Source organism: Mobula birostris, chromosome 2 (assembly GCF_030028105.1).
Source record: "Mobula birostris isolate sMobBir1 chromosome 2, sMobBir1.hap1, whole genome shotgun sequence".
NCBI classification, from domain to species: Eukaryota; Metazoa; Chordata; class Chondrichthyes; order Myliobatiformes; family Myliobatidae; genus Mobula; species Mobula birostris.
The window spans coordinates 128591188-128663276 of record NC_092371.1 but is presented as its reverse complement, the minus strand read 5'-3'; the positions used below and the strand labels follow the sequence as shown (position 1 = coordinate 128663276).

Here is a 72089-nt window from a genome sequence, read left to right as displayed (position 1 = left end):
CCTCAGCAGATGCTGCCTGACCTTCCAGCATTTGCTATTTTCACTGCAGTAGCATAATTGTTTTTTTTTTACTGGGAAAGTATCCAGTAATCTGAATAATTGATCCAAAAACATGAATTTGAAACCCACAAGAGCCGTAGGGAGAATTTGGGTTCAAGTAATTAAATCAATCTGATCTTATTACTGGTCGACATTAAGATTTCTGTAAAGGTATGGTTATTTCAAAAATGCTGAAAAATCTAGTTCACTAGCGTTCTTCAGGGAAAAAATATCTACTGTCTTGCTGTAGAGGTGCCTTTCAGCTTACCTTGTGTATGCTGACCATCAATTATCCATCTATACTAATTCCATTTACCGGAAAGCAATGGTCTGTTCGGATTGCAATGATTTTCCAGATGTTTCTTAATTGTTGTGAGAGTCTCTGTCTACGCCACCCCCTCAAGCAGTGTGTTCCGGATTCCAACCACCCTCTGGGTGAAAGAAAATTCCCCTCATAGCCCCTCTAAATGTCTTGCTCTTTAACTTAAACCCATTTCCTCTGTTCTTTCATGGGGAACATTTCTGACTATCTTTTGATTTTGTGTTCCCCTCAGTCTCCTCCACTCCAAAGATAGAAAACCCAGCCTATCCTTACTGTCCTCATAACTGAAGCAGTCCGTCCCAGCAACATTTACGGTACATCTCCTCTGCATCCTCTCCAGTGCAATATGGAACCACACATAATGTTTCCTATAGCTCCTAGCTTTTGTTCTGTGTGGCTTACTTGACTTTGAGATCATTTTTTAAATTCTGGAAACAATGCACAGAGTATGGCAGTGGCCACATGAGAGAAAGGGATCTGAAATTTGGGATCAATTGTGCAGGATCCCCAGTGATCTATACAAGAATCCAACAATTTCTCAGGCAAGGACTTTCCATTTCTGCTACCTGAGCTATTCCCAGTGTCAGGCAGCTGTGACATCATTAAGCCCATCAAAAGGTTTTTTTTTTATAACTTAAAAGTGAAATAAAACTGTGCGCACAGGAAAACAGAGAATTTTAGAAGTGCTCAGCCAGCATCCGTGGATGCTTCAGGCCGGAACTGGGAGAAGAAAGTTGAGAGTGTGGTAGGAAAGCTGCACAGGACAAAGGGATTGTCCAATCAAATGGGTTAGAGGTGGCGGTTAGAGGGTGCTAGCTCAGAAAAGAATTGTGGTGGGTTGCTAATACAGGTAGCAGATCTGTGGGATATTTTCAGAAGGTCAGGCTACAACTACCAGAGAGAGTAAAACTGAGCTAATATCACAGATAGAATACTGGTAGAAATGGCCAGTTCTGAGGCAGAGATAAAAAGACAATTGTAAGGTGTAGAATTGGAAATTGAGTCTTGAAGACATCACGGTTTGGTATGACAATTACCCTGACTGGGACGGCAAGAAATTGCAGAAAGCTGTGAATGCAGCCCAGTATATCATGAAAACCAGTCTTCCTTCCATTAATCCTGTCAATATTTTCTGCTGCCACAAAGAAGCAGTCAACACAGTCAATGGCACTCCACCCACTTCAGTTATCCTCTCTTCTCATCTTCTCCCACCTCCCTTCAGGTAGAAGGTACAGAAGTTTAAAAATACGGGCACCGGTCTCAAATATAGCATCTGTTCTACTGTTATCCGATCTTTGAATGGACCTCTTGTATGATAAGATACGATCTCTCTTACTTGCACCTTATTTGTCTGTCTGCTCTTCACTTTCTCTGTAACTGTAACACTTTAACCTGCATTCTGTATTGTGAGTGAGAGATTAGAAAAAAAGTGAGTAGAATCAGTCCAGACATTCAGCAGCCTTGAGTAATTGGCCACTTGTCCAGGGCCAATAAAAAGAAGTGAGGTGTAACCAGAGCAGCCATTGTGATAGGAGCCATCGTGTGAGTGGGCCAGTGTTAGAATGAAGATTTTGACTGAAGAAGCTTCAGTGAAGAGAGGTAGAGGGTAAGGTGAGATTCTGGTAAGTTTCCTTCTTTTTATCCTTATTGTGTAACTGAAGCAGTGGGAATGCCAGGCAGGACAATGGAATGCTCCTCTTGTAGGATGAAGGAAAACAGGAACGCCTCGAGTGCTTGTGACAGCTACACCTGTTGGAAGTACATCCACCTGCAATTTTTTACTGACAACATTAGGGAACTGGAGCTGGAGCTGATCGAATTCTGGATTATCTTGGAGGCTTAGGGGCTGGTTGTCAGGAGATGCAGGGAGGTAGTTACATGTAAGGTAACTGGGTGACCGTCAGGAGAGGTAAAGGGAGTAGACACCCAGTGCAGGGTACCACAATGGCCATCCCTGAAGAGCAAGTATAGCCCTCAGGATAGATACTGTTGGGGGGACAACCCAGCAGAGGAAAGCCAGATCAGTCTGGTCTCTGGCACTGAGTCCGGCTCTGTGACACAGAAGGGAAGGAGGGAGAAGAGGTGAGCAGTAGGAATAGGGGATCCATTGTTTAGGGGTGCAGACAGGAGGTTCTGTGTGTGAGAATGAGGTTCTTGGATGGTATGTTGCCTCTCAGGTGCCAGGGTCAGGGACATCGCTGATCGAATACAAAGCATTCTAAAGGGAGGGGTGTGCAGCTAGAAGTTGTGGACAACGTCAATATTAATGACATAGACAAGAAGGTTGATGAGACCCTGCAAAGTGAATTCAGGGAGTTAGGTGCTAAATTAAAGGACAGGACCTTCGGGATTGTTAGCTGTGTCACATGATAGTGAGGCCAGAAAGAGGAAGATAACACATGTGGCTAAGGAGATTGTGCAGGACAGAGGGCTTCAGATTTTCAGATCATTGGTCTCTCTTCCAGGTATGGGTTCCCAGCCTGGGGTGCATGGACCCCTTGCTTAGTGGTATTGGTCCATGGCATAAAAAGTAGTTTGGAACCCCTGCTTCCAGAGAAGGTGGGACCTGTACAGATGAGAGTGTTTGCATTTGAACTGGAGGGGGACTAATATCTTTGTGGGAAAGTTTGTTAGTGCTACTCTGGAAGGAGGTAGGGTTTGTTTAAACTGGAGTTGCAGGTGTATGAGGACCAGAGGGCTAGGGCAGATAGTGGAGTGGTTGTGGGGAAAGATGTTGCTAAGGTTATGTACAAAGGCATGGATTGATGCACTGGGAATAATGTTCTGAGTTGTGTCTATTTCAATGCAGGGAGTATTGTTGGTGAGGTGGATGAGCTTTGAGCATGGATCAGCATGTGGCATTATGACATATGTAGCCATTTATGAGACCTGGTTGCAGCAGGAGGAGCAAGACTGGCAATTCATTGTCCTTGGGTCCTGTTTTAGACATGATAGAGCAGGATGGATTAAAGGGGGAGTGGTGGCATTACTAGTCTTGGAAAATCTCAAAATAGTGTTCCAGGCTGGAGGGCTCGCTTACTGAGGCTATATAGGTGGAACTGAGAAATAAGAAAAGGATGACCATGTTAATGGGATTATACTATAGACCACCCAATATTGCAGGGCCCTAAAAGAGTTATTTAAAATGTCCCTAGCCACAGATTAGGTGGTGGAGGACTGAGGATAGCTAATAATTGTTCCGTTGTTCAAGAAAGGCTCTAAGAACAAGATGGAAAGTTATAGGCCAGTGACTGTGACATCAGTAGTGGGTAAATTATTGGAAAGTATTCTAAGAGACCAGATGTTTAAATACTTGGATAGACATGGCCTGATTAGGGATTGTCAACATGGCTTTGTGTGTCTAACCAATCTTAAGAATTTTTCAAAGAGGTTACCAATAAACTGGATGAAGAAAAGGCAGTGGATATTGTCTACGTGGACCTTAGCAAGGTCTTTGACAAGGTCTCACATTGGACATTGGTCAGGAAGGTTCAGTTGCTTGGCATTTGGAATGAGCTAGTAAATTAGATTCAACATTGCCTTCGCAGGAGTGGATGGTTGTTTCACTGACAGGAGACCTGTGACTAGTGGTGAGCTGCAGGGGTTTGAGCTTGGTCTGTTGTTGTTGGTCATCTATATCTATGGTCTGGATGATAATGTCCATTATGCCCACATAATGTTGTACACTGGATTAGCAAACTTGCAGCTGACACTAATACTGTGGGCATAATAGACAACAAGGAAGGCTATCGAAACTTGTAGCAGGATCTGGACCGGCTGAAAATGTAATTCAATGCAGACAAGTGTGACGTGTTGAGTTTTGGGAGGACCAGGGTAGGTCTTACACAGGGAACAGTAGAATAGAGGGAACTGGAAATACAGACCTATAGTTCTTTGAAAGTGGTGTCACAGGTAGATAGGGCCATAGAGAAAGCTTTTGGTACATTGGCCTTCATAAGTGAAAGTAGTGAGTTGGGAAATTATGTTGAAGTTGTATAAGAAATTGGTGAGGCCTAACTCAGTGTATTGTGTGCAGTTCTGGTCACCTATCGAGAGGAAAGATGTTAATAAGAGTGAAGATGTACAGAAAATTTTACGAGGATGTTTCTAGGACATGAGGACCTGAGATATAGGGAAAGGTTGAATAGGTTAGGACTTCATTCCTTTGAACGTAGGGGAATATAGGAAGATATGATAGAGGTATACAAAATTATGAGAGGTAAATGCAAGCAGGGTTTTTTCCCCACTGAGGTTGGGTGAAGCCAGAACTATAGTTCATGGCTTGAGGGTGATAGGTGAAATGTTTGAGGGGAGCATGAGGGGGTGAGAGGGTGGTGAGAATGTGGAACGAGCTGCCAGCGGAAATAGTGGATGCAAGTTTTATTTCAACGTTTAAGAGAAACTTGGATAGGTACATAGATGGGAAGGGTATGGAGGGCTATGGTCCAGGTGCAGGTCAATGAGACTAGCCAGATTAATAATCTGGCATGAACTAGATGGACTGAGAGGCCTGTTTTTCTGTTGTAGTACTCTGTGATTCCATGATTCTAATTAACAATTACGCAACCTGCAGGGGGTAAAGACCAAAGTGTATTATTCTGTGTTGTTGGTGTAGGATCTAGGGATGAATATTGTCTGAGAACATTACTCCTTAGAGTGATACAAAGAGGTGTTTCATGACCTCATGAGAGAACCTATCCGAAAGACTGGGGCAATTATTGGGATTGCAGTCTTTCGAGTTAAGTGCACAGTATTCATTGACAGTGTACGTCTGGATCTTGCAAAACTACTGGTTTATCCAGTCAACTGACAAGCAACACTGAGCCGCAATGTTTTCAGTATTCACTGCTGTAATCAAGATGAAACTACAGGAACTGGTGGAGACTTACCAGTCATCCTCACTGTGAAACATCCTCATAACCTTATAACTAGTTACAAGAATGTCAGTGATAAGTTAATAACACAGGAAGCCACAGTTATTGCTCTGCACATTCCCTACTTTCAAAGCAAGTTAATTCTATATTTTGAGTATTGTGAATTTGATGCAACATTGCCAAGGGAAATGGTTAAGAGTTTAAAATTCCTTGTTATGTATATCATTAACAATTTGTCTTAGTCCAACCATGTGACCAAGAAAGCATACCACCCTTCATGTTCTTCAAAAGGCTCAGGAAATTCAGTACGTCCCAAATGCCTATTACCAATTTTATTGATGCACCATAGAAAACATCCTATCCAGTCTGGCAAATGCATTAGCCAAGACCGCAAGAAATTGTAAGGAGCTTTGAACATAGGCCATTCTCCCTTCCATCGACACTGTCTATACTTCCTGCTGCCTTGGGAAAATAGGCAACATAACCAAGGACCCATCACACCCCCGTCATTCTCGCTTCTCCCCTCTTCCACTGGGCAGAAGGTGTAAAAGTTTGAAAACACAAGGTTCAAGCAACACGCACAAAATGCTGGAGGAACTCAGCAGGCCAGGCAGCATCAATGGAACAGAGTAAACGGTCAACACTTTGGGCCGAGACCCTTCATCAGGCCTGAAGAAAAGATGAGAAGTTAGAGCAAGAAGGTAGGGGGAGGACAGGAAGAAGTACAAGATGGTAGGTGATAGATGAAACTGGGAGGGGGAGAGGTGAAGTAAAGAGCTAGGAAAGAGAAAAAGGGCTAGAGAAGGGGAAATCTGAAAAGAGAGGGTAGAAGACCATGGAAGAGCACCAGAAGAAGCTGATGAGCAGGTAAGGAGATGAAGTGAGAAAAGGAAACGGGAATGGGAATAGTGAAGGGGGGGGGTGGCATGTACCAGAAGTTTGATAAATCGATGTTGATACCATCATGTTGGAGGCTACAGAGTATACTGCGTTGCATTTCCAACCTGAGTGTGGCCTCATCAGGGCAGTGGTGGCCACCAGGAGATCCTGGTTTTTCTGGCAGAAGGAGCATAAGTGCTCAGTGAAGTGATCTCCCAATCTATGTTGGGTCTCACCGATATACAGGTCACACCGGGAGAACCAGATGCAGTAGATGACCCCAACAGACTCACAGGTGAGCTGTTGCCTCAGCTGGAAGGAACCTTTGGGGCCCTGAATGGTAGTGAGGGAGGAGGAGTAGGGGCAGATGTGGCACTTGTTCTGCTTGCAAGGATAAGTGCCAGGAGGGAGATCAGAGGGGAGGGATGTATGGATGAGGGAGTCGCATAGGGAGCGATCGCTACAGAAAAGACAAGGACAGCTTTGATTCCGCTGTGTGAGAGAACCTCTCTTAAGTTAAAGGGGAACTTTCAACCTTTCAATCTTCCTTGCCATGTCTCTTGCTTGTTATTGTATACATGTACTGTATTTTCTCTGTAACTATAACACTATTCTGGTTACCCTTTTGTATTACCTTGATGTATTTTCTCAATGATATGTCTGAACGGCACACAAATTCTTTTCACTGTATCTCTATACAAATGACAAACATAAATCAATTACCAATGTTAAATACATATGTGTGTTCCAAGCTTTCTTTCCACTCTGGACAACATTACACAGTTAATTTTAAATATCCTCGGACAAAATGCTGAAAGTACTCAGCAGGTCAGGCAGTACCTGTGGAGAGAGGGAGACAGTTAACATTTCAGTTTGAAGATCCTTCATCAGAACCAGGTAAGAGATCAAATAAATTGCGATGTTAATTATGAAGAAGGTAGCGGAAGAGTTATGTTCAGAGGGAATAGAAATGGCTGAGCTTCCTGCCCTCACCACTGAAAATTCCCTTCAGTTCCCACTCTGACCTTCTATACTATTACAACATGGCCCAATGCAAGCCTGAGAGATGTCACCTCTTGTTCTATCTGGGATTTGAATGGCAGAGTGGTGCAGCTAGTAAAACTGGGCTGAGAGGTGGCAGATGGAGTTCAATCCAGGTAAGTGTGAAGTGGTACAATTTGAAAGGTTGAACTTGAAGACAAAGTACATTGTTAAAGGAAGGATTCTTAGCAATGTGGGGGATCAGCAGGATCTGGGGGTCCATGTCCATCAAAGTCATCAAAGGGCTTAGAGCCTTGAGGCTCCAGGGGGCTAGGGCAGATAGTGGAGTGGTTGTGGAGAAAGATGTTCAGGTTACGTACAAAGGCATGAATTGATGCGCTGGGAATAATGCAGCCTTATAACATTCTGATTAGACCTCACCTGGAGTATTGTATTCAGTTCTGGTTGCCTCATTATAGGAAGTACTTTGAAGATTTAGGGAGGATGCAGAGGATTTTTACCAGGATGATGTCAACTGAGTCCATGCACACCATGAGCTACCTATTTACACTGATCCCACACAGAACACCCAGGTAACAAATCATAAGAAATACTGTTTTGTGTGTGTGTGTGTGTGTGTGTGTGTGTTTGGTGTATGTTCTTGTTGTGTACGTGCATGTTGTGTGTGTAAATGTGTATGTATGTGTGCGCTTGTCTGTGTCAGTATGTGTACATGTGTATGTGGTTTGTGTGTGCATAAAATTTAACCTGTGTATATGCATATGCGTGTTTTTATGTGTTTATGCATGCACGGGAGAGAGAGAAGTAACGTACAATAAGGCACAGGGGTGTCAACAGAGTAGGCTAGAGCGAAAATTACCAGTCAGAGGCGGGAGGAAGGAAGGAATAGGTTTCCAGGAAAGCTAAATCACTTACCACAATTTGCTTCTTAGTCTGTTCATGGTCTTCACATCATTTGCCTGGACCTTTACACAATCCTCTTATCTGACTGCACATACCGTTGTGGAGCAGGAAGTTGGGTTCACATCCCCACATGTCGAAATGTTCAAACTCAGCTTTCCCCGAAAGTGGAAGGAAACTAAGAAAAGTTTAAGTGCCTATTGTTTAGTAGCTTATCTTTTGTAATTTGGAAATGCAGTGTAACATTTCTCATTTTCCAATCTTTGGTAGAATTTCCTGCTTCAAGGATTGGGACCATTGTGGACAATGGTTATGCTGTTTGCTCCCACTTCCGCAGGCTTCTATCTCACCTGGGTCTGAAGAACTGTTGTATGACTAGTCCTAATGACCTTGTATATTCCTGAAGTACTTAGAGCCTTGTAGTCATGGGGTCATATTGCCATGGAGAAACAGGTCCTTCGGCCCCCACCGAGCCGGTGCCGATCATCAAACACCAATTTCCACCACAGCAACAAGCAATCTACTGGAGGAGCTCAGGGAGTGGAATCTGTGCGAGGAAAGAACTAGTTGACATTTCAGGCAAAAACCTTGATTTAGTCCCGATACAGCGATGTAGAACACATACGTCAGTCATGGGTACCTTTTGCCTGACATATCTTCCAAACCCATGAAGACAGTTGGTTGGAGATTCTCACACTGGACTGCCCAGTGCCTAGTACATCCCTGTTTTGTACCAGCCAGCAGGACTCGGTATCAAATTCCCTGACTTTAGGTAACTCTCTGCCTTTCCACTCGAACCAACCCTGCTCATTTTTGCTTGATACCCTCTCTTTCTTTTGCATTCATTTTGATATTCTGTCTTGCTGGCCTGCTCCTGTACGCCAGAATTTACAACATTAACAATATATTACACAAACAAAGAGCCTTAACTGACATTTGACCTGATAGAACTTCTAAAAATTATGACAGGCATAGAGTATTGTTAACCCAGGGCTGAAAAATCTAACTAGGGTGCATGCACTTCAGATGAGAGGGGGTAACTTCACAGGAGATGTATGGGGCAAGTTTTTTTGCATAGAGAGTGGCAGGTGCCTGGAACGTGCTTCTTGGCAGATACGATAGTAGTGTTAAAGAGGCTCTTAGGTAGGCACATGGATTCGCAGGGAATTGGGGGGGAAATGGGTCATGCATGGGCGGGCAGGATTAATTTGATTTAACGTTTTGCTCAGGAGAGACGTTGTGAGCTAAAAGGCCTGTTCTTGTGCTGTAGTATATATTCTAAGTTTTGGCAACTACAATATTTTGGTTTGGTTTATTACTATTGTTACGTGTACCAAGCTACAACGAAAAGCTTTCTTGCATTCAGTTTGTACAGATCAAAGCATTACACAGTGCATAGTAGATAGGGCAAACGAATAACAATGCAGAATAAAGTCTAACATACAGAGAGGCTTTGAGGAAAGAGAAGCAGAATAAATGGTGTAAAGACAGTAAGGTAGAAGGGCTGAAATGTGTGTACCTCAATGCAAGAAGCATCAGGAACAAAGGTGAATAACTGAGAGCTTGGACACATACATGGAATTATGATGTAGTGGCCATTACAGAGACTCGGCTGGCACCAGGGCAGGAATGGATTCTCAATATTCCTGGATTTCAGTGCTTTAAAAGGGATAGAGAGGGCAGAAAAAGGGGAGGAGGGGTGGCATTACTGGTCAGGGATACTATTACAGCTACAGAAAGGGTGGGTAATGTAGCAGGATCCTCTTTTGAGTCAATATGGGTGGAAGTCAGGAACAGGAAGGGAGCAGTTACTCTACTGGGGGTATTCTATAGGCCCCCTGGTAGCAGCAGAGATACAGAGGAGCAGATTGGGAGGCAGATTTTGGAAAGGTGCAAAAATAACAGGGTTGTTATCATGGGTGACTTTAACTTCCCTAATATTGATTGGCACCTGATTAATTCCAAGGGTTTAGATGGGGCAGAATTTGTTAAGTGTGTCCAGGATGGATTCCTGTCACAGTATGTGGACAGGCCGACCAGGGGGAATGCCATACTAGATCTAGTATTAGGTAATGAACTGGGTCAGGTCACAGATCTCTCAGTGGGTGAGCATCTGGGGGACAGTGACCACCGCTCCCTGGCCTTTATAATTATCATGGAAAAGGATAGAATCAAAGAGGACAGGAAAATTTTTAATTGGGGAAAGGCAAATTATGAGGCTATAAGGCTAGAACTTGCGGGTGTGAATTGGGATGATGTTTTTGCAGGGAAATGTACTATGGACATGTGGTCGATGTTTAGAGATCTCTTGCAGGATGTTAGGGATAAATTTGTCCCAGTGAGGAAGATAAAGAATGGTAGGGTGAAGGAACCATGGGTGACAAGTGAGGTGGAAAATCTAGTCAGGAGGAAGAAGGCAGCATACATGAGGTTTAGGAAGCAAGGATCAGCTGGGTCTATTGAGGAATATAGGGAAGCAAGAAAGGAGCTTAAGAAGGGGCTGAGAAGAGCAAGAAGGGGGCATGAGAAGGCCTTGGCGAGTAGGGTAAAGGAAAACCCCAAGGCATTCTTCAATTATGTGAAGAAAAAAAGGATGACAGGAGTGAAGGTAGGACCGATTAGAGATAAAGGTGGGAAGATGTGCCTGGAGGCTGTGGAAGGAGTGAGATCCTCAATGAATACTTCTCTTCGGTATTCACCAATGAGAGGGAACTTGATGATGGTGAGGACAATATGAGTGAGGTTGATGTTCTGGAGCATGCTGATATTAAGGGAGAGGAGGTGTTGGAGTTGTTAAAATACATTAGGACAGATAAGTCCCCGGGGCCTGACGGAATATTCCCCAGGCTGCTCCACGAGGCGAGAGAAGAGATTGCTGAGCCTCTGGCTAGGATCTTTATGTCCTCGTTGTCCACAGGAATGGTACCGGAGGATTGGAGGGAGGCGAATGTTGTTCCCTTGTTCAAAAAAGGTAGTAGGGATAGTCTGGGTAATTATAGACCAGTGAGCCTTATGTCTGTGGTGGGAAAGCTGTTGGAAAAGATTCTTAGAGTTAGGATCAATAGGCATTTAGAGAATCATGGTCTGATCAGGGACAGTCAGCATGGCTTTGTGAAGGGCAGATCGTGTCTAACAAGCCTGATAGAGTTCTTTGAGGAAGTGACCAGGCATATAGATGAGGGTAGTGCAGTGGATGTGATCTATATGGATTTTAGTAAGGCATTTGACAAGGTTCCACACGGTAGGCTTATTCAGAAAGTTAGAAGGCATGGGATCCAGGGAAGTTTGGCCAGGTGGATTCAGAATTGGCTTGCCTGCAGAAGGCAGAGGGTCGTGGTGGAGGGAGTACATTCAGATTGGAGGATTGTGACTAGTGGTGTCCCACAAGGATCTGTTCTGGGACCTCTACTTTTTGTGATTTTTATTAACGACCTGGATGTGGGGGTAGAAGGGTGGGTTGGCAAGTTTGCAGATGACACAAAGGTTGGTGGTGTTGTAGATAGTGTAGAGGATTGTCAAAGATTGCAGAGAGACATTGATAGGATGCAGAAGTGGGCTGAGAAGTGGCAGATGGAATTCAACCTGAAGAAGTGTGAGGTGGTACACTTTGGAAGGGCAAACTCCAAGGCAGAGTACAAAGTAAATGACAGGATACTTGGTAGTGTGGAGGAGCAGAGGGATCTCGGGGTACATGTCCACAGATCCCTGAAAGTTGCCTCACAGGTGGATAGGGTAGTTAAGAAAGCTTATGGGGTGTTAGCTTTCATAAGTTGAGGGATAGAGGTTAAGAGTCACAATGTAATGATGCAGCTCTATAAAACTCTGGTTAGGCCACACTTGGAGTACTGTGTCCAGTTCTGGTCACCTCACTATAGGAAGGATGTGGAAGCATTGGAAAGGGTACAGAGGAGATTTACCAGGATGTTGCCTGGTTTAGAAAGTATGGATTATGATCAGAGATTAAGGGAGCTAGGGCTTTACTCTTTGGAGAGGAGGATGAGAGGAGACATGATAGAGGTGTACAAGATAATAAGAGTAATAGATAGAGTGGATAGCCAGCGCCTCTTTCCCAGGGCACCACTGCTTAATACAAGAGGACATGGCTTTAAGGTAAGGGGTGGGAAGTTCAAGGGGGATATTAGAGGAAGGTTTTTTACTCAGAGAGTGGTTGGTGCGTGGAATGCACTGCCTGAGTCAGTGGTGGAGGCAGATACACTAGTGAAGTTTAAGAGACTACTAGACAGGTATATGCAGGAATCTAAGGTGGGGGCTTATATGGGAGGCAGGGTTTGAGGGTCGGCACAACATTGTGGGCCGAAGGGCCTGTACTGTGCTGTACTATTCTATGTTCTATGTAAAAGCTACCAAAGAAGTGCGGTGCAGGTAAATGATAAACAGCACCCCTATACCTTTCGTTTCATCCATTGCACTTCCAAGATCTCTCTGCTAACTTGTTTTCTCACGTTTTCACTTCTGATGAAGGTTCTCAGACCTGAAACGGAGACCGTTTCTCTTTCCATAGATGCAGCCTGACCTATTAAGTGCAGCATTTTCTGTTTTTATTTCAAGGTATCCAATTGTCCATTCCTTCCCGCTCAGAGCAACCCTGGCACATAGGCCATCCCATCCAGAATTAATCTCACCAATGAGAAAGTCAGGTCATCTTTATGTAGTCTATGCATAATACCCTGGTTCATATTTTTTAACTGTTATGCTGTATGTGTTTCATCTTGTGCTGTTCTGTGTGAGCTGCTTGTTTTCAGCTTATGTTTATTATTGTTGAAGATAAGAGATGAGGAGAAATGTCTGCCATCCAATTAGGATGATTGAATTGAAGGGGAGGTTTCTCTGGTGGGGGACACTAAGGTTGGGCTAGGGGTATTTTTGTGTGGTTCGAGAGAGATGAGGAGAGAAGCGGTTGTAGGATTTGACCCAGGGCGGGACAGTGATTCAACGAAGCCCAGGGTGAGATCAATTGAGGACTGGTAACTTGGGGAAACCGTGAGCTCCAACTTGTGCACATTAAACTGTTTCATTAAAATGGGCCCTTTTCTTCTTTTAAGCAACACACATCAAAGAGGTCAGGGTCTCGGCCTGAAACGTCGACTGCACCTCTTCCTACAGATGCTGCCTGGCCTGCTGCATTCACCAGCAACTTTGATGTGTGTTGCTTGAATTTCCAGCATCTGCAGAATTCCCGTTGTTTGCCTTTTCTTCTTTTGTTCTTTTCTTTACTAACCCTTTAGTCAAATTAAGAATTACTAAGGTAAGTCTTTTAATTGTATGTGGTGTACTATCTGTTACTCCATGGCACTCTTTTATAGCAGGGTAACCAAACACAGCAGCCACACAAACAGAGGGTTTGGGGGGGTGGTGCTTGCACCTCAATCTCACATGTTTGGCAGGGCTGGAGATTGTCTTCCCTGGACTTATGCAGCTGAGGAAACCAGGGTGTTTCATACAGATCCTCTGCCTCCCCTGCAGTTTCTGGCTTGCTGCTATCTGTTTGCCATAGGAGCACGCCTTCAAGAACTCATGACCTTCCTTGATTGGTGTGAGGTGCATTGGTAAATGTGAGCTCATCCATTTTGGAAAGGAAAATAGAAGATCAGATTAATTTTTAAATGGTGAAAGACTGCGGTTGTGCAGAGGGACTTTGGAGTGTTTGCGCATGAAATGCAAAAGATTGGTCACCAGGTGCAACATTTTATCAAGAAGGCACTGGAATGTCGGCCTTCATTGCCAGAGGGATTGGAGTTAAGAACAGGGAGGTTATGCTGCAACTGCACAGGGTACTGGTGAGGCCGCACCTGGAGTACTGCGTGCAGTTCTGGTCTCCTTACTTGAGGGAAGATATACTACCTTTGGAAGCCATGCAAAGGAGGTTCACCAGTTTGATTTTGGAGACTGAGTCACGTGGAACTATACTTGCTGGAATTCAGAACTGTGAGAGGGGATCTTATAGAAACATACAAAATTATAAAAGAGGTGCTTGATGGAAGGTCTTAACCCGAAAAAGAGACTGCTTATTCATGTCTAACCTGCTGAGCTCCTCCAGAATTTTGTGTATGTTGCTATAGGTAAGTTAAAGGCAGGAATGTTGTTTCCACTGGTAAGTGAGAATAGATCCATAGGAGATAATCTCAAGATTGAGGGGAATAGATATAGGATGGAGATGAGGAGAAGCTGCTTTATGCCAGAGAGAATCAGAATCACATACATTATCCCTGACATACTGTATGTTGCAAAGCATGCTGTTCTGTGACAGCAGTACAGCGCAGTAAAAATACTGTAGTGTACTATATATGTCAAATAAATAGTACAATAAGAGAGAAAGATAATGAGGCAGTGTCCATGGGTTCATGGACTTCAGAGATCTGATGGTGGAGCGGAAGGAGCTGTTCCTAAAACGGTGAGTGTGCATCTTCAGGCTCCTGCACCTTGTCCTGCATGGCAGAAAGGAGGAGAGGGCATGTCCTGGATAGAGAAGATCTTTAATGATGGACGCTGCTTTCTTGAGACACCACATTTTGAAGTAGTGAATCTGTGGAATTCCCTGCCCTGGCAAGCAGTAGAGGCTACTTCATTAAGTATATTTAAAACTGTTAAATACATTTTTGCACAGCAATTGAATTAAAGGTTATGGGATTAAGAATTTTTAAAATCTCATTCTCTGACCTTCTCCCAATAACCCTTAACCTTCTCACCACTCAAGAACCAATCAACCTCTGCCTTAAAGACTCACATAGACTTGGCCTCCACAGCCCTCTATGGCAATAAATTCCAGAGATTCACCACACTCTGGCTCAAGAAATTCCTCCTAACACAGTTTTAAAGGGGTGTCCCTTTATTCTAAGGGTGTGCCCTCTGATCTTCAACTCTCCTAGTGATGGAAGTATCCTCTTCACATCCATTTTATTCAGACTTTTCAGTATCCAGAGTTTTCAATGAGACCCCCCATCTGCCACTCAATTTATCATTGTAAAAGGTGAGAAATTGAAGGGTTTTGAAATCAGAGGGTATCTCTTGCAGTCCAGCATCTCAACCTGGTTACTTTCTTGACTTCTGCTGAAGGAATGACCTGATTGAGAAGAGACGAGTCTTGGTTTGCACAACTGTCAGTCAGGGAATGGCATAAGGCTCACTTTGTTAAATGGCCTCTTGATCAAGGGATATGAAAGGCAAGCCAGGGTTGGAGATTGATGGAAGAGAAGCTGGAGATAAAGCTTTAGGCCTGGATCTGACATTTTGTCCAAAAGGTATTATTATTTGAACAGGAACAAGGATTTTGTGATCAAAGCTAGAACTCAAAACATGCATTCACTGCTTCGACACCCAGTGCTTCCTTTATCAATGTTCTTCAGTAGTATCAGAAACCATTATAAGGAAAGAAGGAAAGTTCAAGTAAACATTAATAACTTCCGCCTATCAATTCTCCTCACAAGACTGATTTGTCAAACACGGTTTCTTCTCTATGAATCAACACTGACTTTGCATATTTTATATGCATGCTGTCATCATTTCCTTAATAACATATTCCACGGTTTTCCCCTAGTATTTATGTCAATTGGTCCAAAGTCCTCTCTTCTCTTCCACCTTCCTGAAATCCTGGAGTTTTGTATACCATCTTCCAGTCTGTGGGAACTATTGTAGAGTCTGAAACCTGTTGGAAGACAGCAACAAAAGTGTCCACCATTTCTGCAGTCACCTCTTTCATAAACTTGGAAATCCTTTGGATTTATTGTCTTTTAATCCCATTAATTTCTCCACTATTATCTTGCTTAAGCTCTTTATTCACTCTAAAACTCTTGACATCCTTTTTGAACATAGACACTAAAAGATTTGTACAATTTCTCTTGTCTCAGTCAATAGTCATAGTCATAGTCATACTTTATTGATCCCGGGGGAAATTGGTTTTCGTTATAGTTGCACCATAAATAATTAAATAGTAATAAAACCATAAATAGTTAAATAGTAATATGTAAATTATGCCAGGAAATAAGTCCAGGACCAGCCTATTGGCTCAGGGTGTCTGACCCTCCAAGGGAGGAGTTGTAAAGTTTGATGGCCACAGGCAGGAATGACTTCCTATGACGCTCTGTGTTGCATCTCAGTGGAATGAGTCTCTGGCTGAATGTACTCCTGTGCCCAACCAGTACATTATGTAGTGGATGGGAGGCATTGTCCAAGATGGCATGCAACTTGGACAGCATTCTCTTTTCAGACACTACCGTCAGAGAGTCCAGTTCCATCCCCACAACATCACTGGCCTTACGAATGAGTTTGTTGATTCTGTTGGTGTCTGCTACCCTCAGCCTGCTGCCCCAGCACACAACAGCAAACATGATGGCACTGGCCACCACAGACTTGTAGAATATCCTCAGCATTGTCCGGCAGATGTTAAAGGACCTCAGTCTCCTCAGGAAATAGAGACGACTCTGACCCTTCTTGTAGACAGCCTCAGTGTTCTTTGACCAGTCCAGTTTATTGTCAATTTGTCAAGTAAGGGACCCACATTAACTTTTGTTGATCCTTTCCTTTTAAAATATGTTCCAAAACTTTTACAGTCATTTTAATATGTCTTGCTATCTTATTTTTTAAATCTTTTTTCTTTCTCTTTCTTTATTATCTGTAACTTCTTTTTTTAACCAGGATTCGACCTATTTTCATTTGAGATTTAGGACATGAGGGAAAGGACGTTTGTTATAAATTATGTCTTAATTCATCAACTGTCAGTCATTTCTCATTTGCTATGGCATATTTTAATGTACTTTCTTATGTTCCAGCACCAACCCTTGCATCACAGCATCCTATTGTATTTAAGTTCATGATCATTAGTTCAGTTTCAATTGAATCCTGTTCCAACAATATAAAATTCTATCAGGTTATCGTCACTTTTTCTCAATGCCTCCAGCTACCAGATCAGTAGCTAACTCTTTTTCAGGGAGTTTTTTTTTTAACAAGAGGATTTGGGTACAGGAGTAAAAGTGTCTTGCTGGTATGATATAGAGTCTTGGATGAGTCAACCCTGCATTCAGTTTTGGCTTCCTTTCCGAATAAAGACCAAAGGATGCTACAAAGGGTGTACAATGAAGATTCACCAGACCAGAGACACAAGAGACTACAGAGGTCTGAATCTGCAGCCCTTGTGGGGAGATAGCCAGTATAAAGAGATGAGGGGTAGGGATGGAGTAAGAGCCGGCAAGAGATAGGTGGATCCAAGTGAGGATGGGTGATAAGCAGATGGAAGATGAATGGATGGAGATGAAGACAGAGGATGGGAGGAGTTGAATGGAGATAGCAAAGGACTACCGGTGATGGAATCTGATAGGAAATGAAGGTGTAGAATGGAATGAATAAGGGAGGTGGGTGGGTAAATGGAACCCTAGTGGGAGAGCACCTACTGGCAGGAGTATATTAGTGAGGGGCGGATGGAGTTAGTGGAGAAGTGAAAAGAAATAAGATGTGGTGTGAGTGTATGAGGAACTGGTAGGTCAGAAGGGGAGAGGAAAGGGACGGTGAGCAGCAGAGCATCTGAAGTAGGAGAATCAGAATGAGGTTTATTATCACTGATGTATGTCGTGAAATTTGTTGTCCTGTAGTACAGTGCAAGACATAAAAATTGCTAAGTTACAATAAAAAAAATTAATAGTGCAGGAGAGGAACAGTAAGGTGGTGTTCATGGACCACTCAGATATCTGATAGTGGGTGGGAAGAGCAGTTACTACACCACAACCGTCAGGCCCTTGAACAAGAGTGGATAACTGCACTCACTTCCTCATACATTGGGATGTTCCCACAACCAGTGATCTCACTTTAATTACTCTTTATCTTGTTATCTCATGTTCTCGTTACTTATTGCTATTTGTTTGTATTTGTATTTGCACAGTTTGTTGTATTCTGCACTCTAGTTGATCTTTCATCGATCCCGTTATAGTTACTAATCTATAGATCTGCTGAGTATGCCTGCAGGAGAGCAAATCGCAGGGTTGTACATGGTGACATATATGTACTTTGATCATAAAATATACCTTGAACTTGTGTTCCTAAAATGCTGAGTGTGTGTCTTAAGTCTCCTTTACCCGAACTTGTGTTCCTAAAATGCTGAGTGTGTGTCTTAAGGCTCCTTTACCCGAACTTGTGTTCCTAAAATGCTGAGCGTGTGTCTTAAGGATCCTTTACCTCGACCCTGAAAGTAGTAATGTGATAGGGCATGTCCCAGGTGATGAGGGCCCTTGGTGATGGGTGACACCTTCTTGAGGCACTGTCTCGTGAGGATGTCCTCAATGGCGGGAAGGCTTCTTTCCATGAAGGATCTGACTGATCCTGTGCAGTAGATGCTCCGTGCCAAGCGGTGATGTAATGCAGTCCCTCCATAGAAATCTGCTGAAGTCTTTGGTGACATACTGAGTTCCCTCAAACTGCTCATGAAGTGCTTCCTTTGTGCCACCTTCATGATTGCATCCACAGATTGGGCCAAGGATATGTCCTCTGAGATGTTGACAGCCAGGAGCTTGAAGCTGCTCATCGTTCCTACTGCTGCATTATTAATTCTGTTGAACCACAGACCACCAGAATCAGATTTATTATCACCGGCATGTGACGTGAAATTTGTTAACTTAGCAGCAGCAGTTCAATGCAATACATAATATAGCAGAGAGAGAGAGAGAGAGAGAGAGAGAGAGAGAGAGAGAGAGAAATAAATAAATAAAATAAAACATAATAATAAATAAACATGTAAATCAATTACATATTTTGAATAGATTATTAAAAAATGCACAAAAACAGAAATACCCTGTATATTTAAAAAAGTGAGGTAGTGTCCAAAGCTTCAATGTCCATTTAGGAATCGGATGGCAGAGGGGAAGAAGCTGTTCCTGAATCACTGAGTGTGTGCCTTCAGGCTTCTGTACCTCCCACCTAATGGTAACAGTGAGAAAAGGACATCTCTGGGTGCTGGAGGTCTTTAATAATGGACGCTGCCTTTCTGAGACACCGCTCCCTAAAGATGTCCTGGGTACTTTGTAGGCTAGTGCCCAAGATAGAGCTGACTAGATTTACAACCTTCTGCAGCTTCTTTCGGTCCTGTGCAGTAGCCCCCTCATACCAGACAGTGATGCAGCCTGTCAGAATGCTCTCCACAGTACAACTATAGAAGTTTTGAGTGTATTTGTTGACATGCTAAATCTCTTCAAACTCCTAATGAAGTATAGCTGCTGTCTTGCCTTCTTTATAACTGCATCGATATGTTGAGACCAGGTTAAATCCTCAGAGAACTTGACACCCAGGAACTCGAAGCTGCTCACACTCTCCACTTCTGATCCCTCTATGGGATTGGTATGTGTTCCTTCGTCTTACCCTTCCTGAAGTCCACACTCAGCTCTTTTGTCTTACTGATGTTGAGTGCCAGGTTGTTGCTGCGACACCATTCCACTAGTTGGCATATCTCACTCCTGTACGCCTTCTCGTCACCACCTGAGATTCTACCAACAATGGTTGTATCGTTGGCAAATTTACAGATGGTATTTGAGCTATGCCTAGCCACACAGTCATGAATTCCTCAAGGGGGAATATGAGGTGCTGCTCCTCCCGTTTGCATTTAGTCTCAGCCTGGCAGTGGGAAAGGCTGAGGACAGACATGTTGCTGTGCAAGGGGGAAGTGGAATGAAAAAGGCTGGGATTTTCAGGAACTCCAGACAGCTATGGTGGACAGAGCATGGGGGAATAGTGGGTCTGCTGCATGAGGAGCGGTTGAGCAGACTGGGTCTGTATTCTCTAGAGTTTAAAATTCCACGTAATCACTCAAATTCCCCCAGGGCATGGCAGGCTGGAGGGAGAGAAAATGTTTCCCCTGTGGAGTCCAGATCCTGCTGTGTCAGAGGATAAGAAGCAGGCATTTAGGACTGAGATGCGGTGACATTTTAGAATTCTCCACCCTGAAGGTTGTGGAGGCTTAATCAGTGGGTGCATCCCGGACACACTTATATTGACTGATTTGTGAGAATGAGGAAGGTAGGAGATATGGGGATAGGGCACAGAAAGGGAGCTGAGGTAAAAGATCAACCATGATTCTTAGATCTTCAAGCTGCTTATAGGAAGGATGTGTTTGTGCTGGAGGGAGGGCAGAGGAGATTCTCCATGATGATATCTGGAATAGAGGAGGACTTCATTTGTGGGGAAGAGTGTATAGGCTGGACTTGTTTTCCCCAAGGGATGACCTGATAGAGGAATATGATCGAGTGAAAGGCATATATAGGGTAACTAGTCACGGAAGGGTATCAAGGACACAAACACTGGATTTAAGAGAAGAGGTCTGAGGAGTAAGTTCTATTTTTGCACAAAGAATGGTAGATATCTGGGACACAGGCAAATGAGACTAGCTTGGTTGGTCAGTGAGGACAAGCTGGTTTTTTATCAATGACAACTGTTTGTGTGTCCACATCTGTCACAACTTGGTCTGTAGCCTTCCCTATCTACCCTGGTGAATCAAGTGCTTACTGAAATAGAACAACACACAATCACCAATCTGCGGGAGGACCTCAGTGGATGGGGCAGCATCTGTGGAGGGAAAGAACTGCCGATGCTTCAGGTCGAAACCTCGCCTCGGGTGAGAGTCTCTCTCACCGCCATCCCCTCAGGCTGTGCGTTTCGGATTCCAACCGCTCTACCGGCTGGGAAATAGTGAATCCTTCCTCAGATGCCTCCAGCCTCCAGTTTTGGACATTGTATTCCAGCGTCCAATGGGAACTGAGTTTATTTCTGTATAATAAAGGGTCTCGCTTCCGTCAGCTCTGCCGTTCGGCACGTTGGCGAATTTCTGCCTGCGTGTGTGTTTCACGTGATGAGTCACAGCAGGCGGCTTTGCGCTGAGTAGTCCAAGTGCAGGAGGTAGAGTGTCAGAGACAATCGACTGAGAGACGGAGTCCGCTCCAAATATAGTCCTTGGATGGAAGTACTTGGCACATGGCTGGGCGGCATACGCGTCTCCCTCGCTATGAATAGACTTTTCTTGCCTGGAGCCTGTCTTTGGCCGCAGGGAATCAGAGAATGGGGAACACCTGAGGTACCGCACGTCTACCCTTGGAAACTGACCTGTCCATGTGCCAGAGAGAGACAGAAGGAGAATAAAACAGTTCTCCCGTGCTTCCACTGCAATGTCCCTAGTAAGATTCATGGCGAAGAATGAGAGGGACCTTGGTCGTGAAGCACGCAGCAGTTAGTTGGAAAAGAGGCTTCTATTTACAAACCATCTGACCCGCCTGCACGCAGAGGACACATCAGCGGGAACGTGCAACCGATCCACGGTCAGGTCACATGAGCTCTCGGGCACATGATCCTAGGTACCAGCGACGCAGTTTCCGAGAGAGAGAGGAAAAAGCTGGCACGTTGGTATCAGGTTTAAAAATAAATGCTTGCGTGCCCGGTCATATTGGAATACGTCAGTGGAGGAGCGAAGATGAGCTGATTCTGGCAGCAGAACCCTTCGGTGACGATGTCGTTCCAGAGAGTTTCCATATCAATCCTCTCCCCATTCCCATAACGCCCCGACCCGTCCCGGGAATAAATAACAGAAAATGCTAGAAGCGTGCAGCAGGCAGTGATAACATCTATAAAGATAATACCTAGCTCTCAGCCCTCGACATTCAATAGCACTGTTTAACTGAATCTCCGCAATATACCTGGGGCCACCTCTGACGAAAAACTGTACTGGAATTGGATATACTCTGTTCTGCATTTAACACCATATTCTGTACTCTGATTTTAGGACCTCTATGTAATCATGCATGGCATGATCTGCTTGGATGGTGTGCAAAACACAAGCGTTTCCCTCCAGCTTGATACAGTACTTGTGACAGTAATAAACCCATGTGGCCTCATGAGTAGGTCAGATGTGCCATGTGCACCATGGGGAATTGTGCCATGAGTGACTCACCTCCTGATTCCCTAAAGGCTGCCCTTCAGTTGCACTGCTCAAGTCAGGGGTGTGATGGAACACACTCCACTTGCCTGCGTGAGTGTCCTTTCAAACAAGGCTCCACAAGCTGTGGCCGCAGTTTGAACCATCTACAGGAAGCACTGCAGCAACTCCCCACGACTCCCGAGAGAGCACCTTCCAAACCTCTGCAGCAAAAGCATGGGGAGCAGAACCAGCTGGAATTGCCCCTCCAAGCTGCACATCAATCTGATGTGGAAATAGATTGCTGTTTCATCACAGCCACTGTGCCAAAGCTCCAAACTCCATCCCTAAAAGCACTGTGGATATACAAATCACCAGGATGGCAGTGGTTGAAGAAGGCGGCTCATTACCATCTTCTTAAGGGCAACTAGAGATGGGCAATTAAATGCTGGTTCAGCCTTTCTGAAGCTACTGTGGAAAGAGCTAATGTTTAATCACAGCCATGGGCATCTTTCATTGCAACAACTTGTTTTTCTCTTATTCCTAGTTTTAATCAATAGTCACCAACCTGAAGCATTGACCGGCTTTCTCTCCACAGATGCTGCCTGCCCTGCTGTGTGTTACTAAGGTTTTTAGTTCTTATTTCAAATTATCGCATCTGCAGGTTTATTTTACTTTCCAAAACCTATGTGTGTGCGATAAGGGAGTCGTACTGATATTTCATAGTTCTGGACTAAAAATCTGCAGTCTGAGAATTATAAATAGAACAAGAATGTATTTTATTTAAATATGAAATAAAAAGATATGTTAGTCTTTCAGAAATATCTGAATCTGGTAATCTGAAAACAAAAGCCAAAAATAGTTGAAATACTCAGCAGATTAGGCCTTGTCTGGAGAGAGAGAGAGAGACACTTCACATTATGGTAGGTCAAATATGATGGCAGAATATAGTATTAATGGTCGGACTCTTGGCAGTGTGGATGATCAGAGGGATCTTGGGGTCTGAGTCCATAGGACACTCAAAGCTGCTGTGCAGGTTGACTCTGTGGTTAAGAAGGCATATGGTGCATTGGCCTTCATCAATCGTGGGATTGAGTTCAAGAGCCGAGAGGTAATGTTACAGCTATATAGGACCCTGGTCAGACCCCACTTGAAGGACCACACTCAGTTTTGGTCACCTCACTACAGGAGGGATGTGGAAACTATAGAAAGGGTGCAGAGGAGATTTATTATTACTTTATTGTCGCCAAACAATTGATACTAAAGCGTACAATCATCACAGCGATATTTGATTCTGTGCTTCGCGCTCCCTGGAGTACAAATCGATAGTAAGTATAATAAAAATTTAAATTATAAATCATAAATAGAAAATAGAAAAGGGAAAGTAAGGTAGCACAAAAAAAAACTGAGAGGCAGGTCCGGATATTTGGAGGGTACGGCCCAGATCCGGGTGGGGTCTGTACAGCAGTCTTATCACAGTTGGAAAGAAGCTGTTCCCAAATCTGGCCGTACGAGTCTTCAAGCTCCTGAACCTTCTCCCGGAGGGAAGAGGGACGAAAGGTATGTTGGCCGGGTGGGTCATGTCCTTGATTATCCAGGCAGCAGTGCTCTGACAGCGCGCGGTGTAAAGTGAGTCCAAGGACGGAAGATTGGTTTGTGTGATATGCTGGGCTGTGTTCACAATCTTCTGCAGCTTCTTCCGGTCTTGGACAGGACAACTTCCATGCTAGGTTGTGATGAACCCTAGAAGAATGCTTTCTATGGTGCATCTATAAAAATTAGTGAGGGTTTTAGGGGACAGGCCAAATTTCTTTAGTTTTCTCAGGAAGTAAAGATGCTGGTGGGCCTTCTTGGCAATGGACTCTGTTTGGTTGGACCAAGTCAGGTCATTTGTGATATTGACCCTGCGGAACTTAAAGCTTTTGACCTGTTCCACCTGCGCACCACCAATGTAGATGGGGTCGTGCAGTCCGCTACTCCTTCTGTAGTCAACAACTAATTCCTTTGTCTTGCTGACGTTGAGGGATAGGTTATTGTCTTCGCACCATGCCACCAGGTTCTTAATTTCCTCTCTGTACTCAAAACAAGGATGTTCCCTGGATTGGCGAGCATGCCTTATGAAAATAAGACCATAAGATATAGGAGCAGAATTAGGCCATTTAGCCCATCGAGTCTGCTCCGCCATTCAATCTTGGGCTAATCCAGTTCTTCCAGTCATCCCCACTCCCCTGCTTTCACCCCATACCCTTTGATGCTCTGGCTAATCAAGAACTATCTATCTCTGCCTTAAATACACCCAATGACTTGGCCTCCACAGCTGCTCGTGGCAACAAATTTCATAGATTTACCACCCTCTGACTAAAGTAATTAATAGGTTGAGTGAACTTGGCCTTTTCTCCTTGGAGCGACGGAGGTGATCTGATAGAGGTGTATAAGATGATGAGAGGCATTGATAGTGTGGATAGTCAGAGGCTTTTTCCCAGGGCTGAAATGGCTAACACGAGAAGGCACATTTTAAGGTGCTTGGAAGTAGGTACAGACGACGTGTCAGGGGTATGTTTTTTACGCAGAGAGTTGTGAGTGTGTGGAATGGGCTGCTGGCAACGGTGGTGGAGGTGGATGTGATAGGGTCTTTTAAGAAACTCCTGGATAGGTATATGGAGCTTAGAAAAATAGAGGGCTATGGGTAACCCTAGGTAATTTCTAGAGAAAATACATGTTCAGGACAGCATTGTGGGCTGAAGGGCCTGTTGTCATGGTCCAGTCCGTGACGTCAGCATTCCGGTCCATGGTCGGGTCCATCAATCCGTATTCCAGGTTTTCCTTTTTTCCCCGTTTCTGTTGGGTGCTGTAATTGAGGCACATGATTCTTGTTTGAGCAGACACATAAATACCTCTGGAGACCAGGGCTTGGCTGCTGGATTGTTCCTGTCCAAACCCCCTGTTTGTACCCCTTCTCTGCTCCTTTCTCCTGAAGTCTTGGCCTGCAACCAATTTCTGAAGCCTTACTTCACCTGAAGCCTTACCGTGCCTGTAACCTTTGCCTGCACTGCTGTCAAGTTCAACTGCTGGAGCAAAATAAGGAACTGTCTATTATTGTTTGGAACTGTCTCTCTGTGTCCATGCCTTCACTAGGTAGGTCTGGCCATTTGCCGCTACCTAGTGTTGGGAACTGTCTCTGTGTCCACACCTTTGCTAGGTAGATCTGGCTGTTTGCCGCTACCTAGTGTTGGGAACTGTCTCGGTGTCCACGTCGTTGGTAGGTAGGTCTGGCTGTTTGCTGCTACCTAGTGTTGGAAACTGTCTCGTTGTGTTTAGCATTCTGTGTATGAGTCCTGGCCCTACATTCTTTTCCCAAGGAGGGGGTCCTAGCTCTGTGTTCCATGTCCCTGGGTTCCTGTCTCTCAGGTCCAGGGCTCTGTGTTCCTGTGCTCTAGACCAAGGCTCTGTGTTCCTGTCCTCTCTAAGACCTAGTCAAGGCTTCTGGCTCTGTGTTACTGTCCTGTCTCCCAAGACCATATCATGTCTTCGCCTAGTTCTGGAGTCCAAGCCTGAGTCAAGACCCAGGTTCTGGGTCCATGTCCAGTCTCTGGCTTGGAGTCCGAACCCAAGCCTCGTCATGTCCTCGCCTTGAAGAACCCAAGCCTCGTCATGTCCTCGCCTTGAAGAACCCAAGCCTCGTCATGTCCTCGCCTTGAAGAACCCAAGCCTCGTCATGTCCTCGCCTAGTTCTGGGGTCTGAGCTCGAGCCAAGGCCCCGGTTCTGGGTTCTTGTCCAGTCTCCGGCTTGGAGTCCAAGCCCAGGCTCCTAGTTCCCAGTTCCTCGTCCTGGTCCCGCTTGCCTAGCCAATGTCCTAGCCTAGTCTGCATCCTGTCACGTCCCTAGCTCTGGTCTCTAGTCAAGTTCTGTTCCTAGTACTTTAGTGTCTGTGTCTTGCGTTTGGGTCCGCCACCAACGCCCACCTCATGACACCTGTATTGTGCTGTAGGTTTTCTATGTTTCTATTAAACATCAATGAATTCCATCCGGAAAAGTTACAAAATGAGTATGTTTGAAAGTGGCTACTTAGGTTGATAGGTTGGTAATGAAGGCATATGGCCTGCTTGTCATTATTAGTTGACGAATTGAGTTCAAGATTCCAGAAGCTATATTGCAGCTTTATACAACTCTAGTTAAGCACATCTGAAGCACTGCATTCGCTTCTGGCCGACCTGTTATAGGAAGGATGTGGAGGGCTTGAAGAACGTGCAGAAGAGGTTTACCAGGATGCTGTCTGGATTAGAGGGCATGTGCTCGAAGGAGAGATTGGAAAATTTTGTGTTGTTTCCCTGTAATGATGGAGGTTAAGGGGAGACCTGATTGATGTTTATAAATTTATGAGGGTCATAGATAGACAGCCAGTAGCTTTTTCCCAGGGTTGAAATGTCTAATACCGGAAGGCATGGAAGTGTAAATTGAAAGGAGATGTGCACGGCAAGTCTTTTACACCAAGAGTTCCGCAAATGTGCTTCCAGGATGGTAATGCAGGCCTTGGATAAAAGTGTTTAAAAGGCTCTTAGATAGGCACATGAACGTTCAGAGAATGAGTGGATACAGACATTGTGTAGGCAGAAGAGATTAGTTTAGTTAGGCAGTTAACACGGGCTGTTAGACTGTTCAATATTCTTTGTTCAAAATTACCAAGAAGGGGAGGGTTGGACAGAATCAGTATGTAGAAGACCCAATGAGAGAGTGTGCAATACTTAATCTGCTATTAGAGAATGAGACAGGGCAGGTGACAGAAGTTTGTGTTGGGGAACACCTTGCATCTAGTGATCATATTGCCATTAGCTTTAAAGTAAATATGAAAAAAGATGGGTCTGGCTCACAGGTTGAGATTCGAAACTGGAAAAAGGCCAATTCTGATTTTATCAGAAAGGATCTGGCAAGTGTGGATTGGGACAGGCTGTTGTCTGCTTTTCTTCAAAAGTCACATTTATGAGAGTAGAAAGTTTGTATGTGCCTGTCAGAATAAAAAGTTAAGATAACAGATTTAAGGAACCTTGGTTTTTCAGAGATATTGGGGCCCTGGTTAAAGGGAAAAAAGGAGGTGCATAGAGCAGGTACAGAGAGGTAGGAACAAATAAGGTACTTACGAAGTATAAGAAATGAAAGAGAATACTTAAGAAAGAAATCGGGGGGGTGGGAGAGGCTAAAAGAAAGCATGAAGTTGACAAGGTGAAGGAGAATCCTAAGAGATTCTAGAGATATGTTAGGAGCAAAAGGATTGCAAGGGGCAAAATGGGTCCTCTGGAAGATCGGAATGGTATTCCATACATACAGCCAAAAGTGATGGACAGGGGAGAGAGGAAAATATGCATGACTGTAAAAGATACAGCGTAGAAGCTGTTCCTTCAGCCCACTGAGTCTGTGCTGACCATCAACCACCCATTTACAGTAATCCCCTGTTTTTCTTCTCCTCACGTCCTCATCTCTTGATTCTGCCTCTCAGCTAAATACTGGAGATAATTTTAGTGGTCAATTATAGCACTAATGGCACATCTTTGGGATGTGGGAAGAAATCAAAGCTCCCAGGTGAAACCCACGTGCTCACGGGAAGAGCATGCAAGGTTTGCACGGTCAGTTCACAAGGTCAGGATTGAACCTGGGTCTCCAGTGTGTGGCATCAGATCTACCGGCTGCACCACTGTGCTATCAAGTATGAACAATAGCATGGGTTTGCTAAGGGAAGTCCTGTCTAGCTAAGGAGGTAACAGGGAGGCTCGTTGAGGGCACCACATTGATGTCATCTACATGTTTTTTGCAGGCCTTTTGACAAGGTTGTATATGGTAGACTGATAGAAAAGGTAAAAGTCTATGAGAGCCATGACAAGTTGGTTATTAGATTATCTCAGTGATAAGAAGTAACAAGAAATGACCAAAGGGTGTTGTGACTGGAAGACTGTTTTAGGCTGAGGTGCTTAGATTATTTTTTTGTTGTTTGGACCAATGTCATGGAGTGGCACAATGCAGAAACAGGCCCTTCGTCCCACCGAGACCGTGCCAGCCGTCTAGCACAAGTTTACTTATGTAGGACCATGAAAAGTTCAAAGACATTTTAAACATTGCCTGTATGGTTGACAATCAAGCCTTGTTGCTAGGACTAGATAATCTAAGGGAAGACTGGATAGGCTGGAACTGTTTACCTTGGAGCAAAGGAGGCTGGGGCAATAATATGGAGGCTGATAAAATCATGAGGGGCATAGATAAGGTCACAATATTTTTCCAGAAGTAGAGTCTAGAACTACAGGGCATGGGTTCAAGGTGAGAGGGGGAGATTTGAGGGGGTGGGAGCAGGTGGTACAGCATATATGGAACGAACTGCCAGAGAAAGTGTTTGAGGCAGGGAAACAGAGAGACATCGACCATGCTCAGACAAATATTTAAATTGACATCTTTGTAGAAATGGTCTATGTGGGCTAAAGGGCCTGTTCTTGTGCTGTACTGTTCTATGAGTAGGCCATTCAGCCCGTCAAGCCTATCCTGCCAGTCAATGTAATCATGGTTGATCTGCCCCAGTCCTCACTTCCTCTTCTGTGCCAACTCCCCAAAGCTTTCAGTTCTCCCAAATTCAGAAACTTTTATCTACCTTCTCTTTAAATACCCTCAACAATCTAGCTTCCGCAACCCTCTGGCATGGAGAATTCCAGAGATTCACCAGCCTATGCAAGAAATAATTGCTACAAACCTCGGGTTTAAGTAACCACCCTTCCTCCTCCCAATCTTGTAACTTTAGATCTTATATGTTTCAATAAGATCATCCCCATTCTGAAGAAATTAGATCAATATTTTTGGAATTCAGAAGAATGGGGGTGATCTTACTGAAACATATAAGATCTGAAGGCAAATACGAGGAAATGAAGGCACCTAGATCTTGAGATGTTTCCATTAATGAGAGAGACTTGAATGAGGGGATAGAGCTATAAGATTTGGAGAGGGAAGAGTGGTCCTGCACAAGTTACCTGTGCCTTGTTCCTCTTAGTAGATTCTTGATGGGGCACATTATCAGATTGAATTAATTACAAGCCTGCAATGTTGTGCTCCATTTTGACAACATTCTTTGATTTCTGAAGAAATAATTGAGGACATTCAAATAATTCTTGGTCTCAGGTGTGAGGAGATCTGTAGGATAAGGATTTAGCTACAAGGAGATGTTGGACAAACTTGGATTGTTTTCTTTGTAGGGTTGAAGGGTGATAAAAGTTCGTAAAATTATGAGAGACATGGATAGGTCAATTTTTTTCTCAGGGTGGAAGTGTCAAATATTTTCAGTGAAGAGCATTAACCCGAGGGGGGGAAGGTTAAAAAGATGTTTGTGAGATGAGTTTTTTTTACACAGAGATTGCACTATTTATTTATTTTGTAATTTATAGCAACTTCTAGGTCCTTGCGCTGTACTGCTACCGCAAAACAAAAATCTCACGTCAAAGCAGTCAGTGGTAATAAACCTGATTCTGACTGGTCACTGGGAGGTGGTAGAAACAGATACAATAGTGACATAGTGAGGCAGGATACAGAAGCGATATACAATGGTCTCTGGTTAATTGGAGCACATCGCGACCTGTACATTTTGGTCCAGTTAAGTGGCTGCCCAAGTTAGGTGAAGTTTCATGTAGGTAGTTAAAAAGGTATAAAAAAGACAAACTGAGTAACAAATTGTGTATTTAAATGTAATACAGAACAAATTAGAACACCACCAATAGTACTATAACCAATAAAATCGTATACTAGTTCCGAATAGTTGTCGAAACAGGAATTCATCCAATGTATGCAATGAACAAAATCAGTGCAGATAATGAACTGCCTTCACACAATGCTATAGACAATTACATCCTCCAAATCTTCATTTTCATTGTAACATTCAATACGGTTGTAGATGCCTTCAAAGTCTTTGTAGTTCCGTACTTGATGAAGTCGTGAAATCATTTCATTTTCACTCCCAGTCATTTCTGGCAAGCCTGAATGCTTGAAACCACAGTGAGCAAAACGGTTTGGAATTGTCTTACTGCCTATTTATTGCCAACTATCCGTGACAAAAATCACTGCTTTTTGAATACAAACACATGCGAGTGATGCTGTTTTAAAACTGTTCACTCTAAACATGGTGTAACGTCTAATGGTGACACAAGTGCATGTGACTGACACCAGTGAGAATCTGTTCAGCAGTAGGTTCCTGCCCCAATTAGGCAGCATAATGTCTAAGGGGGAAATTACAGCAGCTAGTCAACTGAAACGTCTTTGCTACGTGGGAGGAAATTGCTGGGATTCCCTTCATTTGTTTACGACACTATGCTCCTCTTGATCCAACTGCCTTCATCACCTGATGTCTTTCCCTTCTCCCATCCTGGTGATTTTCCCACTGGTTCCTCTCCCCACTTCGCTCTCTCCATTTCATGTTCTACCTTCCTCTGCTGTCAGATCACATCATCTCCTGCCCTTTGTCACTCCCACCTATCATCCTCCAACTTCTGAATTCACTCTGACTTCATCTGCTTATCATTTCTCTGGTCAAACCTGGATCTAACTGTCATCTGTCAGCTCTTGCTCCGTCACCTTCCCGAAACACTCCCTTGTACCGACTATGCCCCTTCCATCCTTCAGTCCCGATGAAGGGTCTTCCTAAAGTTGCCACGACCCAGGAATGGACATGGTTCCTCTGGGTACTTGATACGCTCCTGTGTGTCTATATTTGGGCCATGTCCTTCTAAATCATTCCTAACTATGTGCCATCCAAACGTCTTTCAAAAACAGTTTTTGTATCTGCCTCAACCCTTGCATCTAGCAGTGCACTGCATATATATGCATCCTCTGTGGGGGGGGGGGGGAAATGCCCCTCAGGTTTCTATTAAATCTTTCCTCTTTTATTTTAAATATATGCCATCTAGTTTTTGATTCCTCAGTCCATACATTCACCCCATCTCTGCCCTTCATGATTTTAAACAGCTCTGATGATCACCCCTCAGCCTCCGAACTTGCCCAACCTTTCCCTGTAACTCATTGCCTCAAGTTCCTGCTTAGTAACATCTTTCCTATGGCAGTGTGACTAATACTGAACACAGTTCTCCAAGTTAGTCACACGTGAGGGGGATTAGGTTGCAGGATGTTGTGTGGGGAGGAAAAGCAATAGTGAATGGTCTGAGAGCTGACACAGACTCAATGGGCTGAATGACCCCCCCCCCCCCCCGTCATGAGGAAATAAATAAGTTGAAAGAAACATGTACAGCTAATGGGTCTTGAAGAGATGTGGCTCTGAACCCAGTTTTTAACAATTTGGTTGATGTACAGGGGGATGTTGGGGTCCGTAGCTCCCAAAAAGTGGCTACGCAAGTTGATTGGATGGTGAAGAATTCATGCTAGCCCTTACCAGTTGAGGTAATGAGTTAAGAAATAGGAAGTTACACAGCATTTTTTCAAAACTCTACTAGGCCTCATCTGGAGTATAGGCATTCAATTCTAGTTGCCCCATTATAGGAAGGATGTGGAGTCTATTGAATTCGAATCAGAATCAGGTTTATTGTCATTGGCATGAAAGTTGTTAACTTAGCAGGAGCTGTTCAATGCAAAACATAATATAGAAGAAAATAAGTAAATAAATTACAGTATATGTATATTGACTAGATTAAAATCGTGCAAAGAAATAATATGTATTAAAAAAAAGTGAGGTAGTGTTCAAGGGTTCAATGTCCATTTAGGAATGGGATGGCAGAGGGAAAGAAGCTGTTCCTGAACTGCTGAGTGTGTGGTTTCAGGCATCTGTATCTCCTACCTGATGGTAACAGTGAGAAAAGAGCATGTCCTGGGTGCTGGAGATCGTTAATAATGGACGCTGCCTTTCTGAGACACCGCTCCCTGAAGATATCCTGGGTAGTTTGTAGACTAGTGCCCAAGATGGAGCCAACTAACTTATGACCCTCTTGAGCTTTTTCGGTCCTGTACCCCCCCCCCCATACCAGACAGTAATGCAGCCTGCCAGAATGCTCTCCACGATACATCTATAGAAGTTTTTGAGTGTATTTGTTGACATACCAAAACTCTTCACACTCCTAATGAAGTATAGCCACTGTCTTGCCTTCTTTATAACTGCATCAATATGTTGGGACCTGGTTAAGTCCTCAGAGATCTTGACAACCAGGAACTTGAATCAGTGCAGGAGAGTTTTACCAGGATTCTACCTGGATAAGATGTCATATAATGACGCAAACATGAGGAATTCTGCAGATGCTGGAAATTCAAGCATCACACATCAAAGTTGCTGGTGAACGCAGCAGGCCAGGCAGCATCTCTAGGAAGAGGTACAGCCTCTTCCTAGAGATGCTGCCTGTCGTATAATGAGATGTTGCACAAACTTGGGTTGTTTTCCTAAGCAGAGGCTGAGGGGAGACATGATAAAAGTTTATAAGATCATGAGAGGCATTGGTAGACAGCTGGCTTCTTTTTTCTGAGGGTCAGGGTGTTTAATAATGGAAGTTAAGCACTTAAGGTGGGAGATAAGTTCAAAGGAGGTTTGTGGGGCAGCTTTTTTACAGCTGGATGCCTGGAATGTGCTGCCAGTGGCAGTGGAGACAAATCCTACAGAGAAATTTAAGAACCTCTTACATAAAAGGCTGGACGAACTTAGGAACTTATCAAGTTGGGCAACATCAATGCAGGGGAATAAAGAGTTGACGTTTTGAGCTGCAACCTTTCATCAGGACTGGAAAAGAAGGAAGCAAAATCCAGAGTAAGAAGCTGAGGGGAGGGGAAGGAGTACAAGTTGGTAGATGATAGGTGAAACCAGGTAAGGAGGAAGGTGGCTGGGTGGGTGGGTGACTGCTTATTTCCCTCCACAGATGTTGCCTGTCTTTCGGAGTTTGTCCAGCATTTGTTGTGTGTTTCTTAAGATTTCCAGTGTCTGCACAATCTCTTGTATTTTTAAGAACCTCTTAGATAGGCACATGACTATGCAAAGAAGAGATTAGTTCAGTTGGACATCACTAGTTTAATTACTTCATCACAACTACATGGGTTGAAGGGCCTGTTTCTGTGCTGTACTGCTCTGTTCTATGTTAACTTGGGTCTTGAAGGAAGCTAGGCTCTGTGAGATTTGAGACGTTTGGATGCAGGCCAATGTGTCAGTGGGATTGAAACGGAAACCTTGCCTGTGGTTGGGCAACAGAGCTGGGAAACGCTGCTGTGTCATCAGATGCCTGGTATTATGAGTTAGTGCCACGTGGAAACCCATCCCCACCGTCCGTTAGAAAATGATGGGAGGTGATGCAAATGCTTTTGCTGGAATTAAACCTGTCATTGGGTTGCCAAATATTAGTCAGCTTCACATAAAAAAAGTATGGGGAAGTTTAATGATCATTTTACCTTGATAAAAGGCTTGAGTGCTTTTTATTTCAGAGCAAATTTACTTTATTTATTTTATTGAAATTCAGTGCAGAATAGGCCCTTACAGCCCTTTGAGCCACAACATCCTGCAATCCCTTGATTTAATCCTAGCCTAATCACAGGACAATTTACAGTGGCCAAGTAACCTACCAACTAGTACATCTTTGGACTGTGGGAGGAAACCGGAGCACCCGGAGAAAACCCACACCGTCGAGGGGAGAATGTAAAATTGAAGGCGGGTGGCCTGTGTTGTAAAGCGCTGTGCTAGCCGTTACGCTGCTGTACTGTCCCAGCCTCTTGATCCTCAGTCTTTGTGATTGGGACTACATAGAGTTTTGGGAGAATGAACACAGAATCAGGCCCTTCAGCCCATTGATTTCATGCCTGCCATCAAACACACATTTACACCAACCATCTCTTTATAGTGGCTATCTCACCCTACCTTTCCAGTCCATATTAAGAGTTTCAACCCAGAACATTGACTACACATTTCCCTCCATAGATTCTGACTCAGCAGCCTGTATTTGTTTTTCTTTGCTCCATGTTCCAGCATCTGCATTTCCTTGTGTTTAACATCAATTGCATTTTATTTTTTAAAAATTCCTCTCAGTTTCCCAATGGAATTTTATAAAATGTCGAGAGGCATAAACAGAGTAGATAGTTGGTATCTTTGTCCCAGGGTCAGAAATTTCTAATACTAGATGGCATGCATTTAAAGTGAGAGGGGGGAGTTCAAGGGAGAGGTGAGGGGTAAGTTTCTCACACACAGAGTGGTGGGTTCCTGGAATGAGCTGCCGGGGTACTGATGGGGGCAAATACAATACAAGTATTCCAGATGCTCTTGGATAGGCACGCCAATATACAGAAATTGATTATTGATTTCCTATCAATGTTCAGTCTCTGTACAGTGATGTGCAGGCAGAAGGAATAAGGTTTATTAGTTTAATTAGTTCAGCGCACCATCATGGGCCGAAGGTTCTGTTCCTGTGTGGTATTGTTCTGTGTTCTATCTTCTCCCCAGGTTCACTCACCCACATCAGGAGCGATTTACTGCACACATATAACCTACTGACCTGAATGTATTCAGGATGTGGGACGAAACCCAGTCATCGCAGGGAGAACATGCAAACTCCACCCAGACAGCAACTAAGATTAGATGGAACCCAGGTCGCTGGAGCTGTGGGGCAGAGACGACTCCCACTGGACAAATAATACTGAACATCATTAAGCCATGGATCATTACAGCATGGAAGGAGGCTATCTGGCCCATGAAGTCCATGTTGATTGCTAGTGCAGCAATCTCATCAGTCCCACTCTTCAAACAACAGGAATTCTGCAGATGCTGGAAATTCAAGCAACACACATCAAGTTGCTGGTGAACGTAGCAGGCCAGGCAGCATCTCTAGGAAGAGGTCCAGTCGACGTTTCAGGCTGAGACCCTTCGTCAGGACTAACTGAAGGAAGAGTTAGTAAGAGATTTGAAAGTCCCACTCTTCATCAGGCTTGCAAATTACTTTCCCTTAGGTACCTATGCAAGTCTTGACTAACACTGTTTCCACCACCCTTATTGGCAACTTCACAGTTTATACAATGTGATGCAGAAGGAAACCATTCAACCCATTGTATCCATGCTGGACTAAAAGAGCCATTCAGATTGAAATAATAACAAAAATTGCTGGAAACGTCCAGCAGTTCAGGAAGCATCCACGGTGGGAGAAGCTGTTATGGTACGCACCAAACCTTCCAGCTTTTGGGGTTTAGATACTCCGATTACTGGAGTATGGATAGCTGGTGTGCTCCCTTTAAAGATGCAGGCCTGCTCTGCTAATTGGCGGCCATGTTTTGGCGCCAGGATTTGGATGTTGGAAGAGCACCTGAACTCAGGTTCGGTGTTTAATTGTCAGCTCAACTTTAGTTCAGTCTGTGATTGCGTCTTGGATTTCTGTCTTGTTTGGATTTTTGTCTAGCACCTCGACAAGAACCCTATTCCCATCTCAATATCATATCTTGACTCTAGACTCGAATACTCCAGCTCTTGGATCCGTACCATCCTCACCTAGGCCTCTCATCACAGTACGATTGAGCCAAGCATTGACCCAGCAGGGCATTGGAGTCTCTTGTCAGCTGTGGCCAGCCACTGCGAGAAAATTTCAAGACAGAGTCTGAAGATGCACGACTTCCAGGTCTCCATGTCCTAACTATCGCAAGGAGGAAGCCAGATTCATTTGGGTGAGCCTGTCGGTCGCACTGTGGAGTCAATCCATCTTCTGACCCCGGCAATGACCCAGGGTTTAACTGTGGCTTCCTTGCACAGTGCTCATTGGTGTTTGAACTCCGGCTGTCCCGATTTTCTACAGATCGTGGAAAGGTGGCCTTCTCATGATCTCTCCTGACCAGGAGAGCTCTGGCCTGGTTCACCTACCATTCATTGGGAGCAGAGGTCAGGGATTTGCTCTGATTTGGAAGAATTCAAGAATGCCATGAAGAAGGTATTCTATCACCCTGGCAGAGCTAATAAATCCTCGAACTATCTGACAAAGGTGTGTCAAGGTAGACAATCAGTAGCCAACTATGCAATTGAGTTTCAGACTTTGGCTGCGGAGTGTGGGTGGAACAGGGTTGCCTTGGCTACTTTGTACTGCCACAGGGTGAATTAAAGGATGCCCTTGCTTTGGGAGAGCTCGAAGAGTACTTACAGGTTCTGATTGATCAGTCTATCTGCCTTGCTAATTGCCTGGCAGAGAAAAAGGAGGACTATCTCAAGAGGTTGAAAAGGGCTAGCTGAAGCCTGGCCTCATCGCACCATAGCTCCACTTCCCAACCTCGGACAATGGCCAGACCATCTCCTGCACAAGATCCTGTCAAGCCAAAGCAAATCGGCTGCACAACGAGAGGTCCCAATGTCAGAGTCAAGATTACTGCTATTACTGTGGGGAAGTAGGTCACCTGTGGGCTGAATGTCAGAGACTGCAGCCGTCAGGAAACTGCTAAGACCGTCCACTGTTGGAAGCCATTACTCCCAACCCTACAGATTCTGGTGTCGTGCTGAAGACAGAGATCTCCTGAGCAAAGAACCAGCTAGAGGCAGATGCCTTTGTGGATCCTGGGGCAACTGGTAATTTCCTGCACTTGGGGACAGCCTTGGCTTAAGACCCTTGCAGGAGTTGAGCACATAACCACAACTTCCCTGGATGGGCGTCCTTATGGGTCCAGACAGATCCTGCAGTAGACTTTGGCTTTGCAAATGAGGATAGGGGAACATGCGAAAGACATTTGTTTTCATGTCATAGATTCTCCTCATATGCCCCTGATCCTTGGGAATTCTCATGACCCTTCTGTGAACTGGGAGGAAGGGAGAATCATTGCATAGTCTAGTCTTTGCAAGGAGGAATGTTTTTGTTTTGGTGTTCCGATCCTCAGACTCTCCTGAGACTGGCGGCTGACGAGGAGCCAGACTTTTGCTCAGGGGAGCCATTGGGAAACCCAGCCCTGCCTCCAAGGTGGACGAGCTGGCTCTAATGAACAGGACCATGCGAGTCCCGACTCTGGGGGTGCACTGGAATGGGATTGAAAGGGGCTCTAGTTCAGGAACAAGCCAAGAAACCCATCAATGAGGTACCCAAGAATTCTAGAGCCCTAGCAGACAAGCCTAAGAGAACCGGTCACCAGGCCCATTTAAGGGAAAGATTCCTAAATGAATCAGAGCCTAGTCCCAGGAGGGAAAAGGCTATTTGTAGTGCCCTGTTGCCATCATCCGAGGATACAGATTTGGACTCTGATTTAGTCAAGTCTTTGGAATCAGATAAGGACTCCAAATTGGACAAAGGACTCTCGTGAACCTATGGAGGAGACTCACAGGTCTGCCTAATTACCTCTGTTACCTAAGAAGTCTCAGGAGTCTTCCTTGGAGGGATGTTTGGGGGTTTTGCAACACCCAAGCCAGTTGAAAACCCCCCTGTCTACATGGATTTGGAAGAAGTCTTCAGCAACAGAAAGCCCTTGACTCTTCCACCACACAGACCCTACAAACTGTGCAATAGACCTACTGACTAGTACTTGTCCCTAACGGGGTCCATTGTACATGCTGTCTGATCCAGAGAGACACACTATGGAGAAGTACATAGAAGGGGCATTTGCTATGGGATTTATTCGACCCTCCATCTCACCAGCCAGCACAGGATTCTTACTTGTACAGAAAAAGGATGGAAGACTACAGCCATACCACTGATTATTGAGGGCTGAATTGCATAATTGCCAAGAATCGTTATCCCCTTCCACTTGTGAACACTGCCTACGAGATTCTCCAAGGGACAAGAGTATTCTTGAAGTTAGACTAGTGGAGTGTGTACAATCTGGTCTACATAAAGGAAGGTGACAAATGGAAGACTGCATTCAACACACTGACAAGGCAGTATGAGTACCTGGTCATGCCCTTTGACCTTGATAACGTGACAGCAGTTTTCCAGGCCTTTATAAATGACATGCTTTCCATAATTTCAACTTCATCTATTTGGACGACATCCTAATTTTCTCAAAGTCTGTGGAGGAGAACATCGCTCACCTTAGAGATATCTTAAAGAGGCTTCTAGTTCATGGACATTATGTCAAGCTTGAAAAATCTGAATTTCATGTCACCACAGTGTCATTTTTGGGTTTTATTATCTCTAATGATAATCTCAAAATGGACCCTACTAAGACACAGGCAGTCAGAGATTGTCCACAACCATCCAATGTGAAACAAATCCAATGATTCCAACTTTTGGGATTTGCCAACTTTTTCAGAAAGTTTATTAGGAACTTCAGCTCAGTGGAGGCTCTGCTGACGGTTCTAACTAAAAGATCCACAGGCCCTTTTTGTTTGGACTACTGAAGCAGAGGCTGCATTGCTGAACTCAAACAGCTTCCATTTTGGTCTCTCCTAACCCAGACTTTCCCTTCGTAGTGGAGGTGGATCCCTTGGACATCGGAGTGGGGACAGTTTTGTCTCAACGGATACCCTCAGACAACAAGCTGCACCCACGTGTGTTCTTCTCCAAGTGTCATCATGGTGATTGTGGATTGCTTCTCGAAAGTTTGTTGGACAAACCACCATCAGCAGTGGAGATGGCTGAGATTGTCCTTCATCAGGTCTTTAGGATCCATGGATTTCCGGTGGACATTGTGTCAGATCGTGGTCCACAATTCGCTCCGCGTTTTTGGAAAGTGTTCAGTATGTTGATCGGGGCTACAGCGAGCCTCTCCTTTGGGTTTCACCCACAGTCCAACAGTCAGACGGAGTGAGTGAATCAGGATATGGAGCGAATCCTGAGATGCCCAGGCTCAGAAAAACTGGATGTGTGGTGCGATTATTCCATAAGGCCGAACTGAAGGCCAACTGTAAGAGAAGGCAGGGACCAGCTTTGCAGCCTGGGTAAGAAGTCTGATTGTCTATCCAAGATTTGCCACTGCAGGTGGAGTCAAGAAAACTGGTGCCCAGGTTCATCGTACACTTCAGAGTTCTTAAGAAAGTGAACCTGGCAGCTTACACTTTGCAGCTCCCAAGTCACCTAAGATCATTCATTTATCCAAGTTGAAACCTGTGAGTACCAGCCCCACTGCCACCCAGATTTTCATCGTAAAAGAAATTTCTGCATTCATGAACTGTTTGGGATGTTGCAATTCCTTGTTTATTCGGAAGGGTTTGGACCCGAGGAACGGTGCTGGGTTGCAGAAAGGGACATCCTGGACCTGGCTCTGATCCATGTTTACTGTCACCATCACCCTGAGCAGCCAGGGCTGTCAGGAGTCGGTGATAGGGGAGGGGTTCCTGGTGTGGTACGCACTGGACTGTGCCAGCTTCTGGTGTTTAGTCGCCCCGATTCTCCAAAGTATGGATGACTGGCACGGCCTCTTTAAAGATTCAGGCTCACTCCGCTAACTGGTGGGCACGTTCTGGCACCAGGATTTGGATATTTAAAGGGGAACTGAACTCAGGATTGGTGCTCAATCGTCAGCTCAACTTTGGTTTTGTTGATGATTGTGTTCTGGATTTCTGTCTCATTTGCGTTCTCATCTAGCACCTAGTGAAGAATCCTTCCCTCATCTCAATCACGAAATCGTGTCCAGCACTTGGGCGCTTACCATTCTCTCCTGGGCCTCTTGTCACAGAAACAGCTTTTCAAATCAGTAATCTCTTAGCAGAGCTCTTAAAAGTTGGAGGTTCAAGATGCAGGGAAAGGGGTCTGTGAGGAGGGTATAAAAAAATTGGTGCAAGTGTGGGAGACAGGAAGAGATAGGGGACCGGGGGAGCTGGTGGGTCTTGCGAGCCGGTCGGGAAAGAGGAAGTGTTGAGGGGCCCGCGGGAATGAGAGAAGACAAGTGTGTCCCTGGCCTCCTCTACTGCTACACTGAGGGTAGACTTAGGTTGGAGGAGTAACACCTCATATTCCGTCCACTCTGCTGGCAGCAACATTGATTTCTCTAAATTCCAGTAACTGCTCCCCCTCTGTTTTACTTCCCCCAACCCCTGCCTTGTTTTTTCCTCATTCCTGTGGCCCCCTCTTCCTTTTATTCCATGGCCCTCTGACGTCTCTGATCAGATTCCTTTTTCTTCGGGCCTTTGAGGTGTTCCACTCAAACGTAAATGGACAGTGCATTGTAATCGGCAGGACCCTTAACAGTATTATTGTACAGAGGGAACTTGGGGCCCAAGCCCATAGCTTCATGAAAGTAGCCACACAAGTTGATGGGGTGCTAGGAGGGGGTGGCATGTTGCCTTTACTAATTGAAGTATTAAGTTGAAGAGTCAGGAAGTTATGCTGCTGCATTGTTAAGCTCTAGTTCGGCTGCATCTGGGATATTGCATTCAATTCTGGTTGCCTTATTACAGGAAGGATTAGAGTGTGTATATTATGAGGAGAGGTCGGACATGCTGGGGCTGTTTTTACCTGGAATGGTGGAGGCTGAGGGGAGATCTGATAGAAATTTATAAAATTATGACAGACATAGACAGAGTGGACAGCCAGTATCTTTTCCCTGTGTTCAAAATATCTAGTACTAGAGGGCATGCATTTAAACTGAGATCCGGAATGTTCTAAGGAGATGTGTGGGGCAGGCATTTTACACAGAGTAGCAGTTACCTGGAACAGGCTGCCTGGGGTCATGGTGAAGGCAAATATGATAGAGGTGTTCAAAAGGTTCTTGATAGGCAGCTGAGTGTTCAGAGAATGGAAGGATATGGACATTGTACAGGCAGAAGGCATTAGTTTAGTTTTGTATTGAATTAGTTCAGCATAACGTTGTGGGCTGAAGGGCCTGTCGTGCTCGGTACTGTTCTCCGTTCTGGATCAGGATCAAGGCGCCTCTACCAGCTGCGCATTAAATGCTGGCCCAGATACTTTGTACATACCAGGATGGTTTCTACCTCCACAAGCCTGCAGGCAGTGAGTTCCAGACACGCTCAGTGCTCTGGTTGAAAATATTATGGATATTGGTGATGGGGGCGTGTGACTGAAATTCCAAAGCACAACCTTCCATTACCATAATTATAATTATTATAATCCATGGCAGTAGTATAACTGACAATCTTAGTGCTTCCATCTAAACGTAATGGCTCCCAGGATAGTCTGTGGCTAATCTACACAAATGAGGAAATGATAGGGGTGACTACTGCATGGAGAACACAGGGTGGTCAGACCAAGGTTCTTGCTTCCAATGAGATGGGATTCTTTGGAGATCTGAGGCATATTTAGTTCATTGAAGTGAATGAGGCAGTAGCTTGTTCCTGATTCTTCACTGCCCTACTTACTCCAGTCTGGAACTCCTCCAGGTCCTTCCTTCTTCTAATGTTTGATGACATGTTCTATAAATGGGTGGTCACAAGCAGGCCTGGCTGCCTGACTAGGAATGGTGCAGTGGCTGTGGTGCAGGTCATAAAGTTTAAATTCCATCTGCAGGCAAATTGTGGAGCTGAATTTGTGAATCCAGAACACAAGAAACCACTCCCCCCCGCCGAGGAAAACAATAGTTTTCCAGTTGTCCTCCAGACAACATACCAGGTTACATCACCTCTAGCTGACCTGGGCCACACTCAGGTTCCAAAACGTGGAGCTGGTAGACAATAAATAATGGTCTGTTCCAAGAAAAATATTATCATTAAAGAGCAGAAATTGGTCCTGCACTTCCTGCGGAAGAGATTTTCCGGAAGATTGGACTGAGTTGTTTCAGTTGTGAGGAGATATGGCAGAGGCTGTGTTTGTTTTTTTCTTGGAGCAGAGGAGGATGAAGCGGATTGATAAAGGTACACAAAATTACAAAGGGTATAGATACAATCACAGAGCGGTACAGCACAGGAACAAGCACCGTGGCTGACAGAGTTCATGCGGCCTGGGGTGGATTGGGGAATATGTCCCTGCTGACCCTCACCAATTGCTATTAATGCACCACAGAAGGCATTCAATCTGTATGTCCCACTGACATGGTATGGCAACTATTCTGCCCAAGACTCCAAGAAACTGCAGAGAGAGGTGGGCATAGCTCAGCACATCACAAAAAGCAGCCTCCCATCTATGGATGCTGTCTACATTTCTCAATGCCTTGATAAAGCAGACCCCACACAGCCTGGACACACTCCCTTCTACCCCCTCCCATCAGGCAGAATATACAGAAGCATGAAAGTACATACCACAGGCTTAAGGACAGTTGCTATTGTGTTGTTATAAATCTATTGAACAGTCCCGTGTGGCCAAGTGGTTAAGGCGTACGCCTAGTGATCTGAAGGTCGCTAGTTCGAGCCTTGGCTGAGGCAGCGTGTTATGTCCTTGAGCAAGGCACTTAACAACACATTGCTCTACGACAACACCGGTGCCAAGCTCTATGGGTCCTAATGCCCTTCCCTTGGACAACATCAATGGCGTGGAGAAGGGAGACTTGCAGCATGGGCAACTGCTGGTCCTCCATACAAACCTTCCAAGGTGCAAATCCATGGTCTCACGAGGCTAATGGATGCCTATACAATATATTCAACAGTCCCCTAGTACAATAAGATGGACTCCTGACCTTACACTCTACCTTGTCTTGGCCTTGTACCTTATTGTCTGCCTGCACTGTCTGCTAAGGAGTGAGAGCAGGCATAGAGGATGGAAGCTTGCTCCTGTTCCATGGGAATCAAGAGTTCTTACAATCCATTTTCTTGGACTTAGGTGGAATAAGGTGAAAAGGAAGATTTCACTCAGGGCAAGATTGGAGAGGCTGGGGCTGATTTCCCTGGAGCACAGGAGATAGTGGACGAGAGATGGAAGTACAGTGTATTCCAGTTAATTGGGACACATTGGAACTGATACACTTTGGCCTATTTAAGCAGCTGCCCCAATTAGCCGAAGTTTTAAAAAAAGACAAACTGGATAACAAATACGAAGAAATCTGCAGATGCTGGAATTTCAAGCAACACACATAAAAATTGCTGGTGAATACAGCAGGCCTTATATTCCGTCTGGGTAGCCTCCAACCTGATGGCTTTGAACATTGACTTCTCTAACTTTCGTTTCTGCCCCACCTCCCCTTCGTACCCCATCTGTTATTTATCTATTTATTTATTTATCTATTCTCTCTCCTTTCTCTCCCTCTGTCCCTCTCACTCTCCTTGCCCATCCTCTGGACTTCCCCCCTCCCCCTTTCTTTCTCCCTAGGCTTCCCGTCCCATGATCCTCTCATATCCCTTTTGCCAATCTCCTGTCCAGCTCTTGGCTCCATCCCTCCCCCTCCTGTCTTCTCCTATCATTTCGGATCTCCCCTTCCCTCCCACTTTCAAATCTCTTACTAGCTCTTCTTTCAGTTAGTCCTGATGAAGGGTCTCGGCCCGAAACGTCGACTGTACCTTTTCCTAGAAATGCTGCCTGGCCTGCTGCATTCACCAGCAACTTTTATGTGTGTTGCTGGGTAACAAATGATGTATTTCAATGAAATACAGAACACTATCAATAATACTACAGTACAGTACTATAAAACTATGCATCAGTTCCCAGCAGTTACTGATGGAGGAATTTATCCAGTGTACGCTGCTGTGTCTATTTGATTGACTGTAAATGAACAAAATCAATGCAGCTACCTAGTGCCAATAATTGACTGCCTTTATTGGCTTCCTGCACGACGTAGTGTCAAAAATCACTGCATCCATCAGCCAAAGTAAATAACGTAACACAATGAGAAGACTATTTCCTTTTGAGAATTAAATACAATGAGATAAGTTTCCATGAACCCAGCTGAACCCCTGCCAACAGTAGGAGCTCACTGGAAACCGTGGATAGAACTGGAAATGGTTCATTATAATTATCCCAAAGAAAACAGAGCAAGAGGCAAATATGAATTTCACAGCTGGGAGTTACTGGAGACTGGAGTGCAGTCCCGGAGTTTGGAGATGGGATATGTAGAATAATGGAGATCCCAGAGGATCTATCACATTATGTAGCTCTGTTGTTATCATTTCTCTCCCAGGGCTGAGACATCTGGTCAGATTATCATATGATCAAAGTTCAAAGTAAATTTGTTATCTAAGTATATGAATGTCACTATATAGATTATATAAATTTGTTATCTAAGTATATGAATGTCACTGAGATTCATTTCCTCGTGGGCATACTTAATAAATCTATAGAATAATCACCACAACAGAATCAATGAAAGACTGCCCAACTAGGGTGTTCAACCAGAGTGCAGAAGACAACAAACTGGGCAAATATAAAAAGAAAGAAATAACAATAATAATAATAATAAATATATAAGCAATGAATATCGAGAACATGAAATGAAGAGTCCTTGAAAGTGAGTCCATTGGTTGTGGTAACATTTCAATGATGGGGCAAGTGAAGTTGAGTGAAGTTATCCACTTTGGTTCAGGAGCCTGATGGCTGAGGGGTAGCAACTGTTCCTGAACCTGGTGGTGTGAGTCCTAAGGCTCCTGTACCTTCTTGCTGATAGCAGCAGCGAGGAGCGAGCATGTCCTGGGTGGTAAGGGTCGTTGATGATGGATATTGGTTTCCTACAACTGCGTCTTGTGTAGATGTGCTGAATGGTTGGGAGGGCTTTACCCCTGATGAACTGGGTCGTATCCACTACTTACTGTAGGATATTCTGTTGAAGGGCATTGGTGTTTCCATACCAGGCTGTGATGGAGACAGTTAATATACTCTCCACCACATATCGATAGAAGTTTGTCGAAGTTCTAGATGTCAAACCAAATCTCTGCAAACTCCTAAGGAAGTAAAGGCATGCTGAGCTTTCTTTGTAGTTTTATTCACATTCTGGGCCCAGGACAAGTACTCCAAAATAATAATACCAAGGAATTTAAAGTTGTTAACCCTGTCGACCTTTGATCATCCGATGAGGACTAGCTCATGGACTTCTGGTTTCACTTGATTAAATGAACTCAACTTCGCAATTTATTTGAAATGGCATAGGTATTCTGCACACAGCAGAGGAATGAGAGCTTCATCTGGGTATATGTTCTGTTGTAAATTTAAATTAACGTTTGCAACACTTTCATCAGACTGTCATCTTCATTACAGCTTTAATATCTTGAACATTGGCATTCCATAGTGTATAGAAGAGAATTATTGCATTTTAACTTTGCACAATACATGAGCACATTCTTGATAAGAAGTAACTGTAGGTATCTGGAGACAGGACAAAAGAATGGGACTAACTGGGTTATATTGCTAAGACCCGATACAGGCACAATGGAGTAAATGGTGGACCGTTGTGCTCTTTCATTCCATATTTAAAAGGCATTTGTTCAGGTATGTTGAAAGGAAAAGCTCAAAGAGATAGGGTCCAAATGATGGCAAGTGGGACTAGCTCAGGTAGATACTATGGTCAGCATGGTTAAATAGGGTTGCAGAGCTTGTTTCCATATTGAATAACTCCATGACTCTATTACTGGGTCTAAATGCTGGATGTCCCTCCCTAGCAGCACTGTGCCAGAAGGACTGCAGAATTTCAAAAAGGTGACTCATCCCCACCTTCTCAAGGGCAGTGAGGGATAGGTGATAAAAGTTGGTCTTTCTAGAGATGTTCAGCTTTCAAAAAGATGACTGGATTTCAAAGTGCATGCTCATTGTATTCTCCATGGTGTTTCTGCTTTCTTACAAGCTTATGAAGTTTGGCATGTCACCAATTGCTCCAACAACCTCAATAGGTTTCAATAGAGAGATGGATACAATATATTTCCTGAAATTCTTTTTCTTTGCAAACATCCACAAAAACAGAGGAGTGTCCCAAAGAATGAATGATAGTTAAGTATTAGAACCCCAAAGCCTCCCATCTCCCCCTCTCACGCATAAGCAGCAGCAAAGCAACAACCCCTCCCCCTCCCCCACCAGCAAAAAATGCATTGGCACCCCCCACCGAGCACTCAAGCGTGCAGCAAAGCATCAATAAAGACACAGACTTGTAGTACCCCAGAGACTATTCGTTCACCTGGTAACATACTGCAGGCTCTCTCTCTCCCTAATAAGAGGAAAAAGAAGTGTCCTTGTTTCACAGTGAGAGGGGACACATAACAAAAGAACTCGGTTTATGGTGTTAAAAGTCTGTTGTGTCGCTTTTTCCGAGCTCTGCACCCAAAGAACTCGAGTCCCTGGGCACTCAGCCAACAGCCAGCTTGCTGTTTTTGATCTTCTGTGTACTCCCACGACACATCAGGCGGTGGTCCATCTCCAGAGCCACAAAAATCCGGCACCCTGAAGGCACACTAGTCTTCCCAGCCTCGTCCTTGGCATATCGAAAAGCAGCTGATCATGAGGCCCTGAGAGCGAGTCCCATTTCCGCAAAGAACCAAAGTCAGTGTGTAACTCCAGGTCAGAGTCTTCAAAAGAACCTTGAAAGGGAACAAAAGAGATATCAAAGATAGAAATAAAGCTGTTTTCGAAGATGCAAGGAAAGGAGTCGCCGTTAGGTGCCATCATCCTCTTAAGCTCCACGCATTTAACCTTCGACTGATGCAAGTATCTGACTGGTTATATCATGGCCTGCTATGGCAATGTCAATGCACCAGAAAGCAAAAGGCTGTGGAGAGCAGTGGCCCCAGCGTTCCACACCACTGACAGCATTTGCAGGAGGTGACATCTATCATCATGAATCTCCACCTTGCAGATTCTGCTCTTTTCTTACCATCAGGCAGGGTATACAGTAGCCTGAAGTTCCACACTACCACGTCCAGGAACAGCTACCTGTCTGCAACCATCAGGTTCTTGAACCGACTTGCATACACCTCACCCTACTTCAGCAATGGAAGAGCACGGCCACCTCTTGCACTACCATGGACTTGTCTTTTGCACTTTTTTTTGCACAACTTTATTTCTCCATCTTCACTGTCTTGTATAATTGATATATAATTTATATTCCAAGTGTAGTTTGCACCTCTGCCCTTGATGCTGCTGTGTGGAGGCTTTTCATTGTACCTGTACCTCACCGTATCTATGCATGTGACAATAAACTTGACTTGACTTGAAGGCAGTGCATTCATTTAATCCTCAGAATGAAGAAATTGTATTATGAGAAACAATTGAACAGAGTTTGCTTATACTTTTTGCATCTCTGCCTTAAATACACCCAATGACTTGGCCTCTAGAGCATTCTGTGGCATGGAACTCTACAAATCCACCACCCCGCCAAGTCTCTCAAAAGCAGAGGTGGTGGTGTATGCCTCATGATCAACTCCTCTTGGTGCATTGATGTATCAGTGATATCCCAATTCTGCCGCCAGACCCAGAACATCTCGCAATTAAGAGCTGTCCATTTTACCTGCTGTGGGCAATTTCAGTGATCTTTTTGGTAACAGTTTATATTCCACCTCAGACCAATATCCAGCAGGCTCCAGATGATCTGAGCAATGGGATCAACATAAACGAAACAGCACACCCTGATGCCTTCACCATCATTTTGGGAAACTTTAACCAGGCCAGCTTGAAGAAGTTGCTAAACAGTTACCATCAACAAATCTCTCGTAATACCGGAGGAAACAACACACAGGACCATTGTTACACCATCAAAAATGCCTACCGTGTTATTCCACGTCTGCATTTTGGGAAGTCTGATCACCTGGCTGTACTTCTACTCCCTGAGTATAGGCAGAGACTGAAGACTGCAGCACCAGTAGTGAGGACCAAGAAAGTATGGACAGGGGAAGCACAGGAGCGCCTACAGGCCTGCTTTGAATCGGTGGACCGGACTGTATTCAGGGTTTTATCTTTGAACCTGGATGAGTATGCTGCAGTTATTACCAACTTCATTAAAACCAGTGTGAATGAGTGTGTTGCTCTGAAGACTTACCGTACATTCCCAAACCAAAAACCATGGATGAACCAGAAGGTTCATTGTCCGCTGAGGGTTAAATCTGTGGCATTTAAGCCTAGCAATCCAAGCTTGTACAAGAAAATCAGGTATGACTTATGAAGGGCTAATTCAGGAGTGGAGAAACAATTCCGAGCGAGGTTGGAGACAGCATCAGATGCAAGTCAACTCTGGCAGTGTTTGCAGGACATTACTTCCTACAAAGTGAAACCCAATAGCAGGAATGGCAGCAAAGCTTCACTACCAGACGAGCTCGACGCCTTTTATGCTGCTTTGAAAGGGAGAATATAACCACAGCAGTGAAGGTCCCTGCTGCACCCGAAGACCTGTGAGCTCTGTCTCGGAGGCCCATGTCTGGTTATCTTTTAGGAGGGAGAACTCTCGTAAGGACATAAGTCCCAAAGAAGTACCTGGTAAGGCTCTGAAAACTTGTGCCAATCAACTGGTGGGTATATTCAAAGACATCTTCAACCTCTCATTGCTGTAGTCAGAAGTTTCCCCCCGCCCCGCTTCAAAAGGGCAAAAATTATACCAGTGCCTTAGAAGAGCAGTGTGAGCTGCCTTAATGACTTTCACCCAGTAGCCCTTAGATTTATGTTGATGAAATGTTTTGAGAGGTTTGTCATGGCTAGAATCAACTCCTGCCTCAGCAAGGACCAGGACCTACTGCAATTTACCTATTGCCACAAGAGCTCTACAGCAGATACAATCTCAATGGCTCTTCACACAGCCTTAGATTGCCTGGACAATACAAACACCTATGTCAGGATGCTGTTCGATGACTATAACTCAGCATTTAACACCATCATTCCTACAGTCCTGATTGAAAAGCTACCAAACCTGGGCCTCTATGCCTCCCTCTGCAATTAGATCCTCAACTTCCTAACCACAATCTGTGCGGATTCGTGATATCTCCTCCTCACCGACAATCAACACTGGCACACCTTAGGGATGTGTGCTTAGCCCACTGCTCTACTGTCTCTACACCCATGACTGTGTGGCTAGGCACAGCTCAAATGCCATTCATAAATTTTCCAATGATACAACCATTGTTGGCAGAATTTCAGATGGAGACGAGAGGGCGTACAGGAGTGAGATATACCAGCTAATTGAGTGGTGTCGCAGCAACAACCTTGCACTCAGTGTCAGTAAGACCAAAGCGCTGATTGTGGACTTCAAGAAGGGTAGGACGAGGGAACATATACCAATCCTCATCGAGGGATCAGAAGTGGAGAGAGTGAACAACTTCTAGTTCCTGTATGTCAGATCTCTGAGGATCTAACATGGTCCCAATATATCAATGCTACTATAAAAAGGCAAGACAGCGGCTATATTTCATTAGGAGTTTGAGGAGATTTGGTTTGTCACCTAAGACACTCAAAAACTTCTACAGATGTACCATGGAGAGCACTCTGATAGGCTACATTACTGTCTGGTATCAGGAGGGGTGGGGGGGGGGGTCTACTGCAGAGGACTGAAAGAAGCTAGAAAGTTGTAAAATTAGTCAACTCCATCTTGGGGACTAGTCTCCATAGTGTCCAAGACATCTTCAAGGAGTGAGGTCTCAGTAAAGGCGGCGCCCATTACTTAGGCCCCCTTCACCTGGGACATGCCTTCTTCACACTGTTACCATCAAGAAGGAGGTACAGAAGCCTGAGGACGCATATTCAACAAATTAGGAACAGCTTCTTCCCCTCTGCCATCAAATTCCAATTCCTAAATGGACATTGAACCCACTTTTATTATTTCTGCTTTTAATTTAACTGTTTAATGCACATATATATACTTACTGTAATTGGAATATTTATTTGTCTCTATATTATCATGTATTGCATTGTACTGCACGCATTAAGTTAACAAATTTCACAACATATGCTGGAGATATTAAACCTGATTCTGATTCTTCTGGCTAAAGATATTCCTCCTCAAGGAATGGGGACAGGCTAGCCTCTATTGACATCAATGGATCTGGGGTTGAGAGGTTGAACAGCTTTAAGTTCCTCGGCATAAACATCACCGAGGATCTCACATGGTCTGTACATACTGGCTGTGTGGTGAAAAAGGTACAACAACACCTCTTTCACCTCAGGCAGTTGAAGAAGTTTGGTATGGACCCCCAAATCCTAAGGACTTTCTACAGGGGCACAATTGAGAGCATCCTGACTGGCTGCCTGGTATGGGAACTGTACTTCCCTCAATCGCAGGACTCTGCAGAGAGTGGTGCGGACGGCCCAGCGCATCTGTAGAGGTGAACTATGCACAATTCAAGATATTTACAAAGACAGGTGTGTAAAAAGGGCCCAAAGGATAATTGGGGACCCGAGTCACCCCAACCATAAACTGTTTCAGTTGTTACCATTTGGGAAATGGTACCACAGCATAAAAGCCAGGACCAACAGGCTTCGGGACAGCTTCTTCCACCAGGCCATCAGACTGCTCAACTCATGCTAACACAACCGTATTTCTATGTTATATTGACTATCCTGTTGTACATAATATTTTTATAAATTATTATAAATTTTACATTGCACATTTAGACGAAGATGTAACGTAAAGATTTTAACTCCTCATGTATATGAAGGATGTAAGTAATAAAGTCAATTCAATTCAATTCAATGTCCCTTTACTCTGAAGATATGCTCTCAGATCTTAGCCTCTCTTAGTAATGGAAAATCCTCTCCACATCCACTCTATCCAGACCTTCCAGGTTTCAGTGAGATTCCCCCCTCATCCTTCAGAACCAGAGCCATCAGATGCACCTCTGACATTAAGCCATTCATTCCTGGGATCATTCTTGTCAACCTCCTCTGGAATCGCTCCAGGGCCAGCACACCCTTCCTTAGATATAGGGCCAAAATTGCTCACAATATTCTGAATGTGGTCTAACCAATGTTTTATTTGGTAACATGGTCAGCACAGACATCATGGACTGAGAGGCCTCTCCCTGTTCGATGTTCCATGTTCTATATTTGGACTACACATTTTGTAGTGGCTCAGGCAAGAAAATGGAGCTGATGTCATGATCGGTTCAGCCTCGATCTCAATGAGCGATGACTCCTGCTCTCTTTTATTTCACTCATCCACTGAAGGTATGTTATTTGGAAGGATATAAGAGTCACAGTGTGCTCTTGAAGGACTGGACCCAAGTGTGGAGGAGGGACCCAACCCAGGAGTTGCAAACATCAGGCTCATGACTTGACCTGGGACTGGAGGAATGGGAGGATCCCCAGGAGGAGACGGAAACAAGAATTTAGACGTAGGAATACCAACACAGCCTTGTAGGAATGACTGAGCGACACCACAAGACATTCATTCTCTCCAACGCAATGACTCCGCTAAGGCTCTGAAAGAGAGTCCTCTTTAAATAATCGTAGAATGCGAGAAACGTGTGCCAGCCACACTGACTTGACAAGAGTAAACTGAAAACTCAAGGGCATAACGGCTCTAGGTAAGATAATGATTAGTAAATACGGGTGCTCAAGAACCCTAGAAGCTCAATGCTTTACAGCAAGCTGTAGACAATAAGGGAACAAAGTCACAAATAAAAAACCCAATCATTTAAAGTTGAGGTGCCCAAAATTTTTTTCTTCAGATGAACGTCTGGCATCCTCTGACCCCGAAGGTGGTGGAGGCCAGATCATTATTTATTCGCATTTAAGGTGGCAAAAGATAAAACATATTTTAAAGATCAAAGAATTAAATGTTCTGAGTGTTCTGTTTTGTAACTTCGAAACAATAAGCTAATTCAAAGGAAGACACGGGAGTCCAAAACGTGGATCTAACTTTGTGTTTACTTTAAACGAGGTGGGCACATATCATGTGGTAGTGTGATGACATATGCAATTCATATATTTTTACAAATAACCTGTAATGAACTATTTAAATGAACAAAAATGCTTAATTGAACAATATGCTGTATATACTCAAATATTATTGAAATACTAAATGCACAACACTCCACTTTGCTTAGCTATAAATTCCAACTCAATAGAGAATGCACCTCAACTATATACACAGTATATTATATAATACAGCTACTATATACAGACATTCACAGCATAGTAAATTGTCTCATTTAGGCATAAAGATTTAATGGCTGTGGAGGATTCCCTACTCTTGGGGGATATCATCTTTCCTGACAAGGGGATCACTGCTTGGTCAATGAGACTTGTGGCTGTAAAGACAACCTCAGACTCTGGGGCCTCCTCCGTGTTAGTTGTGGGAGTTAACTCTGAGACTGCAGTAAGTTGTTCTGATGTTAGTAGCCAACTTTCTTCTTCTTCCTTTTGTGCACCTTGGTCTTGGGAAGATGCGTTTAATTCACTGGAATATTCTCACAGTAATCCTTCTAATGTTCCCTTCACAATTTGCCCTCTCCTCTTGGTTTTGTCACCCACAACATCACCTGACAAATACTTTGTTTTTGTATCTCCACTGACTGCTTTCTTTTTGGCCTTCTATTCATCCAGCTGGTTTTTGGTCTTTCTTCTGCTTTTACAAGCAGCTTTTTTGGTTCCCACTTGAAGTTCATGCAAAAACCTTAATGCATGCAGAATAGATTCTGGTTCCTTATACTCACAAAAACTGAATGTTTGCAATTTTCCTGAAGTTCCTTGAACTCTCTTTCAGCTTAAAACCAAGCCACATTTTACAAGTAACTGCCTGATTAACGTATCAGAAGCTTTCTCAAGTATATTGCCTACAAAAACTGTTGTAGTCAGATTGCTGCTTTCAAAACTTTCATGATTTCTTTAAGCAGCATGGTCCTTCCTTGGTCCAATATGCTTTCCAACCAGAGGCACAGAGCCTGGCCCCAACACCTGTTTGTCTTCTGTTGGGCGACAATTCATGGTGCTTGGCATGGAGACTCTTGGGGCATCATCCAGTACCTTTTTTAATTTGCTTTCAGTTGACTTTATTGCAGGGGATGTGGCAGGTACTGTAAATGGTGGATGGATCTCCAATCAAATTGTAGTTGTCTCAGCCAATCATGACCCCACAATGCTGACCCTCCTGGTTTATCACATGCAAGCTCAATGTGGCTTGTCCACTGTAGTATTTCGCTGTTATAAATGTTATTCCAACAGGAATTATCTTTTCTCCAGTATAAGCTCTTAGTTAGATATCTGCAGGCTTCAGTTTGGTATCTTTGAAATGCTGTTCAAACTCATTTTGTGGAATGACTGGAACAGCTGAACCTATTGTTCAATTCCATTTTAATTAATTTGCTATTCACTTCTGGTGTAAGCCATATTGTTTGTCTATTGCTAGTTTTCATATTTTAAATCTCAAGGCTAAACAGTCCTGTGTCACTCTCACCATGATCAAATTTTTCATCAGCAACATGCAGATAAGTGCTCTTTTTGAAACTGCACTTGACTTTTTATCTTTTTCTCTTCTCTGTGCAGGCCATTTGTTTTTATCTGCCTGCTATGCTCTTTGTATGTGACTGACTTTGTTGCATTTCTACAAGTTTTACCTTTAATCCTGCATTTGTTTGGTGTATGTGAGCCCCTACCGCAATGTTAACACAATTTGCTTGGCCAGGCTAGTTTCTGTTTAGACATTGCAATTTTGTTCATGTTCATTCCTGTTCAATACTAATTGCAACTCAATTGCATATATGTCAGCAGTTTCCATTGAAACAGTGATTTCAATTGCTCTTTCAAATGTAAGTTGGGAGCCATTTTTGAATGCTTTCTTGTAAGATTGCACAAACTAAATGATCTCTCAGTGCATCTTTAAGCCCAATACAGAACTGACAATACTCAAGTCAATGGCTTCAATTCAGCTACATATGCTGAAATGGTCTCCCCTTCTTTTTGATTCTGCTTGTGAAACCAAAGGTGTTCTGCAATCAACAATGCCTTTGGTTTTAAGTGTTTCTGCACTACCTTCATAATATCAGCAAAACATATTTCTGCTGGTTTGGTTGGAGCAGTTAAACTTTGAAGCATACTGTATTCCTTTAAATCCCATGTACTCAGTAAAGTTGGTACTTGTTTCTCAGTGGCTATTTCGTTTGCTTCAATTTTCTCAGTATATAAGATCCCTTTATCTGTTGTGTAATCAAATGCATCAATCTTTCCGATGTAGCCAGCCATTTCTGCTCTTTTTATTATGATTATTATCACCCCATACTTATGAATCCATGAATTCTTCCATTTTCTGACTTCGTTCTAAAAAAAACCTCAGTTATGTCTTCCCTTCTGAAGAACATGTGCTGTGCTATTTTTATTTTAACTTGACAGTCTCTGCAAGTGCTGGACAGTTTTTTAAAGACTCAATTGTTCCTCACTGCTTTTTATTGTGTTGAACATCTCACTGCTCTTCAACGGGATGGTAGAACATAGAACATAGAAAATCTTCTGCACATTACAGGCCCTTCGGCCCACAATGTTGTGCCGACCATGTAACCTACTCTAGAAGCTGCCTAGAGTCCCCCTACCACATAGCCCTCTATTTTTCTAAGCTCCGTGCACCTATCTAAGAGTATCTTAAAATACCCTATTGTATCTGCTTTCACCACCACTGCTGGTAGTGTATTCCATGCACTCACCATCCTCTGTGTGAAAAACTTACCTCTGACATCCCCCTTGTACCTACTTCCAAGCACCTTAAAACTGTGCCCTCTCGTGTTAGCCATTTCAGCCCTAGGAAAAAGCCTCTGGCTATCCACACGATCAATGCCTCTCATCATCTTATACACCTCTGTCAGGTCACCTCTCATCCTCCGACACTCCAAGGAGAAAAGGCCAGGCATAAAGCAACCTATTCTCATAAGGTACGCTCTCCAATCCAGGCAACATCCTTGTAAATCTCCTCTGCACTCTCTCTATAGCAACCACATTCTTCCTGTAATGAGGTGACCAGAAATGAACACAATACTCACAGTGGGGTTTAACTAAGGTCTTTTTATAGGTGTAACATTACCTCATGGCTCTTGAACTCAGTCCCATGGTTGATGAATGCCAACACACCATACACCTTCTTAGCAACACTATCAACCTGTACAGTAGCTTTGAGTGTCCTATGCACATGGACTCAAGATCTTGCTGATTCTCCACAATGTCAAGCATCTTACCATTAACATTATATTCTGTCTTCAAGTTTGACCTACCAAAATAAACCACTTCACACTTATTTGGGTTGAACTCCATCTGCCACTTCTCAGCCCAGTTCTGCATCCTATCGATGTCCCGCAGTAACCTCTGAAAACCCTCCAGATAATCCACAACACCTGCAACTTTTGTATCATCAGCAAACTTACTAATCCACCCTCTTCTTCCTCATCCAGGTCACTTATAAAAATCACAAAGAGGAGGGGTCCCAGAACAGATCCCTGCGGCACACCACTGGTCACTGGCCTCCATGCAGAGTATGACCCGTCCACAACCACCCTTTGCCTATTGTGCAAAGCCAACTCTGGATGCACAAAGCAAGGTCTCCTTATATCCCATGCCTTATTACTTTCTGAATGCGTCTTGCATGGGGAACCTTATAAAAAAACCTCATCATCAATGTTATGTTTTGCAATTTCGAAACGTTAAACTAATTCAAAGAAAGACATGGAATTCAAAGAAATCCAAAATGCAGGTTTAACTTTGTGTATACTTTAAGTGAGACATGCACATATCATGTAGTAGCGTGATAATGTATGCAATTCCTGTATTTATACATATAACTCATAATGAATTATTTAAATGAACAAAAATGCTTTATCAAACAATGTCTATACATGATTACTCAAATATTATTAAAATATTAAATACACAAACAATGGGGAATACAGAAAAGGAAGCCAGTATAGATAAGCAGTGATCATGTTGCATGGTGGGATGGGGTTGACAGACTGAGTGGCCTTTTCATGCTTATACTTCCTTTGAGTTTTTGTGTTTATGAATCAGTAGACATCTTATAAAAACTGGCAAAAATATTGTATATATCTCTGATGCTCTCCTGTGATTTTAAAATTTAAACCCTAATCTGCAAATGTATGGTCATAGGAGCTTCCTTAACAATGCAATATGCAGATGACAGAGTAGACAGGCAGATTGAGTCTTTTTCCCAGGGTGGAATTGTCAAAAACTAGAGGGCCTAGGTTTAAAGATGTGCAGAACAGGGTAGGTTCCTGGAGCGTGCTGCAGGAGAGATGGTGGAGGCAAATCTGATAGTGAAATTTGAGGTATTTGCACCCACACATGAACAGGCAGGAACAGAGACATATAGATCACGTGTAGGCCCCTTAGTTAGATCAGCTTCATTGTTGACACAATCGGGCAGAATGAAGGGCTTGTTTCTGCACTGCACTGATCTGTATTCTGCGATACTTCTGTCTGTGCATGTTCAAAGACTGAGTTCCAAGATACTGTCAACTCTTTCATGGGAGCATATGAGAAAGTAGAGCTTACATTCTATCTCCCCAAATCAGGGGTCCTTGACCAACCTGCCCTGCTGTACTACACTGGCCTCTGACAATAAATGTTCACAATGAGATTCTGGAAAGAAATGGAATGCTCTCTTGGCTGGAAAGCACATTGCTTATAATTCACCAGAGCAGCCCTCTGGTCGACTCAGGGAAAGGGTGTTTGAAGATCAAGACACTGAACTGCTGGTCTATTGATCCCTGCCCTCTTGGCTCATCTTCTGAGACCCACATCACTTGACTGAATGAACAAAAATTCAAAAATTTAAAATTAAATGCACTGGGGAGATATCGTCTATGGTGTGTCCGCAAAACCCTTCATGTTCACTGAATGGGGAAGCAAACTGATGCCAGTGTGCTCTCCCAAGCCATCATCCTAGGTGCAAAGTCACTAGTTAGACTTGGCTACACGTCTTCACATCGGTCTCCACAAGGGATACCCTATTCTCAGCTCAGGACAGCCTATTCTCACCTCAGCTGTGGGAAGAGATTGCTTAAAATTTCCTTGACGAGATGCAACAGCCTAAGTGACTCCTGGGAACCCCTGGCCCTTGAGGTTCAGTCTGGAGGAGAAGCGTTAGCAATGGAAAGGGGAGAGCCTTGCAGCAACCACTGGGATCACACAGAAGCCTGATGCAGGCCGAGGCAAGTGGCACCACTGATTGCTCATTGCGGCTCTGAGCAATCTCACCAGGCACCAAAGTGGTACAGAAGGGAGAAAAGGGATTACACTGGGACTATAGATAATTGGTAGCTACAAACACACCTTCTAAAAAAGTGTTTTCATCCCTGTAATCAGTTCAACAGATTCATTCACATTCAAACTTGTGAAGCCCGGCACACAATTAGTTGAATCTGAGCAAGGCCATGTCAGATGTCACATGGCAGTGCAGGCTTGACTTGCAGGTAGTCATTAACTGAATTAATTAAAACTAAAACCAATATTTCTCAACATGAGACTGAAAAGGCCGGCAGTGTTAGTGTGGCATCAAAGGGTATTGTTTTGACAACCTGATTGTTTCAGCTAATCCCCCTTTTCTTTTTAATGCAGAGTTTGGTTTCCAAATTTTATTCAGCTTCAATAGACCTTGGCCAGAGAAGTACTATTCATGAAATGGCTACTTTACCCAGTTGTATTTTGACTGAATCAGGTGCATATCCCCCACGGAGATGTCTGCCTCATTCAACAGTAGCCAACTATGCAAGGTATTTATTGCACCCTGTAATACCGACTTCCAACATGACTCATCATCACATCACAAGATCTTTACTCAGAAGGGATGTGTTTCTGTTTGGCTTCTTATTGGATACAAGGTTCCTTGCCTTCAGATTAAGAAAGACTGCATGAAAAGGCTCCCCGAGTTCACCATCTGGAACGCTTCCAAAGTCAAGTACTGGCTTCACTCACTGGAGAGTCACGTGCAATAAACAAAACCCTACGATGCAAAAACTAAACAGATCCGGGCTAGGCATCGAATTGCATTAGTAAGCTTGCCAATGGCTGAATGAATCTTCCCCATTTGGAGCTGTCACCCCCCCCCCCCCCATTGAAACCATGGAGATGTGTTTGCGAGCTGCTGTCCTCCTGGTGCCACTCTTCATGTAGTACCTCTTGTAGGAGATTCAAAGTACGTCTTGCTGAAAGAATGAAGGAAACTCCATCGCTTGAAGCCAACTTTCTGTGACCCAGCATCAGACATCTGCAAACATTTATCGGTGCCCTTGGGCGTGGGACGAACAAGCAAAGAGACCAGTCAGCTCTTAACCATGTTCTGTTGTTCAGTGGGTGGAATTATCCTCACCATTTGTCCCATTTTCTTAATATACTTCCTTCAAAAGACTATTTTCAGCATTCTGTTTCAATATACAGTACCTTTATTTTAGGGGGAGGGCAGAGAGTGGCTCTATAAAACAGTCAATCTAATCAAAGACCCCTCCCATATTGGTTATACTCTCTTTTCACTTCTCCTGTCAGACAAAAGATAAAAAAAGTTACGAAGATAAAAAGTGTACTCAATGACGGTAATGTCCTGGGCAGGTGATTAGACTTTCATTTCCTGGAACTTTTGAGTCATGACTGTTCCTTGCTACATATCAGACCACAGTTTGATAGAGTGACAGTCATGTTGCAGAGAATCAGACCTTTTGTCCCATCATTTCCATGATGGTCATCAAGTATTCATTGACCAGCGCTTAATTGCTATCCTTCTATGCCCTGGCAATTCTAGTGCTCATCCATATACTTGTTAAATGTTATGAGAGTCTTTGCCGCCACCACACCTTCAGGCAATATGTTCCAGATTCCAACTACTCTCTGGGTAATCTTTGTCCCTCTAACCCTCTTCCTTCTCATTATAAACCAATGCCCTCTGGCTGTGGTCTCACTATCTGTCTTTTCCATGCTGTTCTTAATTTTGCACACCTCTGTCACCTCATTTATACTGTTGATTGAAAGGTTGTGTCGTACAATTTGAATGCATAGGGACACAAGAAGTTGCTAGAGAGCGATGGACAGTGCCCAATACATCAAAGTCAGATCCCTCCCCACCGTAGGTAGTATCTACAGGAGGCTGTGCCTCAAGAAGGCACCATCAAAGATCCCCACTATCCAGGCCAAGCTATCTTCCTGCAGCTACCATCAGGCAGGAGGGACAGAAGCCTAAAGTCCCATACCACCAGGTTCAGAAGCAGCTACTGCTCTTCAACCATTCCGTTCTTGAACCAACCATCACAACTCCAATCACTGCAGTGTGGCAAAACTTTGATCATTGTGCACCAAAATAGACTTTGTTGTTTTTGTTCTGAGTTTTTTCTTATAAAAATTGTGTACAATTTATTTATCTTTTTCTTATGAATGCTGCTTATGTGCCTGTGCTCCTGTGGGCATAAGTTTTTCCTACTTCTCTGCATGCATGTACATCTGACAATAGACTCGACTTGAGAATTGACCCTCAACTGACTGTTGTCTAGGTCTTGCCATATGCAGGTATGGGCTGCTTCATGTGTTGAGGAGATTGGAATGGAACTGAACATTGTGCAGTGATCCATACACATCCCTACGTCTGTCCTTTTACTGGCAGGGCAGTGGTTGGGCTGAATAACAACCCAAGGAACTTGTGCAGCAGGGAGATCTTGGGATCCAAGTCCACAGCCCCCTGAAGCTGGCTCCATAGGTTGAAAGGGTAGTGAAGAAGGCATATATGATGCTTGCCTTTACAGTTCAGGAATTGAACTCAAAAGTCAGGAAGTTACGTAGCAGCTTTATAAAACTATAATTAGGGCACATAGAGTCATAGAAAAGTACAGAACAGAAACAGGCCCTTTGGCCCATCTAGTTCTTGCTGAACCATTTAAACTGCCTACGCCCATGGACCTGCACCAGAACCATAGCCCTGCACTGTGACCATATCTCTGTAGGTTCTCTCAGGAGGACATGAAGTGCCTCTTTGCATTAATCTGAAGAGTAATGTTCTAAGAGAATATCCTACACTAACAACACAGAAAGATACACTTTGGTCTTTATCAACTACAGCCGGCTTAGTTGTTAATTAGAATCATGGAAGCACAGAGTACTGCAACAGAGAAACAGGCCCCTCAGCCCATCTAGTACATACCGAATTATTAATCTGGCTAGTCTCATTAACCTGCACCTGGACCATAGCCCTCCATACCCTTCCCTTTCATCTACCTATTCAAATTTCTCTTAAATGTTGAAATCTAACACACATCCACCACCTCTGCTGGCATATCATTCCACACTTTCACCACCTTCCGAATGAAGTTCCCCCTCATGTTCCCCTTGAATACTTCACCTTTCACCCTTAACCCATGACCTCTAGTTCTAATCTCACCCAATCTCAGTGAAAGAAGCCTGCTTGCATTTACCTCTCATAATTTTGTATATCGCTATCAGATCTCCCCTCAATGTTTGATGTTGCAAGAAAATAAACTCCACCTGGAGTATTACATTCAGTTCTGGTCACCCCTCTACCAGAAGGATGTTGCAGATTTGGAGAGGATGAAGAAGACGTTCATATGGATGCTGCCTGGATTAGAGGGCACATGTTGTAAGGAGAAGTTGCTTTCTCTGGAGCAGTAGAGGTTAAAGAGAGACTTGAAAGGGATTTATAAGATTATCAGAGGCCAAGATAGAGTAGACAGCCAGTTAATTTTTCCCATGATTTAAATATCTATTGCTTTGCATTTAAGATGAAAAGAGACGTGGGAGGCAAGTATTTTACACAGTGTGGTGAGTGTCTGGAATGTGTTGTCTCGAGTGGTTGTATAGGGAAATATAATGGAGGTGTTCAGGAGGCTCTGAGTTAATATTGTCACATGTACATTGAAACATCAGAACAAACAGTGAGATGTGTCGTATTCATATGATACAATTTATAAGTGCGTGAATGTGCGGAGAATGGAAGGATGTGAACATTGGGATGGTAGGTGTATTAGTTGGGTATTTGATTACTAGCTTAATTAGTTGGACACAACTATGTGGGTTAAGGAGACTGCTCCAGTGGTGTACGGCTCTAGACAATAGACAATAGGTGCAGGAGTAGGCCATTCGGCCCCTCTACGTTCTACATTCCAGGACATGGCAGCAGTAGGTTGCAGTGGCAATGTTTAAAAGACATGTAGATACAGACACGGATAGGAAAGGTTCAGTGCAATATAGGCCAAATGCAGGCAGTAGTACTAGCTTAGGTAGGCAGCTTGGTCAGCATTGTGGAGTTGGTCAAAGGACCTGCTTCCACACTGTATAACTCTCGGCTGACTGCCTTATGAGTTCAGGCTCTGTCGCACTCATTCATCCATCTGCGGGATGTGAAAGGCTTTATGAAAATGCACGCACTGCCTATCTCAGTCTGAAGAGAAAGTATCAATGGAGTCATAACCATGTTGGAAGGATGGTGGATCACCTGCGGTTTGTAGGTTCTGGTTCTGAAAGTGGTCTTAATAGTGAGATCCTTTCTATAGAAGGATCAAGGGAAACAACCCCATACAGATCGGCTGCCCCTGTCCCCCACATCACCATCCCTTGGTGTGTGCCTGCAGATTAGGATTAATTGCCCAAATTTGACACTTGTCAACTTTACACTGGCTGTTTGCACAGCAACCCTCTGTATGACTGAGGGTTAAACTGATGCACCTATCATGTGACCTTTCCACCCAATGCCAGACAGGTTGTAAATAGTGACTCAGTGACTCTGGAGGGGTTGGGGTGGTGAGAGTAGATGGGGAATATTACTGTGATTTGGGGATTGTTTTCTCAGATGGGAAACTGATCAGCAGAATGCAGAAAGAAAAGACCTGTGCCTGCAGAGGTTAACCACTGGGTCTCTTCAGGGTTTAGTATTTTCAATACGGACACCACGGCCGGGCTTGGTGGGGGCTATTGTAGGTCTTGCTGATAGTTGACCTTTTCACAGATTGTGGTGTTTGGAACCCCCGATGTCTGCAATCCAAAAGCAATTGGACGTTCAGCACCAGGATGGGGAGAAATTCCTTCACTCAGACGCTGGCAAAAGAGCTGTACAGCACAGAGCCAGGCCCTTCGTCCCACTGAGTCCATACTGACGGCCAAGCACGTTTGCACCACCGGAGATGTAAGATTCATACAATCTACCTGCATACTGAAATCCCCCTTTGACTATCGTAACATTGCCCTTTGTAATCTGTAGACCACATCCTGGCTATTGTACGGAGATCTGTGTATAACTCCCATCAGAGTCTTTTTACCCTTACGGTGTTTTAGCTCTTCCCACAATGTCTCTACCCCTTCTGATCCTATGTCACCTCTTTCTAATGATTTGATTTCATTTTATTTACCAAAAGAACCAACCCACCTGCTTATCCTCTCGATGCAATGTGTATCCTTGGACATTAATCTCCCAGCTATAATCTTCTTTCAGCTACGATTTAGTGATGCCCACAACATCATACATGCCAATTTGTAACAGCGTTAAAAGTTCATCTACCTTATTCTGTATACTGCATGCATTCAATATAACACCTTCAGTCCTGAATTCATCACCCTTTTTGATTTTGACCCCCTTTTACAATGCAACTCATCCCATTGACTGCAATTTTGCCCCATCATCAGCCTCTCCATAAGACCACAGACCACAAAATATAGGAGCAGAATTAGGCCATTTGGTCCATTGAGTCTGCTCCACCATTTCATCTCTCCTTGCTCGCAGTCTCACTACACACTGCTTCTGTTTGCAAACCAACTACCCCATCCTCAGTTCCATCATTCCAATTTCCATTCCCCTGCCAAATTAAGAAGGAGGAGCTTAGGAGGGCAATGGCGCCTAACGCCAACTCCTTTGCTTACATCTTTGGAAACAGCGCTATTTCCATCTTTAATACTGTATCTCTATTTTTCTCTTTCAGGGTTCTTTTGAAGACCCTGACCTGGAGTTACAGGGAGTTACCGGGAGTTTGTTATGTCTCCCCTCTCGCTGTGAAACAGAGACATCTCTTTCTCCCTCATTAGGGAGAGGGAGGGCCTGTGGTATGTTGAATACTGGGTGAACGAGTAGTCTTTGGAGTACTGTAAGTCTGTGTCTTTGCTGTTGCCTTGTTCACGCTTGAGTGCTTGGTGGCGGGTGCCGATGCTTTATTCTGCCCGTGGGAGGAGGAAGGATCATTGCTTGCTGCTGTTTATGCGCGGGAGGGAGGAGAACTGGGGGGGACTTTGGAGTTTTAACATTTAACTCTCATTCATCCTTTGGGGGCACTCCTCCGTTTTCATGGATTGTTGCGAAGAAAAAGCATTTCAGGATGTAACACACATCAACGTCAATGTAACACACAACATCTGCTGGTGAACGCAGCAGGCCTGGCAGCATCTCTAGGAAGAGGTACAGTCGACGTTTCGGGCTGAGACCCTTCGTCAAGACTAATTGAAGGAAGAATGAGTAAGGGATTTGAAAGTGGGAGGGGGAGGGGGAGATCCAAAATGATAGGAGAAGACAGGAGGGGGAGGGATAGAGCCAAGAGCTGGACAGTTGATTGGCAAAAGGGGATACGAGAGGATCATGGGACAGGAGGTCCAAGGAGAAAGACAAGTGGGGGGGAACCAGAGGATGGGCAAGGGGTATAGTCAGAGGGACAGAGGGAGAAAAAGGAGAGTGAGAGAAAGAATGTGTGTATAAGAATAAATAACGGATGGGGTACGAGGGGGAGGTGGGGCATTAGTGGAAGTTAGAGAAGTCAATGTTCATGCCATCAGGTTGGAGGCTACCCAGACGGAATATAAGGTGTTGTTCCTCCAACCTGAGTGTGGCTTCATCTTTACAGTAGAGGAGGCCGTGGATAGACATGTCAGAATGGGAATGGGATGTGGAATTAAAATGTGTGGCCACTGGGAGATCCTGCTTTCTCTGGTGGACAGAGAGTAGGTGTTCAGCAAAGCAGTCTCCCAGTCTGTGTCGGGTCTCGCCAATATATAGAAGGCCACATCAGGAGCACCGGACGCAGTATATCACCCCAGCCGACTCACAGGTGAAGTGTCGCCTCACCTGGAAGGACTGTCTGGGTCCCTGAATGGTGGTAAGGGAGGAAGTGTAAGGGCATGTGTAGCACTTGTTCCGCTTACAAGGATAAGTGCCAGGAGGGAGATCAGTGGGGAGGGATGGGGGGGACGAATGGACAAGGGAGTCGTGTAGGGAGCGATCCCTGCGGAAAGCGGGGGGGGGAGGGAAAGATGTGCTTAGTGGTGGGATCCCGTTGGAGGTGGCGGAAGTTACGGAGAATAATATGTTGGATCCGGAGGCTGGTGGAGTGGTAGGTGAGGACCAGGGGAACCCTATTCCTAGTGGGGTGGCAGGAGGATGGAGTGAGAGCAGATGTGCGTGAAATGGGGGAGATGCGTTTGAGAGCAGAGTTGATAGTGAAGGAAGGGAAGCCCCTTTCTTTAAAAAAGGAGGACATCTCCCTCGTCCTGGAATGAAAAGCCTCATCCTGAGAGCAGATGCGGTGGAGACGGAGGAATTGCGAGAAGGGGATGGCATTTTTAAAAGAGACAAGGTGAGAAGAGGAATAGTTCAGATAGCTTATAGTAGACATCAGTGGATAAGCTGTCTCCAGAGATAGAGTCAGAAAGATCTAGAAAGGGGAGAGAGGTGTCAGAAATGGACCAGGTAAACTTGAGGGCAGGGTGAAAGTTGGAGGCAAAGTTAATAAAGTCAACGAGCTCAGTATGCGTGCAGGAAGCAGCGCCAATGCAGTCGTCGATGTAGAGAAGGAAAAGTGGGGGACAGATACCAGAATAGGTACAGAACATAGATTGCTTCACAAAGCCAACAAAAATGCAGGCATAGCTAGGACCCATACGGGTGCCCATAGCTACACCTTCCAGGTTAGGCGACACTTCACCTGTGAGTCGGCTGGGGTGATATACTGCGTCCGGTGCTCCCGATGTGGCCTTCTATATATTGGCGAGACCCGACGCAGACTGGGAGACCGCTTTGCTGAACACCTACGCTCTGTCCCTCAGAGAAATCAGGATCTCCCAGTGGCCACACATTTTAATTCCACAACCCATTCCCATTCTGACATGTCTATCCACGGCCTCCTCTACTGTAAAGATGAAGCCACACTCAGGTTGGAGGAACAACACCTTATATTCCGTCTGGGTAGCCTCCAACCTGATGGCATGAACATTGACTTCTCTAACTTCCGCTAATGCCCCACCTCCCCCTCGTACCCCATCGGTTATTTATTTTTATACACACATTCTTTCTCTCACTCTCCTTTTTCTCCCTCTGTCCCTCTGACTATACCCCTTGCCTATCCTCTGGTTCCCCCCCCCCTTGTCTTTCTCCTTGGGCCTCCTGTCCCATGATCCTCTTGTATCCCCTTTGCCAATCACCTGTCCAGCTCTTGGCTCCATCCCTCCCCCTCCTGTCTTCTCCTATCATTTTGGATCTCCCCCTCCCCCTCCCACTTTCAAATCTCTTACTAACTCTTCCTTCAGTTAGTCCTGACGAAGGGTCTCGGCCTGAAACGTCGACTGTACCTCTTCCTAGAGATGCTGCCTGGCCTGCTGTGTTCACCAGCAACTTTGATGTGTATTGCTTGAATTTCCAGCATCTGCAGAATTCCTGTTGTTTGCATTTCAGGATGTATATTGTATACATTTCTCTGACATTAAATGTACCTATGAAACCTTTGAAATTAGTTTAAACCCTCCTGAACAGCTCTAGCAAACCTGCCTGCAGGGATATTTCACGCCTGCAATCGCCGTTTTTTTGACTTTGTCATGTTAGGCAAAGATCGCAAGATCCTACACCTACGGACTCCAGAGCCTGCCGGCCCCGACGCTAGCAGGCATGAACTTCAGATTGCGGCTCCTGCCACTAATCTCGCCGGCTCCAACACCTCAGGGCATATTCAAAACCCGGACTCCAGCAACGACCATGGACACCGTCACAGCGATTGCGCAACCACCAACTGCGACGCCAGCCTTGAACTCCAGGCCAGGTCTTTATGAGCTGCTGTTGTGACTCCCGTCTCCCCTTCCCCTACCAATACTCTGCAACCCCGTCTCCTTCAGATCCCATCGTCAGCTCCTGGGTCCTCAGAGGCTCCATCTTCCTCTCACCCCAACCCTCCCCTCTCCATTGACACCCCCAGCCTCCCCCCTCCCCCCTCTGATCCCAGCTCTCATCCATGCCGGGTCTTTACCATCCCCTCCGACCTTCAACTGTCGGAGGCAGAACGCTTGGTCCTCAGTAAGGACCTCACCTTTGTCCCCCTTCGCCCACACCTCAGCAAGTTCCGTGTTCGCCACGATGCGGAACTTTTCTTCCGCCGTCTCCGTCTCCAAGCCTACCTCTTCGGCAAGGACTCTTCCACCCCCACCGATGACCCCTTCTCCCGTCTTCAACCCTCCTCTTCTTCATGGACACCCTGCTCTGGTCTTCTGCCTGCTCTGGATCTCTTTATCGCTAATTGCCGATGGGACATCAACCGTATCGACTTCACCACACCTTGTCCCCATTCCAACCTCACTCCTTCCGAACGCTCTGCTCTCCACTCCCTCCACATTAATCCCAACCTTATTATTAAACCCGCCGATAAGGGGGGGTGCTGTTGTAGTCTGGCGTACTGACCTCTACCTTGCCGAGGCACAGCGACAACTCGCGGATACCTCCTCTTATTTACCCCTCGATCGTGACCCCACTAAGGAGCACCAGGCCATTGTCTCATTTTGGATCTCCCCCTCCCCCTCCAACTTTCAAATCCCTTACTCACTCTTCCTTGTTAGTCCTGACGAAGGGCCTCGGCCTGAAACATCGACTGCACCGCTTCCTAGAGATGCTGCCTGGCCTGCTGCGTTCACCAGCAACTTTGATGTGTGTTGCAGGGATATTGGTCCCCTTCAGGTTCTAGTGTAACCTGTCCCTTTAGTACAGGTTGTACATTCACCAGAAGAGATCCCAATGATGCAGAAATCTGAACCCTTGCCCCCTGTACCAGTTCCTCAGCCACGCATTCTTCTTCCAAATCGTTCTATTCTTCCCCTCACTGGCACGTGGCACAGGCAGCAATCCAGAGATTACTAACCTGAAGGTCCTGCTTTTCAGCTTTCTATCCAGCTCCCTAAAATCTCTTTTCAGGACCTCTTCACCTTTCCTACCCACAGTATGTCATTGATGCCAATATGTACTAAGACTTCTGGCTGCTTACCCTCCTGCTTTAGAATGCTGTGGACCCGATAAGAGACGTCCGTGGCCCTAGCACCTGGGAGGCAACATACCACCCGGGTGTCTCTATCACGTCCACAGAATCATATCTCTATTCCTTGAACTATGGAATCTCCTCTCACTACTACAGTCGTCTTCACCTCTCTTCTCTTCTGAGCCATAGTGCCAGATGCAGTGTCAGAGACCTGGTAGGTCACTCCCCCTCAACAGTATACTTATTATTGAGGCCACTGCCCTGGCTGCTCATTTCTCTTCCTTTCCTGATAGTCTCCTTTTTACCTGCCTCCTGCAACCAAAGGGTGACTACCTCTCTGTAGCTCTTGTCTATCACTTTCTCAGTCTCTGGTATCACCCAGACGATATCGAGCTGCAGCTCCAGTTCCATAGCACGTTCTCTGAGGAGCTGCAGCTCGGTGCACCTGGTGCAGATGTGGTTATCTGTGAGGATGAAGGTCTCCCAGAATTCTCACATCTCACACACAGAACAAAACACAGGCACTGGAGCCATCCGCACTGCACTAACTGTGCCTTAGCAGATGAAAAATGAGCAAACTCTTTTCAGCTTAATATCATCTTTTCTGTAGCAGGAAGAGTAAAACTGAAGACAATGTGCCAAATGCAGCATCACGGATGCCTTGTACAACTTCAACACACAAAGCTTGTACACCCATTGCTCTGACTGATGAAGGCCAGCATGATGAAAGCCTTCTTCACTGCACTGTCCACCTATAATACCACTGAGGTGTACTTTGTAGATGGTGCACACTGCAGCCACTGTGTGCTGGTGGTGGAGGAATGAGTGCTTAAGGTGGTGGATGGGGTGTCAATCAAACAACTGCTTTGTCCGAGATTATGTTAAGCTTCTTGAGATCTTTTGAATTGCATTCAGCAAGGCAAGTAGAGAGCGTCCCATTAGAGAAAGTCCCATTACACTCCTGACTTGTGCTTCGTGGAAAGGCCTTGAGATGCCAGTTCTTTAGTCAGTTGGCAAAGGATGCCCAGTCCTTGAGCTATTCTTGTAGGCTCAATAATTTAATGTGTCTGGTCCAGTTGGGACTGTGGGCTGTTGATAGTGGAGCTCTTGTTGATGGTAATTACCTTAAATGTAACGAAAACCAATTTCCCTCGGGATCAATAAAGTATGACTATGACTATGACTAAATGTTGTACTCTTGCTTGCTGGAGATAGTCATTGCTTGTTTATTGGTTATTGATGTTAATTCCCACTTATCAGCCCATGATTGGATACTATCATAGAGTCCAGAGCTGTCCAGCTGAGAAACAGTCCCTTTGGTTCACCGCATCTATGTCTACTAATACCATGATATCATGATACAATGATATTAATGATACCTTTGATACGATGTCACGCCTATTGATACCAATCCTTTGCACTTGCATTAATTCTAAACACAGTACTTCTGCACCTTGCTAATTCAAATTCCCGTCTATATGCCTCTCGACCTTGTTCTAGGTCTTGCTGCCAAAACTGTGTCATTTATTAAGGAACTGCACATGGAATTAAACATTAAACATCTGTCTATAATTGTAATTAATGATTTCAATCTACTTTATCCCTGATCACCGATGCATCGCATGAGTGGGTTTTAGTTAGTGACAGAGAATGTACAGAATTGCAAAATACTTATTAAAAAGCACTGAACAAGAAATAAAAATCCATGCTACCGAAGTACAAAGTATCAATATGCATGTGTACGTGGGTTTGAACGACACGTCTATCGAGCTTATCTATCAGCCTAGCAGTTTATGGTCACAAAGACACATCAGCCAGACTGTGTGCGTGCAGTTCCGTTCATTAATGAGATGGCAACGTCCTTGGGATTTCACAGAGGTGATGGCTACCAGGTGTTCGTAATTTTAGTCATGAGGTGTGCGAGTCTTGGTAAAAGGTGACATCATTAAATTTCACCCTGATTTGGGCAAAATATCAAGTAGAAGTTATTGGAAATTGGAATTCTTTGAAAGAAAGGAATATTCCTTTGGGAATTAAAGTTATTGGGTAAAGGGGTGCTAAATAGATTAAAATTGCCGAGAATGTGGAGCTTGATCTATTAACACAGAAGCCAAGTAAATGATCTAAACAAATAGTATTCATCCTGTTTCAACACTGTGGACTACGAAGTTACTCAATGAATTGTGTTTAATTGGGTGAAGTACAGTATGTTTCATAAACAGGTCACTGAATCACTTGCCATCAGTGCAGCTAGATGAGTGATAATTAAAGATGAAAATTGATAACTCCAAAGATGAAAAGTATAATGCCGCAGATGCTGGAGATTTTAAATAAAAGCCGGGAAATGCTCATAATACTGAGCAGATTAGGCAGCATATGCAGAAGCACAGGAACAATCCACATTTCAGGTCAATCACGTTTCATCGGCACTGGGGCAGGCAGAGGAACGAGCTTTAGAAGTGTGGAGGTGAAAGCAAAAGAAGGTAGGATGGGAGACTCAGCTGGAAGAGGTGGTGAAGGGACGATAAGGCCCTTGATGAGATGTTAATATGAATATTTGGTTGAAGGTTTCGTATACACTGATTCCAGTACCACCATCTGGATGAGAAATCTAGGCCTTGCCAGCTCTCTCAGGGTGTATGTCACTGAGGTCCTACTCAATATTCAACACTGTCACTGGAATGTTTTATTGGAAGTTTCTCCCACTGCTGTTTGTGAGACTTAGCTGTGCACAGTTTCGCTGCTCGGTTTCCTATCCTGCAATAGTGATTACCATTGGAGAAAGGGCTTCACTGGAACTCTGGATACCCAGAAATGCATGATTTTTCCCTTATCTTTTAATACTCCTCTTTAGACCTGTTTAGTAAATTAGGCATTAGTTTTCCATTCCCTTGATTGGGTCCTGTATTTTGTGCATTGTCCCATAACTGGGGATAAAGAGTAGCTGACTAGTCCACTCTAAGTTTGCACCATCTGGTGAGTTCTTTCTGGACATGGGGAAATCAGTCACTTCCAAAAACTCAACTCATGGCTATCGCTTTAGTCATAGTCATACTTTATTGATCCCGGGTGAAATTGGTTTTCGTTACAGTTGCACCATAAATAATAAATAGTAATAGAACCATAAATAGTTAAATAGTAATATGTAAATTATGCCAGTAAATTATGAAATAAGTCCGGGACCAGCCTATTGGCTCAGGGTGTCTGACCTTCCAAGGAAGGAGTTGTAAAGTTTGATGGCCACAGGCAGGAATGACTTCATATGACGCTCTGTGCTGCATCTCGGTGGAATGAGTCTCTGGCTGAATGTACTCCTGTGCCCACCCAGTACATTACGTAGTGGATGGGAGACATTGACCAAGATGGCATGCAACTTGGACAGCATCCTCTTTTCAGACACCACCGTCAGAGAGTCCAGTTCCATCCCCACAACATCACTGGCCTTACGAATAAGTTTGTTGACTCTGTTGGTGTTTGCTACCCTCAGCCTGCTGCCCCTGCACCCAACAGCAAACATAATAACACTGGCCACCACAGACTCATAGAACATCCTCAGCATCGTCCGGCAGATGTTAAAGGACCTCAATCTCCTCAGGAGATAGAGACGGCTCTGACCCTTCTTGTAGACAGCCTCAGCGTTCTTTGACCAGTCCAGTTTGTTGTCAATTCGTATCCCCAGGTATTTGTAATCCTCCACCATGTCCACACTGACCCCCTGAATAGAAACAGGGGTCGCCGGTACCTCAGGTCTACCACCAGCTCCTTAGTCTTTTTCACATTAAGCTGCAGATAATTCTACTCACACCATGTGACAAAGTTTCCTACCGTAGCCCTGTACTCAGCCTCATCTCCCTTGCTAATGCATCCAACTATGGCAGAGTCATCCGAAAACTTCTGAAGATGACAAGACTCTGTGCAGTAGTTGAAGTCCGAGGTGTAAATGGTGAAGAGAAAGGGAGACAAGACAATCCCCTGTGGAGCCCCAGTGCTGCTGATCACTCTGTCGGACACACAGCGTTGCAGGCACACGTACTGTGGTCTGCCAGTCAGGTAATCAAGAATCCATGATACCAGGAAAGCATCCACCTGCATGGCTGTCAGCTTCTCCCCCAGCAGAGCAGGGCCGATGGTGTTGAACGCACTGGAGAAGTCAAAAAACATGACCCTCACAGTGCTCGCTGTCTTGTCCAGGTGGGCGTAGACACGGTTCAGCAGGTAGGCGATGGCATCCTCAACCACCAGTCGGGGCTGGTAGGCGAACTGGAGGGGATCTAATTGTGGCCTGATCATAGGCTGGAGCAGCTCCAGAACAAGTCTGTCCAGGGTCTTCATGATGTGGGAGGTCAATGCCACCGGTCTGTAGTCATTGAGGCCACTGGGGCGTGGCGTCTTCGGCACAGGGACGAGGCAGGACGTCTTCCACATTACAGGAACCCTCCGGAGCCTCAGGCTCATGTTGAATACATGGCGAAGTACTCCACATAGCTGAGGGGCACAGGCTTTGAGCACCCTGGTACTGACACCATCCGGTCCTGCAGCCTTGCTTGGGTTGAGACGTTTCAGCTGTCTACTCACCTGTTCAGCTGTGAAGCCCACTGTGGTGGTTTCGTGTGGGGAAGGGGTATAGTCATGAGAGCAGGGTGGGGGACTGTGAGGAGGGGTAGGAGGGGAGAGTGGAATATGTGTTGGTTGGGGGCCGACAACAGATGGCTCATGTGTTTACCAGAGTTTGCCAGCATTTACACCACACTGTAGGGCAGGTGTAGCTAACTGGATATATCCATGTCACTGGCTGGATCCTTCAAACGCTTTAAACCTTTCCAAACTTGGATAAACAACTGAAAACATTGGCAATTCCCGGACGAGGCACAGCAAGGGACCATAGAAGTGTACAGCACAAGTTCTTCAGGCCACTGTCTTCATACTGCCTGATTTTGCCTGTCTACACTAAAGCTAATTGGCTGCATTTGGACTGCAACTATTTTGTGTGTTGCTCCAGATTCCAGCGCCTGCAGTTTCTTGTCTCCAGGCTGCAGAAGGAACTCAACAGGTTGGACAGCATCTATCGCAGGTGGGAGGGGGAAGGGGGGCTGAGTGGGAGAAGTATTGTTAACGTTTTGTGTTCCATTGCAAGGTTTTGACCTAAAACTTCAAACGTTCCTTCACTGCACCCTAACCTGCTGAGTTCCTCCTGCAGATTATTTCGTGCTTCTGAGAGTGAATGACGGAATGCTGGCCAAACACAGCAAGCATTCCATCATCAATTCGGATTATTTGCTCCAAACAATCCCCTGACGTCAGGACAGGGGCGTGGGCAATGT

The 72089-nt window shown here is 44.6% G+C and overlaps 1 long non-coding RNA gene across 1 annotated transcript; it reads left to right on the top strand.

Annotated features, from left to right (window-relative positions):
* Positions 1-61551: 61551 nt before the first annotated feature.
* Positions 61552-66745, top strand: LOC140209301 (uncharacterized). The gene is made up of 3 exons (XR_011888974.1): positions 61552-61685; positions 62476-62596; positions 65355-66745. It is a non-coding gene; the product is annotated as an uncharacterized lncRNA (long non-coding RNA).
* The last annotated feature ends 5344 nt before the right edge of the window (positions 66746-72089 follow it).